Source organism: Malus domestica, chromosome 05 (genome assembly GCF_042453785.1).
Source record: "Malus domestica chromosome 05, GDT2T_hap1".
Taxonomy (NCBI): Eukaryota; Viridiplantae; Streptophyta; class Magnoliopsida; order Rosales; family Rosaceae; genus Malus; species Malus domestica.
In genome coordinates, this window is record NC_091665.1 from 19,113,380 (window position 1) to 19,185,213 (window position 71,834).

At 40.6% G+C, this 71,834-nt stretch overlaps 2 protein-coding genes and 2 long non-coding RNA genes across 9 annotated transcripts; 1 reads left to right on the plus strand and 3 right to left on the minus strand.

Moving 5' to 3' along the window:
- Nucleotides 1-16,315: 16,315 nt before the first annotated feature.
- On the minus strand, nucleotides 16,316-18,289 carry LOC139195912 (uncharacterized). The gene is made up of 3 exons (XR_011580989.1): nucleotides 17,580-18,289; nucleotides 17,197-17,266; nucleotides 16,316-16,639 (listed from the first exon to the last, which is right to left on the minus strand). It is a non-coding gene; the product is annotated as an uncharacterized lncRNA (long non-coding RNA).
- A 1,712-nt stretch (nucleotides 18,290-20,001) lies between these two features.
- Nucleotides 20,002-27,355, minus strand: LOC139196421 (DNA repair protein REV1-like). Of its 5 annotated transcripts, XR_011581321.1 has the most exons (7): nucleotides 27,251-27,355; nucleotides 24,334-24,478; nucleotides 23,930-24,045; nucleotides 23,625-23,693; nucleotides 23,377-23,545; nucleotides 22,980-23,259; nucleotides 20,002-22,298 (listed from the first exon to the last, which is right to left on the minus strand). XR_011581321.1 is itself a non-coding variant. In XM_070822325.1 (3 exons), the coding sequence occupies exons 1-3, from the start codon at nucleotides 23,212-23,214 to the stop codon at nucleotides 22,014-22,016; spliced, it is 603 nt and encodes a 200-aa protein (XP_070678426.1). In that variant the 3' UTR covers nucleotides 20,002-22,013. The 5 variants fall into 5 exon arrangements, 1 of the variants encoding a protein (XP_070678426.1); XR_011581322.1 differs by having other exon boundaries at nucleotides 22,980-23,485; XR_011581319.1 differs by lacking the exons at nucleotides 23,377-23,545; nucleotides 23,625-23,693; nucleotides 23,930-24,045; nucleotides 24,334-24,478; nucleotides 27,251-27,355 and adding an exon at nucleotides 22,818-22,900 and having other exon boundaries at nucleotides 20,002-21,637; nucleotides 21,755-22,298; nucleotides 22,980-23,214.
- Nucleotides 24,473-30,310, plus strand: LOC139196422 (uncharacterized). Its single transcript, XR_011581323.1, has 2 exons — nucleotides 24,473-26,954; nucleotides 29,876-30,310. It is a non-coding gene; the product is annotated as an uncharacterized lncRNA (long non-coding RNA).
- Nucleotides 30,311-57,931: 27,621 nt separating this feature from the next.
- LOC114824819 (transcription factor bHLH113-like) lies at nucleotides 57,932-61,417 on the minus strand. 2 transcript variants are annotated; one of them, XM_070822327.1, is made up of 6 exons: nucleotides 60,847-61,395; nucleotides 60,658-60,765; nucleotides 60,388-60,450; nucleotides 60,144-60,263; nucleotides 58,643-58,769; nucleotides 57,932-58,513 (listed from the first exon to the last, which is right to left on the minus strand). In XM_070822327.1, the coding sequence occupies exons 1-6, from the start codon at nucleotides 61,174-61,176 to the stop codon at nucleotides 58,374-58,376; spliced, it is 888 nt and encodes a 295-aa protein (XP_070678428.1). In that variant the 5' UTR covers nucleotides 61,177-61,395; the 3' UTR covers nucleotides 57,932-58,373. The 2 variants fall into 2 exon arrangements, with proteins under 2 accessions (XP_070678428.1, XP_028957945.2); XM_029102112.2 differs by lacking the exon at nucleotides 58,643-58,769 and having other exon boundaries at nucleotides 60,847-61,417.
- Between the last annotated feature and the right edge of the window lie 10,417 nt (nucleotides 61,418-71,834).

The window sequence follows — 71,834 nt, forward strand, 5'->3', positions numbered from 1 at the left end:
TATACGTGTTGATGCAGAAAGCTCAATATTCCAACATATTGTTCACGATAAAGTTTCTAGTTTTGCAAGGTGCAGCTGTCGAAATTTTGAGTTCGAAGGAATTCCATGCAGACATATTGTATTTTTTTCTCAGAAGTATTCATATTGTAGATTTTCCAAGCCAATACATCATGAAAAGATGGACCAAAAGTGTGAAGGCTGAAAGAGTTTGGGATGGAAATGTATTGGAAATAAAAGATGTGCAATACAAGTCATTAATGATGAGGCATATTCAGTTATCTCAACTTTCATAGTGCTTAATTGATGAATCATCCCTTATGGAAGAAACAACTTAACTTGTAAGAAAAGGAATCGAATCGCTTCGTATTGAAGTTAAGGGATTACGCTCTGTTGATGCACAAAATCAGTGAGGACTTTGGTACAACAGAAAGTGTTAAGTTTGTGACCTTCGCTAGACTGCTTCGGTCACTAGTGTGGATAAGTATGTAAATGGATAGGGACAGGGAAGCAAACACAAGATGTACGTGGTTCACCCAGATTGGCTACGTCCACGGAGTAGAGGAGTTCTCATTAATTGTGAAGGGTTTACACAAGTACATAGGTTCAAGCTCTCCTTTAGTGAGTACTAGTGAATGATTTAGTACAAATGATATTAGAAAATATTGTGAGAGAATGATCTCTATTTATAGAAGAGAGTTTCTAGTTTCATTCTGACATTGACACGTGTCGTATTGTGATTGGCTTCTAATGTTGACACGTGTCGCGCTATGATTGGCTTCTGATGTCGACACGTGTCGCGCTGTGATTGGCCTCCTGGTTGGAGGGAAACTCTTCTGGGTCCTTGACTGTATAAAGTTGACTGGTGCTCAGTAGTTTCGGGATTGGTCAAGTATGGTACAAACAATGCTCCCTTAAGTTCCCGAGTGAGGGAAGCTCCTCGGTTGGGGACTTGCAAGATCCAAGCCATTGAGTAATCACAAAACTTCTATGTACCGAAGTGCGGTATCATTTTCACTTGCCTTATCTGTCTCATACGTAGATGTGGTATCTTCTATGGAAGTACTTTTCCTCCATCCAGGGGTGGTATCTTTAACTGAGGAAGATGCATAAGGTAATTATCAATTTCACTTAAAGCTTACTTGTAGTTTCGGGCTTGGTCAAGTGCGATATAAAACCCTATAGTAGGAGTCCTCCAAGTCGCCGAGCTAAGAGATTTGCCGAAAGAGGTAACAGACAAGGTAAGCAATCAGACTTCCAAGCAAGCAACCTGTAACGGAGGTTTGACTTCGGCTTCCGGTTGATTCTTCTCCTTCTCCTTGTGTCGTAAACAGCAACAAGGATAAGGAGAAGCAAATGGAGAAGAGATGATATGAGATACTTTTGCTTTTGAAGAAGTAACTTTCCACAAGCTTATTCTTGAACTGGGCTAAAGAGTTTTCTTGTTTCCTCCAGAGTATAAGGCCGACTTAATAATTTGAGGGTCAAAACAAGTTCATCAAATCAAGAGTGCGTTCGACCTTGATGATATGGGATACTTTTGCTGTTGACGAAGTAATAGATGAATCGGCACATGTTCTGTTACGCTTGTCTCCACATGCTTTCTTGTATCCATCTCACTTGCCCTATCTGTTCCTCAGGCAGATGTGGTATCTTCTCTGGAAGCATAAGATGTTGAAGATGAGTACTCGAGAGCAATGCCAGGTAAGTAATCAGGCAAAGGGCTCCAGGCAGTCAGTTCCTGATGGGAAGCTTGATTCCAAGTGCTAACTGATTGCTCTCTTTCTCCTTGTCGTGCAGGTAAGAACAAGGCCAAAAAAAAAAGACAGGGAAAAAGCATGATATGAGATACTCTTGCTTTTAACCCTGATGATATGATATACTCTTGCTCTAGTATGGTTTGTTTGCAGCGGTATTATTGGGGGGGAAGAAAGCTGAGTATTTCGAGAGGCTTCGTTGGGAGTGCACTCTCAGATATGAGGAAGGGTTGAGCATTTTTGCAGGTCTGCCTGTCCGTGGAGGATGGAGGTCGATATGTATAGGAGTCTCCCTAACAATAAGTAGTAATGCTATTCCTTTACCCTTCTTGGTCGTAGCAATGTAGTGGGAGCTGCAAGCTTCACGTGTTTTAACTTTGTCAGAGCACTTTGAAAAAGTGGTATGTGGTATCTGGAAAGCTGATGTTGCGTGTGAAGATTGCAGACAAGCTTTAACCAAGGAAATCTAGCTCTCGAAGTTCGGAGAGTGATGCCTCTTCAGTTTTCGAACAAGCAATCTTGTCGGGGATCTGACTCTCAAGATTCAGATAATGGTGCCTCTTCGATTTTTTGAGAAAGCAATCATGTTGAGAGTCTGGCTCTTAAGATTCGAAGAGCGGTGCCTCTTCGATTTTTGAGAAAGTGATAATGTTGGGAGTCTGGCTCTTGAGATTCGAAGGGCGGTGCCTCTTCGATTTTTGAGCAAGTAATAATGATATTCCTTTACCCTTCTTGGTAATAGCAATGTAGTGGGAGCTGCAAGCTTCACATGTTTTAACTTTGTCAGAGCGCTTTGAAAAAATGGTATGTGGTATCTGGAAAGCTGATGTTGCGTGTGAAGATTGCAGATAAGCTTTATCCAAGGAAATCTGGGTCTCGAAGTTCGGAGAGCGATGCCTCTTCGATTTTCGAACAAGCAATCCTATCGGGGATTTGGCTCTTGAGATTCGAAGAACGGTGCCTCTTCGATTTTTGAGAAAGCAATCCTGTTGGGAGTCTAACTCTTGAGATTCGGAGAGCATTGTCTCTTCGATTTCTGAGAAAGTAATCATGTTGGGAGTCTGGCTCTCGAGATTCGGAGAGTGGTTCCTCTTTGATTTTTGAGCAAGCAATCTTGTTAGGAGTGTTTTCTCGAATGTGAGTAAAGGTTGGGCATTTTTGCCAGTCTGCCTTGCCACGGAGCACAGAGGTTGACACACATTGGGACTTTCTAGTTATCGAACAGTAGTGTTGTTCCTTTACCCTTGTGGGTAATAGTAGGGTAACTGGACCTTCAAAATTTATGTGTCTAAACTTTGTCAGAGATATTTGTCAAAGTTATCTGTGGTACCCGAGGAGCTGATGTTGCATGTGGAAAGTGGTGCCTCTTCGAAATCTGGAGAGTGGTGCCTCTTCGAAATCCGGAGAGTGGTGCCTCTTCGATTTTTGAACCAATGGCCCTGTTGCCCTTTCTTTTATAAGGGCACCAATTGTGTGTAAGGAGTACATTCAGAGAGTTATTGCTTGTAGGAATTTTCCCCTTACTTCAAAGATTTATTGCACCTCATTTTTCCTTTATCATTTCTGAGAATGTATGGCCCATCCGACCGTCGTTTTGACTTGAACTTTGGTGAAGAGGCAGCCATGCCTTCTCAATCCCCTACTGGTCATCTTACTGTTGAGGACCCTGTGATGAAGAATGATATGACTACTGCGGTGATGGCCAAGAACCTTCTCACTCCCAAAGATTACAGACTACTTTCCAAACGGTCTGATGAGTTGGCTGTTAAGGATTTTCTAGCTCTTAGTGTTCTGTGTGCAGGTTCTGTGTCTAATATGGCCTAACGCCTATTTACTCGAACCCGCCAAGTTGAATCATTGGCGATTGAAGTGATAAGTCTCAAACAGGAGATCAGAGGGCTCAAGCATGAGAATAAATAGTTGCACAGGCTCGCACATGACTATGCTATAAACATGAAGAGGAAGCTTGACCAGCTGCAGGAATTTGATGGTCAAATTTTGCTTGATCATCAGAGGTTTGTGGGTTTGTTCCAAAGGCATTTATTGCCTTCGTCTTCTGGGGCTGTACCACGTAATGAAGCTCCAAATGATCAACCTTCGGTGCCTCCTCTTTCTGGGGCTCTGCCGACTGCTGAGATTTCTCCTAAGCAACCTTTGTGAAGGCTCCCTCTTGTTTGTTTATTTTGATTCATGTATATGTACATATTTGTAACTTATCGGAGATATCAATAAACAAGCTTTGCTTCATTTTAACATATTGTGTTAAATACACCAATGCCTTCTTCACTAAGTTCTTTGAATTTTTCCTATTGTTGAAGCTTGTATGTCGAAACTTTGTGAGTGAAGCATGTAGGTTGAGGTAGTGCTCCCTTAATTTCCTGAGTGAGGAAAACTTCTCGTTTAAAGACTTGAAAAATCCAAGTCACTGAGTGGTCGTGAGACTTCTGAGTATCAAGGTGTAGTAGCATATGGTAGGAGTCCCCCAAGTCTCCGGTCGAGGGAGTTGACGAATGAGGCATTTCCTTTCTAAGTGGTAGCCCAAAACTCAATCTTCATATATATTTGTTATGAAAGTTGTTAGGCTTAAAGAAGAGGAGGCCTAGGCAATTTTATTTTTTTTCCGAATTTTCGAATTTTCGAATTTTTGAATTTTCGAATTTCTGAAAAAAAAATAAAAATAAATAAATATATATATTTTAAAGCTTTGTAGGTGAAGCTTTGGTGTTTAAGCTTTGTAGGTGAAGCTTTGAGGTTGAAGCTTTGTTGGGCACCATGAATTGATTTTGCTTCACACTATCTTGATCAAGATAGTGTGAAGCTTTTGTAGGTGAAGCTTTTGTGTTGAAGTTTTGTAAGTGAAGCTTTTGTGGGTCAAGCTTTTGTGGGTCAAGCTTTTGTAGGTCAAGCTTTTGTGGGTCAAGCTTTTGTAGGTGAAGCTTTTGTTGGTCAAGCTTTCGTGGGTCAAGCTTTTGTGGGTCAAGCTTTTGTAGGTAAAGCTTTTGTGGGTGAAGCTTTTATAGGTCAAGCTTTGTTGGGCACCATGAATTGATTTTGCTTCACATTATCTTGATCAAGATAGTGTGAAGCTTTTGTAGTGAAACTTTTGTAGGTGAAGCTTTTGTGTTGAAGTTTTGTAGGTGAAGCTTTTGTGGGTCAAACTTTTGTAGGTGAAGCTTTTGTGGGTCAAGCTTTCGTGGGTCAAGCTTTTATGGGTGAAGCTTTTGTGGGTGAAGCTTTTGTAGGTCAAGCTATGTTGGGCACCACGAATTGATTTTGCTTCACACTATCTTGATCAAGATAGTGTGAAGCTTTTGTAGGTGAAGCTTTTGTGTTAAAATTTTTGTGGGTGAAGCTTTTGTGTTGAAGCTTTTGTAGGTGAAACTTTGGAGTTGAAGCTTTGTAGGTGAAGCTTTGGAGTTGAAGCTTTTGTTGGGTACCATGAATTGATTTTGCTTCACACTATCTTGATCAAGATAGTGTGAAGCTTTTAAGAATTTGTAGTTATCCTCCATTGATGAAGCTTTTGTTGGTGAAGCTTTGGAGTTGAAGCTTTTGTAGGTGAAGCTTTGGAGTTGAAGCTTTGTAGGTGAAGTTTTGGAGTTGAAGCTTTTGTTGGGTACCATGAATTGATTTTGCTTCATACTGTCTTGATCAAGAGTGTGTGAAGCTTTTGAAAATTGTGGTTGGCCTCCATTGATGAAGCTCTTGTTGGCACCATAAATTGATGAAGCTAATGTGTTCACCTCCTCCCCCCCCCCCCTTTTTTTTTTTTTTGAGGGGGAGAGGGGGTGCTGCAAGTTTGAAATTTTAAAACTCCCTAGCTTGTGTGGAAGTTTGAAGACTTTCCATGTGGGGTTTTCTCATGGTTTGAATTTTGAATTTTGAATTTTTTTGGCCATGTTGAACCCTATAAGAATGAGACGTTTCCACTCTTTTCATTGTCTTCATTTGCTCATTTTGTAGTGATTTTTGGAGATAGAGTGCTTTTATAGTTGAGAGGGATTCCAGCATTGCTTTGCACCATCTTCAGGTTGGTAGTCTTCTCCACTAGATCACATGCTTTCATTCTTGTTGAATTATTTGAGTGTTCATGTATTTGGTTGAGAACATAATGAACTGATTGAGCTTTTCTCCACGCCCTAGGAACTTCCTTATGTTTCGATCTTTCATGTGGTGATAGAGTTTGTTTCTATTTGTTGTAGATGTCAGAGTTTGGAAGTCCTAGTGATGGGGGCTCCCCTAACTCTAACTCTAGGTTTGAGCTTGCAATGTTGGAGTCTTCAGGGCCTTTGTTGGAGTCTTGTACAAAAATTCAAGATTGGGTGATCTTCGCAATTGCCAAGCTTTAGCCAATATTGGTTCTTCCTCCTTCATGTCAGTGGGTGAAGGGGTTGTTTGCGACGCCATACCCATATTTCGCTCTGAGTTCACAGCAAACCATTTAATGCAAAACTTGTTAGATAGCGAAAAGCAACTTGAGGCCCTAAGGCAGTCATGTAGTATCCCCCGTAGTGTAGGAATGCGTTTGGTGCATCATGAAGAATTGTCCTCTGAACCACCCAAGGGTCATGTTATGTTCTATACCCAGATATTATTGACTTTAGGGGTGAAGCTGCCTTTGCACCCGTGGTTGCAACGGATGCTGTCTTTCATTGGATATGTGTCTGGGCAACTCTACCCTGGTTTTTGGGATACCTTGATCGGGTTTTATATTATTTGGATGGAATGTGGGTTAGGTGAGCCTTCCTTTCATCAATGGCGCTACTGCTATAAGATGCGCCCAGTGAAAGCATGCACTGGGTATGCCGAGTGTGCATGTCGTAGTGAGAGAGAGCGTATTGTCTTTGGTAAGAAAAAGGCGTACTGCACTTGGAAAAATCGTTGGTGCTTTCTTTATAATGATTGGGAGTATGCTAAAGGTGTCACACCTGAGCGACGTGTTCCTACTTACTTCCAGACTGTAGGTTGTAATGTATCCATTGTTTACATTATTTGCTATTTGTTGTGTTGCTTCTAACATTTTTTCTTCGTGTAGTGACGCGAGGGACCATCAAGCTGTCTGGACGGGAGCTAGCTGACGTAGAGAAGGTGTTGAGGGTGCCCAAAGAGGATAGACATTTGGGCAAGCTACGACCCTTATTTTGAAAGTACGGTTTCCAGCCCCTAGTGTCGGAGTGCCAGAGACAAGCAAGTAAGTTGTGTCTTTCATTTCACCCCCTCTTTCTTTTACAAAGTTGCATTCCTTACTTTGATTTTTCTAATTCAGTGGAGAAAGTGGGCAAGAAAGGGGAGACTAACGCCAAGAAAGGGAAGGCACCCATGTTAGTTCCAGTAGACAACATTTTGTTTCACAAGGGAGCTCGTAAGCATCGGGTGAGGCCAACCCCTAAACCTAAGTCGCAAAAAGAGGTCTTCAAGATTGCTACCTCAAAGAAGGCTGAAGTTGAGACCATCGGATATGTTGCTGCCATAGTTACAGGGGAGGAGAGACAACTGTTGCCTCCTCTTCCTACCATCAATCCCATATTTCTTCCAACCATGGAGTCTACTGACCAAGAAGGTGGCCCTAGCTGTAGCCGTAAGAGAAAGTACAATGAAGAGGTTGGCAGCATTCATTGGAATGACTTAAAGGTTGCCATGCAGCCAAGTAGTTTTAGGTATGTCAATAATTGCCTGGCAGGACGTCGATCCATTGTTGATGAGCTTGGCGAGCCGCTAGATGAGAACGAATCAGTTCGTGACCGGATGATGAGGCTATCTTCTTATGTAAGTGTTACTTTGTCATTTCTTTGCTTTCTCCCTTCTTTTTCCTGGTAATGACAATTATCTTGTCATGTAGGTCATGACCGAGTACGATGACAGATTACGAGAAGTCGAGCGATACAAGGCAAAGTTTAAAGAGAATAAGCAGTTTGTGAATGACGCCAGAAAAACGAGCAAAGCATTGGCTGATGCCATCCGCCTTAAGGATGAAAACTTTGAGAGTTTGAAGAGGCGAAATGGTGAGAACGTGAGGCTTAAGAAACAATTGGAAGCGACTAAAGAACAGTTGGAGACAACCATCCTTGAGGTTTCCAAGGTTAAAGGGGAGTTGGATAATGCCTTGGTTGAGGTTTCTGGGCTGAAGATGAGTATCCCAACTGAGAGGGATGCTGCTGTGCAGGAGTTCTTAGGTTGCCAGGCCTTTCACGATGCTTTTAGACCTCACTGTATCCGAGCAGCTAATTTTGAGAAAAGGAAATGGATGGCCGTTCTTGAGCGTTACGACAATGGAAGCATTATCCGAAAGTACTGTGATGAAATGGATGAGTACTGACAAAAGGGTGAAGCCTTCGTCCTCGCAGTTGATCCTAGTAGTGATGATGACTCTAATAATGAGGCTAGTATCAGTGAGCAGTCCCATGAGAGTGAGGATGGTCCTGGAGATGCTGAGGAAGGTGGTGATGGCGATGGGGTTGAAACGCAGAGTGATATTGTCAGGGGTTTGGCCTCAGATGAGGATGACTCGTAGTGCCCTCTTTTTCTGCATGTACTCTGGATGTACGAGTTTGTTGTTTATGTGGCATGTGTCATGTACTCTGGATGTACTAGTTTGTTGTTTGTGTGGCTTGTGCCATGTACTCTAGATGTACTAGTTTGTTGTTTGTGTGGCATGTGCCATGTACTCTGGATGTACTAGTTTGTTGTTAATTACTAAGTATTTGCACTATCATTGATGAATGCCTGGTTGTGTTTGAGCAAATCTTTTGTTCAGATATAAGCCATAACTTGGATGTACTGGTTCTGTCCAGTATTGTTTGTTTATTTGTATAGTCTTGTTGACATATATTTAGACTTTGTTTCATGTTGGAAGCATTCATGTTGAAGCTTTGAACCCGAGTGTTTCATTGCTAGGAATGTAAGAGGATTAGGACCAAGTTGTCTAAATCACCTCTTTATTGAATTCATGCCAAATAGTCTTCGTTACATAAGATGCTGAATGGCTGAAGCTTAACACTTGTACAATGTGAGTTTACTTGTAATAGTACTTCAAGTGATCAGCGTTCCATGGATGGCCAAGGGTCTTGCCATCGGAGCTTCTAAGCTTGTAGGAGCCAGGGCGACTGATGCTAACAACTTTAAACGGTCCATCCCAGTTTGGACTAAGTGTTCCTTCACTCGGGACTCTGTCGCAGAGTAATCTTTTCTTCAATACCCAATCCCCAACTTTGAAAGAACGAGGTTTGACCCTTGAGTCATAGTAGTTAGAGATGCGCTGCTTGTAGGCGACATTCCTCAAGTGAGCCTGGTTTCTATGTTCCTCGACTAGATTTAAGTTGAGGGTAAGTTGTTTGTCATTTTTGCTTTGCACGTAGTTCTGGACTCGGAATGTTGCTTGCTTAAGCTTAACTGGGACAACTGCCTCTGTACCAAAGGCAAGTGAGAATGGGGTTTCTCCTGTTGATGTCCGATACGAAGTGCGATATGACCAAAGAAATTGGGGTACAAATTCTAGCCAACAACCTTTAGCCTTGTCCAAGCTGGTTTTCAAAGTTCGCTTGATTATTTTGTTGATGGCTTCAACTTGTCCATTAGATTAGGGATGAGCTGGGGAGGCAAAACATAAGTTGATGTTGAACTTAGAGCAGAACATCCTAAACTTATTGTTGTTGAACTGTCGCCCGTTGTCAGTGACTATCACATTGGGAATGTCGAATCTGCAAAGGATGTTCTTCCATACAAAGTCTTCTATTTTTGCCTCAGTAATGGTTGCCAAGGGTTCTACTTCAGCCCACTTTGTGAAGTAGTCAACTGCAACGATTGCATAGCGAACCTTGCCCTTCCCTGCAGGCATTGGGCCTATCAAATCAAGTCCCCATTGGGCGAAGGGCCAATGGCTGATCATAGAAGTGAGCAGCTAGGGAGGGGAGTGAGGAATAGTTGCGTAGCGTTGACACTTATCACATAAGCGGGATATTCTGATGGCATCTTGGTGGAGTGTTGGCCAGTAATATCCTTGGCGAAAAGCCTTATGTGTTAGGGATCGAGATCCAGCATGATCTCCACAGACTCCTTCATGTATTTCCTGAATGACAGTTTCCGCCTCTGCGGGCGTAAGGCATCTTAGGTATGGTAGGTTAAAACCATGCTTGTAGAGTTGGTCATTAATGATCAAGTAACGGGTAGCCTTGTATCGAATCTGCTTAGCTTGGACTTTGTCATTTGGAAGGGTGCCATGAGCAAGGAATCTATAAATCGGGGTAATCCAACTATCTCCATGTTGTAAGTTGAACACTTCCGCAGCCATGGTGCTTGGTGCTGCCAACAATTCGACCTGAATTTTTCTTCCAATCTTGTCTTCCACTGCTGAGGCGAGGTGAGCCAAAGCATCTGCATGACTGTTTGCCGCTTGAGGAATTTGGGTGATCTGGTAGTGGAAGTGCTTAAGCAACAATTGTGTTTGTGCCAGATATACTGCCATAGAGCTATCCTTAGCATCAAAGTTGTTGGTGACCTGGTTAACCACCAATTGGAAGTCATTGAAGATATCAATTCGTTTAACCCCAAAATGTTTGGCCAAACATAAGCTTGCTAAAAGGGCTTCCTATTCGGCCTCATTGTTCGACGCCTTGAATTTGAAACGAAGAGCATACTCCATCGCCACTTTGTCAGGGGTCGTAAGAACTAGCCCTACTCCACAACCCTATTGGTTGGACAAGCCATCAACATATAAACTCCATGTTGGGGCTGTTGGTTCTATTTTCTGAGCTTCCGAGGGTAATGAAACCACTTCTTTAGGCGTAGAAACAATGTCAACAGGATATGTGAAGTCGGCAATGAAGACTGCCACTGCTTGGCCCTTCTCAGCTGGCTTTGGTTGGTAGGAGATGTCAAACTCACCCAATGCTATCGCCCATTTGATCATTCACCCGGAAGTGTCAGGACTTTAGAGTATTTGTCGAAGAGGATGATTGGTAAGCACGATGATGGAGTGTGCTTGGAAGTAAGGGCGAAGTTTTCGAGCAGAAATGACCAATGCTAGAGCCAATTTCTCAATGTTGGAGTATCGTGTCTCTGCATCTTGTAAGGCCTTGCTAGCGTAGTAAACAGGTCGTTCGACATTACCATCCTTTCGAATGAGAACGGAACTTACTGCTGAAGCCGATACCGACAGATAGATAATGAGAGTGTCACTAACCTCAGGTTTGGAGAGCAAATAGGCTTTACTCATGTAGTCTTTGAGGTTCTTGAATGCCTCAGCACATTCATCAGTCCATGTAATGTACTTCTTACTTCCCTTAAGTACTTTAAAGAAAGGAGCACATCTGTCTGTGGCCTTAGAGATGAACCTAGTTAAGGCTACCACCTTGCCAGTAAGGCTCTGGATGTCTTTTGAAGTTACCGGTTCCTTCATGTCGAGGATTGCTTTGATCTTCTCGGGATTAGCCTCAATGCCTCGTTGGCTTATCATGAAGCCTAAGAATTTGCCAGAGCCTACGCCAAAGGCACATTTGTTGGGGTTCAACCTCATTCGATACCTCTTCAGAATGGTGAAAGTTTCATATAGGTTGGTGATGTGTTGGTCAGCATGTTTGCTCTTGACTAGCATATCATCAACGTTAACTTCCATGCTCTTCCCAATTTGTTCGGTGGACATTGAATTGACCAGTCTCTGATAAGTCGCTCCTGCATTCTTTAAGCCGAAAGGGCATGACTTTATAACAATATAGTCCCTTGTCAGTAGTGAAGGTTGTGTGTTCTTAGTCCGGAATGTTCATAAGGATTTGGTTGTATAAGCATCCATGAAGCTCAAGAGTTCACATACTACCGTAGAGTCTATAAGTCTGTCTATGAGAGGAAGAGGAAAGCTATCCTTCGGACATCCTTTGTTTAGGTTGGTGTAATCGACACACATTCTCCACAAGACCTTTTGGAGCAAGAGACTTTCCTTGGTCGGATTCTTCTTAACAAGGACAACATTTGCTACCCACGTTGGGTAATTGACTTCGCGGACGAAACCTATGCCTTTGAGTTTTTCAACTTCTGCCTTCATTGCCTTGCACCGTTCAGCGTCATAGGATATTCGCTTCTGTCTCACTGGCTTAGTCTTAGGGTCAATACTTAAGCGATGACAGATGATATCGGGAGAGATGCCTGGCATGTCCTCGTATGACCAGGCGAAGACCTTAGTGTTCTCTTGCAAAAAAGAGATCAATGCCAACCAAATGGGTGGTGACAATGTGGTTCCAATCTTCACCATGCAATCCGGATAATCTTTTGAGATAGAGACCTTCTCCAACTCTTCAGCGGGTTATGCTGGTTGGGTGAAAGAGTCATCTCAAGGATCGTCGGGTTGACTGTTGCCACCGTGAAAATCCAAGTTGGCTTCGTCTGGGCTAGTCTTTATGACTTGGTCATGTATAGAAAGGGTTTCCTTGGGCACAGGCAGTTGTTGTTGCTTGACTGAAGTGTTGTAACATGATCGTGCACTAAGTTGATCTCCCTTGATGTAACCATTGCCATAGGGGTTGGAAATTTCATCAACAACATATGTGTGGATACCATGGCATTGGGATCATTGATGCCTGTGCATCCTAAGATGACATTGTATGCCATTGGGCAATCAACCACTAGGAAGTTAGTGGTAATGGTAGCTGTGTAAGGGTCTGTACCAATGGTGAAAAGTAAGTGTATGCTCCCCAAAGGTTGCACGATATCACCGGAGAAGCTTATCAGAGGGGAAATCGAGCGATCGAGCAAGTGTTCAGCTACATTAAGTGCCCTGAAAGCTTCAACAAATATGATATTGACCGAAGCCCTCGTGTCTACTAGGATTCGTCGTACTTCAAAGTTGGCCACGTGAGCTTTCACAATCAGTGGGTCGTTGTGAGGGTAGATGATACCTCTTTCTTTCTCAGGGTAGAAACATATTGGATCCCAGTTAGGCTTTTGATACTTGCCTCCCCTGATGTCTTCCACATGAAACACTTGGTGGCGAGACCTTAAAGCTCGTTCACTATTTTTCATGGCCCTGTTGGAAGATTTAGATATGGGTGTGCCACCACTTATGGAATATATCACATTCACCTGGCATTGGTTACAGTTACCCCTTGGAAGGTGAAGGAGGAATTGATCAATTTTTCCCTCACGTGTCAAAGCTTCAATATGATCATGAAGGGTGATACACTTCTCGCCGTCATGGCCGTTATACTCGTGGTAGCAGCAAAACATGCCCGTGTTCTTCGTGGACTTGTAATTCGAGTGCCTCGGCTTTGGCTTCGGTATTAGGTGTGCTATGCTAGGGTAAATGGCCACACATGTGGTGTTCAAAGGTGTGTATGCCTCATACCTCGGGGTAGGGGTTCACCTGACACGTGTTTGACTCACTGTGTTGACTGCCTGAGGTCGGGGATTATCGTGCCGATACCCTTAGTTATCGCGGTAGTGTCCCTTACTCCTTTTACTAAAATGAGACTGGTGAGGATGGAAATCTTCCCTTTTGCCCTGAGATTGATATGTCTGTTGACTTGGCAAAGTATTAAGTAAGGTAGGAGGAGGCATTGATGTCGTTTGGAAGGTCGAGGTCTTCTCATTTGGTTGGATCTGGCTTCCACTCCCTACTTGCTGATAAGGGGTGGCTGTGGGGGGTTTCCCTTGATATGTCCTTGCCTCGGCGGAGGCATGGTTGTAAGCCTGTGCCATCACCTCAGAGTAAGTCTTCCAAGTGTTGGCATTGATTATGTACTTGAAGAAACAATCACGTAGGCCTGTCGTGAAGGCCTTGAGGGCGGTCTTGTCATCTGCCTCAGCGCAGCGAGAATAATCATGGCTGAAGCGACCGGTATACTCTCGTAGTGACTCGTCCAGCTTCTGGCAAATAATGTACAAGTCATCTGCATAATGCAAGCGATCTGTCTGGAAAATGTGTTGAGAAACAAACAGTTTCCTCAATTCCTCAAATGAGTCTACCGTCTCAGGTGGAAGACGGCAATACCAGTTTAGAGCTCCGCCAGAAAGGGTGGAGGGGAAGAGTAGACATCGCTCTTCGTCGGTGTGCATTTGGTATGCCATGGTGGACTCAAATAGGTTAAGGTGTTCAATCGAGTCCTCATTTCCAGTATAGAGTTGCAAGCCAAGCTTCTGCTTTGTCTTTGCTTGAAGGGGGGTGTCGATGATCCTCCTTGTAAGAGGGCCAGGCCTAGGTTGGTTCCAATCAGGTATCTCAACTTGTTGTTCGGCCTTCAACTTGTTTACTTCCTTAAGAAGCTATAGGACAAGAGGGTCTTGAGTGGAGTCATGTACCACTGGAGTTTTCTTTCGTAAATCTTCATCTCCTCTTGGAAGTAGGAAGGTTTGATCAAGAGCATGTGATTTTTCTCTAGACTCGCCGTACTGACTTTCAAGGTATGTCTATCGAAACATCTCTGAGTCCCCTATACCTTCGTGTTTCTGTAGGACTTGTTGCCCTTTCCCCAAATTGGTAGCCAGCCTGGGACGTGGAAAGGGACCGAGTCTTTCAGAAACCCTTGGGTCATTGATCTTCAAACTTATGTGGAGGGGATTCTCTCGACGTTGCTTTAGGAAGTCTTGGCAGTCATAATAAACGGCTTTTGATCCTTCCAACCTTTCTGCAAGGAGGTGTCTTCCTCCACTTCTCTTGCTTCGGGTCGAAGCAGCTGGGTTGAGAGAAGTCTCATGTTGATCAATGTTTTGATGATTAGTTCGTTCCTCATCAGGAATACCCATGTCGAAGGAAGGTGACCCTCCTTGTTGGGAGACATTCAGATGATGGTTGATGTCCACAGGGGTAACGAGTTCGCGTGTTTGAGTACGCCTAGTTTCGTGGAGCATCTCAAAGAGCTCTGCTCCTGGAGGACCTCATTCTTTATTGCTATCTTGTTGTTTTGAGATTCTAGCTCATCGACTTTAGCTTGAAGAGCAACCCTCTTTCCTTCCTTCTTTCGTTGCTTCGCACTAGGTGCAAGAGGGGTGTCATTCTGTGTGCTGTGGCTTCCTTCGCTCCCCATGTTGGAGAGGGATGCCTAGTCAAAAGAGAGTGTACAAATGGTGGAAACCAGCTTGACAAAGCTGAAGAGAGTGGGAATAAGTGTCGTTCCCACAGACGGTGCCAAATGTTGATGCACAAAATCAGTGAGGACTTTGGTACAACAAAAAGTGTTAAGTTTGTGACCTTCGCTAGATTGCTTCGGTCACTAGTGTGAATAAGTATGTAAATGGATAGGGACAGGGAAGCAAACACAAGATGTACGTGGTTCACCCAGATTGGCTACGTCCACGGAGTAGAGGAGTTCTCATTAATTGTGAAGGGTTTACATAAGTACATAGGTTCAAGCTCTCCTTTAGTGAGTACTAGTGAATGATTTAGTACAAATGATATTAGGAAATATTGTGAGAGAATGATCTCTATTTATAGAAGAGAGTTTCTAGTTTCATTCTGACATTGACATGTGTCGTATTGTGATTGGCTTCTGATATTGACACGTGTCGTGCTATGATTGGCTTCTGATGTCGACATGTGTCGCGCTGTGATTGGCCTCCTGGTTGGAGGGAAACTCTTCTGGGTCCTTGACGGTATAACGTTGACTGATGCTCAGTAGGTTCGGGATTGGTCAAGTATGGTACAAACACGCTCCAGTTTAGGTGTTGGAGAAGTGCCAACAAAAAGAAAACTTCAAAAACATATGATCAATGAACCAGCTCAAGTAAAGGCCAAAGGAAATGGGAAAAGAATGAAGTCTTCCAAAGAAAAGGCAAAGAAAAGGCAATGGGGAAAGCTAAGAAGTATAAGGCATGTGGAGGACTCGGGCACACCATAAGACAATGTCCGATATCAGAAGACGGGTAATAATTTATTTGATTTTAATTAGTATGTAAAATTCTTTTTTTTTTTAATTGACTTCTGCTTGGTCAATTATTGCATAAGATTGTAGTTCATGTATACTTATATATCAAGTGTATATTTCATAGATCAAGCATACACAATGCCGAAGCTTCTCATGACAGAACATGTGTACCAAGTGAAACACCACATATTGTTGGTATGCATGGTAAGTGTTTTATAGTAAAGTTACAATTATATATTACTTTGGCATAATAGCACTGATTTAGTTGGTTCTAATCCTACAATTCACTTCTATCTTCTTTGCCAGATCACTGATGTTGATTCTAAGTTCTACAATTCACTGCAGAGGGAGAGATGTTCTTAAAAGTACATTCTAATATTTTGGTGCCATGGTTCTTTTAGACAAATCTCAAGCTTCTTAGTATAATCACAAGAACTCAATAGATGTTGAACATTTGTTATTTATTTGGTGTATATCCCAATATAATAAGGAAATTCTCAAATTTGATTACTCGGTACTACTTACTTAAGTTAAAAAAAATTATCCTCAATTTTCTTGAGAAAGCATAAGATCAACGATAGCACCATTCATCAGAGGTGGCTAAAAGACATGACTTGGTTAAATTTGCAACTAAGCTAACAAAGACAAGACCTCTGTTTGTTCACCTAAAGAAAGAAAAAAGAAGACTTTGGAGCCAATTTAGAAAACTAAACTGAGTTGTTCAAGTACTAATTTAGTGAGATTGAGAATCAAATGACTAACAAATGATTTGAGATTGGAATCAAACCAATTTTTTTCATACTTACATAAATATTGCTTACATTCAATAAAAAGCTAGACAAGCTTTTTAGATTCATTGATAGATGATTACATTCACTATACATTACTCCAAATTAGTGCCTTTGCAACTTGTACTACTGCATTTGCAATTACATTCTCACTTGGTTGAATGGGCGCGTCTCTGTACAATTTGTCCTTTCTAACACTCCTACGGTATGAAGTAAACAGATCACACCAATACCATAACCAGCTGTTGCAAGACTGCATTTACAAAACATATCACAGTCAAACTTATGAAAAATTTTGTCTATAAATCTAAAACCACCTTTGTTTGTTCAATGTAAATAATCAAACCACCTTTCTCAAATACATAATTTGTCAATAACAATTAAACCAATTTATTATCAAGTTTCAACAAAATAAAGCAAACCCACATAACAATCAACCCAGATTCGCAATTCCTCAACATGATCCTATTATTATCCCAACTGCCAAACCGTCACCACTCAAGCATGAAAATAATCAATTTTTTCTACTTTAACAAGAAATTTACAAGCTAATCTAATAAGTACAAAAACCAAATTTGTTGGGTCTTTAATTTCACGCACTAAACGAAACGAAAACCAAAATTAAAAGATACCAAAGAAGTTGATTTCTTAAAATTATAACAGGATTCGAGTGCAACCAATTCGAAAAGCTGGGTAGGTCATCGACATTCTTCCCAAAAGGGTCGAACACAATATATAGTTATTAATTAATCATAAGAATCTGTTGGTTTGGAGACAAAAATTGAGCAGTGAAACGGAAGGGAAATTTACCTCGGGGCGATCCAAGGCGAAGATCTTGAACTCTTCAAACAGCAGCAGTCTTGGTTCTTGATCTTGAATCCTGTTTTTAATTATGGTGTGTAACAAATTTGTTTAGGTGTAATAGGATTATATAAACTTATTAATTTTTGTACAATTATATTAATTCTATGGCTCTAATAAAAGAGGTCCTCACAGGTCCTTAAAAAGAGGACCTTAAGAGAGCATTCCTGTATTCCTCAATTGGTACAATATCGAAATCATTCAAAGAAGTAGCCGATCACAAAAACATAAAAATAATAAAAAAAAATCAAGCATACGAATCGCATAGAGTCAGGAACATGTGTCAACACATACAATTGGAATAAAAAATTGAAATGGTCTCAATCCTCAACCTTTTCAAGTAGTTGGAAGTAGGCCAATCTTCTGCGGTCTGTTGCGGTTTCAGACTCTCAAGTCTCAACTCACTTACTGCTCAATTAGCGCATTACAATAGTCCACAGTCTCTCTCGTCTCTCTCGCACTATATAATGTGTGTGTGTATATATATATATGTGTGTGTTTTTGTTTTGTTTAATAAAAATGACATTTTACACTAACTTACATTAAAACACATAAAAGTTTGATTCAGAACGCAATAACTCGAAGAAGAAGAAGAACATAACCACCGAAATTATCCATAGGTGTGACTAAATAAGGCCCTTATCATAATAAGGGGCTATATAGCACAAATAGTTTTCACACTTCATTTTCTTTTTATACATACTCATATTTAGTTTTGACCATTTTATCGAATGAAATAAAAAAAAATTAATTAAAAGTTTAACAAATGTGCGCAGAAGAAGAAACAACTTATGTACAAACAATTTTTCCGCTATGTAGCTCGGTCTCTGCAATTTCCACTACCATCGCTGTAAACTATGAAAGTGCCAACTACCCTCAGGAATGCTGATTTAAAACAAGGAGGAGAGACAGCCGGAGAGGGAGAGCTGATGCAAGAAGAGAAGAGGGTTGGGTCGTTGGGGTCGCGGACTCGCAGAGGGTGGAGGGACATAGAAATGTGGGGTGGGGTTGGGGTTGAGGTTGAGGGAGATAGGGTTATGGGGAGGAGCTAGTAGTTGTGGCCCGGTGGGTGATGGACAGTGGTGGCCATGTGACGGAGTTAACCGAATAAAGTAAAGTAAGACATGAATAAAAAGTATAAGTGGTAAAGTGAGATAAAATAAACTGTAAAAGGTAAAGTGAGATTTTGTATATAGTACAAGTTTGTTTCATAGCTAAAAATAAACTAATATATATTATGGGAGAGGCGTACATGGTTTAGCCAAGTGGTTACAGTAATATGCTCCATTATTCAAGTTTGAATTATCATCTCCGTTGTTTAGATGTTAGTGTAACTACCCCATCGTTGGTCAAATAAAAAACATGGGGAGAGGTTGCAAGTAGTGAATTGTTAGGCCATCTTCAGCCGAAGGATTCAGAGAGTCAGAGGACCGAAAATAACCCGAAAACCGTCTTCAACCGAGAGCCATGCCAAAGGGCGAACCAGCCGACCCAAAGCAGCCAGCCAGCCGGCCCCAAGTCAGGCCACATGCTGACGTCATATTTGATTTTTCTTTTTTTCTTTTACAGATTTTTTTTTTTTGTACAAAATTTAAAAATTCTATTTTTTTTTCCTATAACTTCCTAAGTCATTAAATAACATTAAGTAATATGAAACAACATTAAATAATATTAAACAACATTAAACAACATTAAATAACATTAAGTAACATTAAACACCATAAAAAAATTTAACAACATGAAACTTAAACAACATTTTTAAAAACATTTAACAACATGAAAATTATTGACAATCCATAACATAAAATTATTGAGGTAATTTAATTTAAGTAACCATAGTAGTTCAATTAAAATAATAAATTATGTTTAGCCTTATGGCCCTTTGGCCCTTAGTTGGAGATGGTTTTTTTTTCACATGACTATATTTGGCCTATGCCCCTCTGGCCTCTCGGTTGGAGATGGTAAGAACTATGGCTTTGCATTGTTCATTAAAATATTAATTTCTTGGAGGGTCAGATGACTCTCTGGCCAGCTTTCGGTTGGAGATGGCCTTATGGTAGATTAAGACAATTCATCTTCAACTCATTATTATGGCAGAGGGTTCAAGCTCTCTCACTCTTTTTAGTCCAGCTTAGAGTTGTTATATCGTTTGTAATAAAAAAAATTACTAAAAAATCTATTGGAAGAAGCAATCGGATATAAGCTAGAACAAAAATTGAAAACTATATTGAAAAATAAAGACAATCAATACATAATTATACAACCACCATGGGATGATCCAATGGTTGGGGACAAATTCCAAGCTGTTTTCCACACATCATTTTCTAGCACTAGTGAATCACACAATAGTGGCAATGAGAAGCTGAAATGCCTCTATAAGTCTTCTCGTCTTCCAAAATGATGAACTGTCGTGGTAAAGCCACTAACTGATCCTTATTTATAAATAATAATAAAATATTATACATATTTGTACATAGCATCCGGAAGGTGATGTTTGATTTCCCCACTCCCATAAATATCAACCTCTGTCAACAAAACAGAAAATATTCCAACTTTATTGATGTTTAGGGTCGTTTCTGCTGTAAGCTTTGATTGTATTTGTAAGTGCCACGTGGGATGTTCCTATTATTTTTTCTTGACCAGATTTTCTTCTTCATGGGCCTTGTTATGGCAAGGTTTTAAGAGACCACTTTCTTTTCTTATTAATAAAGTTCAAGCTTTGTGATAAAAGAAAAATCAATCTAAAATGCAGGGTGGAGGGATTTAAGCTTCCGTGCATAGAAAAAAAAACATTTGCTCGTCAATATGACTACACTCATGTCTACATGTCTACTCAAGACTTTTATGAAAAAAAAATTAAGTATTAAGGTCAATACACGTTATTGACCAAATTGTAGATCCAGCGTACACCTAAATATTGCAATACCTAAAATCTTGTACTAAAAGCATGATCCACTCAAGAAAAGAGGCTATTAGCCTTACACCAATTAGGCCAAATATCACTTCTGGTCGCTCTAGTTTACTCCATGTTTGAATTTAGTCCTCCATATTTGACCTTGTAGTTTACCAAATTTTACAGTTCAAGGACGAGCCCCGCTTTCTGATCATTTTCTTGAAGGAACAATGACATGACACGGTACAAAAGTGATCCAATAAACTGTCATTCCCTGATGCTTGGCCATAAAATCTCAGGAGCCCCTTCATCATTTAAGTTCTGTTCAAGCTCATCTTGGAGTCCCTTTACTTTGCCTCTGCAAGTCTTTCACGAACTCAATTGCCCGAGGGAGGCGTAGCCCGTCTGAGAATCAAGATAGTGAGTAGGTACCAAACGAATTTGTGGTCCATCTAGCACTACTCTTCAATGTTACTGTATATGTCATTGTGTACCAAAATTGCCAATGCTAATCTGTCAGCCCTAAAATTAAGGCCAATTACCATTGTGCAGGGAAGGAAGGCCACTGGAGATAGATTGTTTCGTTAAGGTTCTTCCTTCTCCTCTCTTCCCAAAATCTCTGGACAGAGGCCCTTCATAATGTTTCATCACCGCAATCTCACATCATTAGCAAGGTCATTTGTTAATCAAGGAATCAATTAATACAAGTATCAATGCCGTAAACAATCCTCAGAAACATATTACTCAAGCTTCGAAGCAACAGGAATGCAATCTCAGACACCTGTATTGATGGAAAACGGATGTGAATACCTAACTACTGGGTGTCAAACTTATGATTACAAGGTAAACCTTCCTGAGAAATGGCAGGTTATGCTCCTTAGATGTTAAAATCAACATGAGGTGAAGTCAAATGACAAGAAGCACAACCTATGAGATCAAATCAAGACAGTGAAGAGGAAGAATGAGCAGAATACAGGAAAGATAAAAGCATGAAAATAGTGGACCATAATACTTAAAAGCAAAAACCCCATAAACCACGAGCTGAATGATAAGGAAAACCATAGCTCCGAAAATATTTAAACAGATTACAAATGGAGTCGGTCGTACCCAGTGCACAAGGCTCCAGCTTTACGCAGGGTTTGGGAGAGGTGAATGTCGGCTAGCCTTACCCCCATTTATGAAGAGGCTGCTCCCAATGATTACAAATGGAGTACATGAATAAATTAGTCGCGTAGCTCTTGTCAAATACAAGATAGTTCCTTTAGTTGGCTAGTCTTTTTTCTTTAGTCTGAAATGAGCTGTTCTTAGCCATAACTTCTAGCTCATGTCAGGTTGATGTCCTCAGAATACAGGAAAGATGTTATCTGTATGCAGATGCTACTGTCATAGGAATACAGACCTCGAGAATTTTGATTTTCAAAACATAACTACTCACCTGAAGGTAAGGAAACACATCGTTGTATACTTGTAAAAAATCATTTTGAATTCATTGTAAACCTGATAGAGTATATGAACTCCAATTAATTAAAAGTAACTAATTAGTTTTCAAAAACACAAAAGCAAGTAGAAAGCGGTCGCAAACAAACATAGATCTCAACTGGCATCCATATTTACCTTCTAAGAAGACGAAAACAAACATAGATCTCTTCAATATCTAAGTCAATCTTTAACCTAATATACCCCCTGAGAAGCTCAGAGAAGCTGTATACAGCTTCAATCCAGCTGTCAGAACTTGAATCCAGAGGATGTTGAGATTCCAAAATAGTATTTCGCAGAATGGTGATAAATAAACATTTAACACCATGCGCTGGATTTGAACTCATCAACCCACCCCAGGAGGACTTCCAACCAAAGTTTATGGTTCAAAGCAGGATCACTTGGTGCCCGAATGAACCTTGTCACTCAGACCTAACAATTCCGGCGGCTTTTCTGCAGGGGGGCCCAAGGAAGCACTTGAAGATATGTCATTTGTCCTGTGTGCAGGTTGCTGCCCAAGTATGTCAATTCTCAGTTCTTGAGGCAATTGTTGCAACACTGAGGTATCTACTTGACTTAAAGAAGACGGCATTATATCAGTGTTTCCAGGACCTGATGTAGAAACTTCCACATGGTACCCTCTTGCAGAAGAAGGAATTTCTTCCTTTTCTACTACTGTATGCTGCATCACATAAGGAGAAATACCAATTATATAACTGCAGAAGTCCAAAACGTGGATATATAATAAACAACTAGAACAAAAGATTCTCAATAACAACAACTTTTTTCTGAAATAAAAACATAGGCATCGAAACAAGAAGCGTAAGAACAAGAGACCAACTGAACCTTCAATTAACATTTGAAATAGAAGAGAAAAATGCAGAGATTCTTACATAACAAAAGTTCAAAATCCAACCACATAACTTGATTTAGGAATGCCAAAACAAGGCAGGAATGTAATCTAAACTTAACACTGCATCAAAAGTACAGCCATATCACCGTAAGATGTTATTACGGAAACTGAGCATCAGCTAGATTGCTTCTAAAAGAGAAAGTTAACTTATAGTTAATCTGAAAGTCCAGCAAAGAAGGTTTCTTTTACGTAATTCTGGAGAAAGATACTGGCTGAATATATGAATTGGCAAAATAGAACTGCAGAAGAAAGAGCAAAAGTCGGGAAAAAAAAATAATAATAATTTACCCTGATTTCTACTGCTGTTTGGTTTTTGGGGACCACATCATTAACGAGTGGTCTCTCACCCCCACTCCTTGCACCTAAGTAGACTAAGCCAACATGTCCATCAGGACTAGGTGAACTATAAAGGAGTCGGCAATGAATAGACAGTTATGGAAAAAACATTACCATGTGTTTGTTCATGTGGTACAGTAGCACTGGTATTTTCTTGTTTATTTTTGGAAACATAATCAACTAACTTCCCACCATAGATTCCATTTAGTTCCGTAAATAATTCTGGAGGAAGACTCAATAACTCCCAAATCAAGATGACATAGAGGTGGTGGTTCAGAAGCCTGATCCAGAGAAGGTTCTGCGCTGGACAGACTATTGCACATTGAAGTTTGAGTACCAAGTGAATCATTGTCCATCGGACCTGAAGCTCCACCACTCCTCCAATCCTCGTAATCTGTAAGATAATCCTCTGTGAAATTTGTACATTTTTTATTCACAAAAGTAGTTTTTCTACTAATAACAGAACAAAATGTGGAGAATAAACTGTAGCTGTAAAATAAATATATATCACCTACAGTAACATTCTCCCTAGCTATAGAATGAAGATTAGATTGCTTTTCTGTATTCCTTGAGGCTGATGTGAACCATGACCCACGACTTCAAAGATTTTGGGCCAAATCCTTCAAACTGAAGTCAAGAGAGAGGTCATGACGATAATAACAAATGGTCTAGGACACTTCCTGTAAAGCCAAAGACGCAACATATAAAATTTAAAGTTTGAAATGATTTAATTGAAAACAAATTGAATGCAACCTGCACCTTGCTTTGAAGTGTCTCTGCTCTCAAGCTTGGAAACTTGCAATCCAATACCGCGAATCTCCTTAACATCTGTGTACAAGCAATCAAAGGATTAAAATGAAGTTGCAAGTTACTTGTGCATAATATTATCGCCTACTAGTAGCTAAACTTGAATGAAAGAGTTTCCAACAGCAACGTAAAGTGACATCAACTTGAACATGCTATGTGGTTCAAAATAGGAACAGTATATCAAACTTATTTAATTAAATATCAATTTTGAATTTTCACAATTTTATCGATCTGAAAGTAACTAAAATAATACAAACCTCAAATTTTTTGTTTTGATGTTGGGTAGATTACTGCAAATGATATGTGTGACATGGTGTCTAGAAAAGTAATTCTCATATTTTCCACCACAGTTCAACATGTAGCCTTGCAGTTCCTGAAACAGATTATCATAAACACTTTAAAGAAAATCCATATGATAGTGACGAAACAACTCCTCTCCCTATCGTTGCCCAGAATCGTTGAGGAAAATCAATAGAAAAGGATAATCAAATTATACATTCTACATTACTAAGCTGCCACAAATGTTAATGTTACAAATGGAACATTAATGAACTTGGCGATTGAGTTTTCCTTTTCCAATCTTCCTCACATTTCGTGTAAATCATATCAGTTCTAAACTGCCAACAGAAAATCATAAGAAATCATAAGAAACCAAACAAACCTGATTGGAAGGAACTGTGTAGCCATCCACAAATACCGAAACCCCGTGAAATGTATCCTTTCCGGTATTTGAACCACTGTGTGAAGAAGCTGAAGCTTTCGTATCGAACTGATTATGAAGTTTTCTGTTATTCTCTACCATGTAACTGTAAGAACATGAGCATAAGTATGAATGTATGAACTTAGTTATTGATCTTGAGATTGAATGGGAAGTCTTATTGGGAATGGATTTTGTAATCCATATCACACTGGACTACTATTTAAGGGATTAGTTTTCTATAAGGATTCTAATAGGCGAATCCTTAGGGGATCTGGCAAAGATTATGTTGTGTATATATAGTGGCCTCTGCTCTCACAGTTGATATGCTCGATCATCGAACTAAGACCTATTATTAGTTAGAGCAAGCTGATTGCTGGAGAGATGAGAAGGTGCACTGCTTGTTTGTTGCAGAATTTGGAATTGCTGCTTCTTCAAGTTCGTCTGCAGGTAAGTTTCTTCTCTGTGCTACAGGCTCATGAATTGGGTTTGTGTTTTGATCACTGGGATTCATAATTACATGTTTTTGGTATATGTTTTTGGTATCAGTCTTGAAATCAAATGGTTCGAAAGCATAATAATAATAATAAAATTCCTTAAGTTGCGACCTTGAGGATTCGAAGTCGGGTTCTGGTATGTGATCTCCAGATAATGACAAAACATATTTAAACTATTACCATTGGCTTTTCTGCAAAACTATTGGTTGAGGCTGATTTCCCAATTTGGGGTTTTGATTAGCAACTTCATTGATCAAAACATGTTCTTGGTTTTGTGATTCTCTCAACTCTTAAATCAATTTTTTCAATTTGGATAATTATTTCCGCTGCGCTGTTCCAAATTGAAATCTGCAGGAGGTATGTTTAATAATTCGTATTGTTCTGTCAATGTTTGCTTTATATTTCAATGCATAGATTGGGTCAAGGTTTTCTGTTAAGTTTTTTTAATAAAAATTAAAATTACGATAACGAAACCCACGAAGAACTAATCCTATTGAAATTATCGAAAGTAATCTGGAGACCATGAATGAGACTGCAATTGCTTTATACCTTGCGAAATATATGTATGCATATCTGTCTTAGTGCAAGATTTAAAATCTGGGTTTTGTTTGATTTTGTCAAAATTTCAATAACAAAACATGAAGGTCTTAATTGAATGAACATAATTAGCATGTTGATATTTCTGATTAGAGCTTATAATCAAGGCTGTATGTTTCCATATATTCAAAAACGTTTTGTAGTTTTGGATGGTGGACTTATTGTAGAGGAAGTTTTGTTTGATGCTTTGGAAACAGTTTGGTTGTTTTAAGCTTATGATTAGTAAATCGTTTTAAGTCAATGTTATGTTGCTTTCCTATAAGATCGATTTATGTTTTGGTCTTTATGAAAAGTGGGAGCATATTATGTGATTGACTGTTTAATATTAGTTTATGTTATGAGTCATTTTGCAGTCTGGATGTGTGTGAACTTAGAATCAATACTGCATTTTGGTTGTGGTTTATGAATCTTTGTTTCCATTTTTTGGAGTGTAATAGAATGATGGTCATAACGATGGATTCTCAGGTGATGCTCTGTGGTCACTTCTTATAAATTGGAGAAGTTCATGTCTGAAACTGATTTCATGTTCTAGTGGGAGAAAATGTATGAATATGAACATGAGATTGGATGTTTTTGATAGTGAATGGTTAAGTCCAATTAGAATAAGAAAGCCTTATGAGAAGCTGTGAACAAATCCTTGTTTTTGAAGGATTCTGTTAAAACTATTTGAACTAATATGGCTTGGAAAACATAAGTTGTTTTCTATAACGATTGTAATAGGAAATCCTTGTCAAGTTATAAGAAGGATATGTATGTGTTTTGGATTCAATTTGATGCTTGAGAATCTTTGTGATTTGACTTGAGCAGTTGGTTGAATTCATATATTGGTAATTCTTTATATTGGAATGAATTATTAGTTGATAGTTTTACTATCTGTTGGACTTAATTGTTTCGAATTAAGTTAAGGAATAGTGGGAGTGGAAATTTAGGTCCACTGATGTCAGTTTGATCATAATATTATAAGTGCATATTGAACATAAGTAATCTGAGGGCATCAGTTACATATTGGTTGTGATTATAAGCTTTTGATTCTATGTTTTGAGATGTACAGATAGATTGTTTATGATGTTACTCAAAAGGCTTGGTGATCACCTTATTGTAAATCTTGATAGAACTAGTTTACTTGGTTCATACTTGCTCAAGTGGGAGAATGTAAGAATATGAGCATAAGTATGAATCTATGAACTTAGTTATTGGTCTTGAGATTGAATGGGAAGTCTTATTGGGAATGGATTTTTTAATCCATATCACACTAGACTACTATTTAAGGGATTAGTTTCCTATAAGGATTCTAATAGGGGAATCCTTAGGGGATCTGGCAAAGATTATGTTGTGTATATATAGTGGCCTCTGCTCTCATAATTGATATGCTTGATCATCGAACTAAGACCTATTATTAATTAGAGCAAACTGATTACTGGAGAGAGGAGAAGGTGCACTACTTGTTTGCTGCAGAATCTGGAATTGCTGCTTCTTCAAGTTCGTCTGCAGGTAAGTTTCTTCTCTGTGCCACAGGCTTATGAATTGGGTTTGTGTTTTGATCACTGTGATTCATAATTACATGTTTTTGGTATATGTTTATTCTAACAGTAACTGCACCCAATTTCACAAACACCAATCAGAATATAACTCCAAATCACTAACAAGTACACATATTCAAAAGTTGAATGCAAATCAAACAAAACTAGGTTTTATTGATCTCATCCAATTTCCAATGTTTCCAATTGCCGTAGCATTTCTTGACAAAAATTGAACAATGAACGAAAGAGGAAGAGAGAAGTACCTACCGAAATTGGAGAAAGGGGATTTTTTAAGGAGGAGCGAGAGGAAGAGAGAGAATTGGCGCCCCAAGAGACGCCTAGGGTTTTCTGGTTGGCCGTCGTCTGCCGGTTTTCTTGGAGTTACCTCTCTAAAAGTTGGAAGTGAAGCTCCGCTTGGAATTGGACAGCTGGCCTGACAAGCTGGCAGAGCGAGACGAATTCAAACTCATTTCTAAGGAGCAAGGAAGAAAAAATCGATAATATCGACGATATTTCGCCGATATTATCGGTTTTTCATGGTACCGATATTTTAATAGGTATCCAACAGGTTTTCGTCAAAATATCGCGATATTATCGATAATATCGCGATATTTCCGAAATTATCGCGACATTTTTGGAACTGTGCTACTCGGAGAAGAACACCGGAGCTTCTACAGCTCCGGCCGACTGTAAAACAGGACCCTCGACTCCGATCTAGGTATCAAAATGAAATAGAAGACGAGATGAAACACACAAAATCTAAAGCAGGTGTGATGGTGTGCGTGTGTGTATTTGGGTCTCGGACCCTCGGTGCAGAGAGAAAGGAGAGAGACGACGCCGACGAGGGAGGAGTAGAAGGCGATGTGGGAGAAGGATCGAGAGACCTTGGGTCTCTGTGCGTGTGTGTGGGAGATCTGTGTGTGTGTGGGAGAATGGAGAAAGGGGGAGAAGGGAGCTCAGAGAAAGAGAAGGATCGAGAGAGAATGAAATGAGAGATGGAGAGCCGTTCGGCTCGAGTGTCAAGGAATTGCAGATGGCCTTTTTCATTTTTCCACAATTAAAAAAAAAAAAACAAAAAACAAAGGAATGGACATAAAGAGCCGTTTGGCTACGGGTTTGATGCAAAGAAGAGATGGCTCGGCTCTGGGCTCGAGGCAGATGGATGCATAGCATCCAATGTGAGATCAAAACCGCAGCTAGGGTTTTATGGTGCACGTGTGTGCATGCATGTGAGTTGCAATTGGGCTGACATAAAGAAGCCTTTTTCATTTTTTTTTTAATTTTTATTTTATTTTTCTGTTAATTCATTCTCTGTTAGTTATTTTCTTTCATTTTTATTTTCATGTTTTACATAGTTTAGTTTATCTTAGTTCCAGTTTTTTTTTTTTTAGTTTGTTCTTTCTTTTCCACACCTTGAGGACAATGTGTGATTTAAGTTTGAGGGTGGGAAATAAGAAATTTTAGGTTTTTAATTTTTGTGTCAAGTTAAAAATTTTCGTTTTTAAGTTAATATCCATAGTTTATTTTAAGCGTTAGAATAAATGGACAAGGTGAAGGTTAATTCCATATTAAAGTCTTTTCTATTTATCGTCAATTAAACATTAATTCACGAATTATACTTTGAAAATTTGCATTATATATAAATGATTATGGTGTGTTTAAACTTCTTTCATTAATTACTACATATTTTCTACACTCACAATGTTTGTCAGCTCGCTATATGATCAACTTGATAATGTTAAATCCATCATGCAATGCATTTCCTTCCAATTTTTTGTGATAAACTAATAGATAATTGACTAAATAAACATCCTGCAAAGTTTCAATAAAAATTTCCAAGTTTTTCTTACTATTTCCGTGGTTTCCATATAATTTTTATCGATATCGATATTATCTCAATATTTCCATCGATATTTCCGTGTTTTCGGACTACCGATACTTCCGATATTACCGATATTTTCTTCCTTGCTAAGGAGGAAAGAGTACTGGAGAAGCTGTTAGAATTTCTCATTCAAATGAAGCAGCCTGTTTTCCGGTTTTTCTTCTTTTTAATTTCGAAAAGGAATTTTCACACTTTTTAGTCACCCTACCCAAACCTGTTTAAATCTGATCGTTGATTTATTTTAATTTATCCAGTTTGATGGTCATAAATAAAGAAGGTGTGTGAAAATCTCCTCACTTAATTTTTTGGAGTTCTTTATTTTATTTTTTATTTGTTTTGATCAAAGAGTCCCTTTTTTAAGGATCACTAATAGTATTCTAATTTTTTTTTATTGTATCTAGTAATTTAACATTAGGAGGAAGGATGACACAACGCATTGATAAATTTTTGTGTGCATAAAAAATATTGACACAATGACACACATAGTGAGACCGTTCAAGCTGTTATAATATTGATGGACCACAAGATTGATATGTCCTATTGTATATTAATAAAAAAAATTCATGTTATAATTTGAGTGAAATAATCACACTATTTGATGTATTGTAAGTCCACCTAAATGTTACTTAATAGACATGAAACTGTTAACACAATATGAGTATTGACAGAAAATGCAACAAAATATGGTCCACATACTAGAGGCTTGTTTAATTTGAAAACGTTTGTGGAAACGCTTATATGTCAATACACTTTTTTTTTTAAAGAAATTTTATTAAAAGAACAATAAATTTTTATTAAAATTCTAATGCTTGCAAGAAAAACACTTCTTACTATTTTTTTAATTCATAAGCATATTGAAGATTTATGGTTACTTGAAAATACTGATTCAAGTCAAATTGGGATATTTTGGACATTAGGCAAAGTAATCACGGTTCTAGGAGGATTGGAGATCTTATTTGGGATTTTCTCCTGTATACTCTCAACTCTAATACGGATTGTTTTTCCTACAGGGACTTTGAACAACTATTATATATACCCTAGCTTGGGTATAAGCCAAGAAGGATTCATCTCTTTCCAGAGGAAACCAAGGCGGTCAAACAAGCAACACATTTAAGGGACAGATCAGAGCATCTATCTCCTACAATCTTTCTCACTCAGAACGAGGGCTGAGCATTTAAAAAAGGAAACCTGCTAAACCACTTGAACCATCCTGACGACTTGGTTTTGTTTGTTGTTTTTTTTTTTCGGTGGTTAAATTGAAACGCACCGACCCTTTTTGGTTTGGCAATCGATTCTAAAATTCTTAAGGTGCGATTAACCAAACCGAACTACATATATTGAATTTTATTTTTTAATCATAATTAATACGTGTAATAATACAAATGGTTATATATTTACAAGTTACCGTGTTTCTAATACATGAAAACACAACTTTATTAGTTTAAGAGTCCTTTTGGAAAAGAATAGGAATGACCATTTGGAGAAGGCAGCAACTGCTGCTTTGGTGCTCTCCTTGAGCTGCTTCATACGTGCTTTCCTTTAAGCAATCTATTTGAGCGAAGATTTCTCTGGAGAATGATCATCGGACCTCAGCACAATTCCCCAAGGGATTGACACTTTGGATGTGTAGTCGGGGCTCTTGCTTGTTGATGTGCTACAAGAAGATGACAGAGTTAGTTCTGAAAGGTGTCTTTGTGGGGCCTTAGGTGTAGGCCTTGAGGCTCGCAATCAAAACTAACTGAGTGCTAGGCGTGCCACTGCTATCTCAGTATAGCAGATGTAGAACAATAGTGGTTTAAGTCGATTACTTGCACCCCAAGTTACTCGAACTTCTTATTATCAAAGGATTTTTGTGGATGGGTTAAGTCCACATTAAGTTCTTTTTCTTGCCTTGTAAACAAGGACTTTTGGTTCATAGTCTTGTATGTTCGAATGAAGGGAGTCTAGATCCTAAGTCATTTGTTTGGTCCTAGATTGCTTTTAATGAAGACATATTCATTAAACTAACCAAATCCAGATACAAATAAGACTCTTAAAGTAGGAAAATAGGTGGATATGACTTGAATACATACTAGAGAATGCATTAAGTAATAGATCTACAAATTTAGAAAACAAACAAAGAGCCTCGGACAAGATTTCACCTTGTCTGGCAAGGTTGAACCTCTTGCAATCGCTTCTCTTTGAACTAATAGAGGTTTATACGCTAAAAAGAGGTGGATGGTAAACAAGTTTACACAAGAGAATCGATACTATGCCACTGGGGGAGATAGCAGAGCTTTAAACTGGACAAGAGATAGTTTGTCGCTAAAAATGACTGAATCTGGGTTGATTTCAGCTTTTGGATGCAAATCTGGTTTGAGAGCAGAATTTGTATGTTTGTTTGTTGATTGGTTGAGTGTCCTTGTCTCTAGGGTCACTTCCTTCTTTTATAGGCAAATTAGCCCGACTGCTGTAACTTTGTTCTTGCCCAAAAGCACTTGGATGGTAGTGAGTCATCAACTTTTCACGTGGAATGCCACTAGAAAATGTTCTTTGGCTAGTAGTAGGTTAGTCTCCATCACTTGTCACTTCAATGGTAAGCACATGGCATGTATTTTAGTTGAGAAGGCTTCAATTTGCCTCTAGGCTTGATACTAGGCTTCATGCAAGTCCTTTTTAATTTGGCACCCTTGGGCTTTCCTTCATCTAAGTCCAATGTTCAAATATTAACTCAAACAGTGCCTCATTTAATCATTGTTGAGTCTGCAACCCCAAACGCTAATAATGATTAAATAGTCGTCGCACGCCTTTACTTGGGACTTGCACCATTTAAAACAGTTGTTGTGAACTAAACCTTCGCACTAACCCACGAATTCCATCATTGATTAACTGCTGTTTGGGCCCAAAATAATAGTTTGGGCCGAGGGTAGGATCACTCTCGGCCCGGGAGGCCGTGGGGCGAAAGGGCCATGGATCGTTCAGCTCATGGGCTTCCAAGCCTAGGTCGGTTAAATCAGAACGCAAGCCGAGTCCTAGTACAATAGGGACTCTCGACGGGATCAGTAATCCAGAAAGCGAATCCGGCTCAGTTAAGGACTAGATTCGTAGTCCTAGTGGAGATAGGATTGGTCGAGGTGATGTTGATCCAGAGAGGGAAACCTAGTCCGAATAGGATTGTAACTCGGGCTCGAGGACCAGCGCTATAAATAAGGGAAGCTGTGCATTAAGGAGGACCCCGGCAAATCAATACAAAATTGCCCTGCGCAAATTCTCACAACTTGTGATTTTTCTTTTTCCTTTTTTCGCTGACACATCTTCCGTTGGCATCAACAGCACTGTGGAAGCAACCGGTGATATCTTAAGTCGGCATAGATAGCTCTGTCACCGTAAAATCAGTCGGTCTCGCTGTACCTTCCGTTGGCATCAACAGCACTGCGGCGAGAACGACCGATTACCTATCCAAGTCTCGGTCGAGAAGGATTTCTGAATCCTTATTGGTCGAGGTCATCTCATCAGCCTTCTCGGCGAAGTGAGGTGTTACGAGTTATTACATTCGGCACATTGAGGGCCGAATTTGATATTGAACTTCGTGAGAATAGTAACCTTGTCTTCAGGTTCGAGAGCCCAAGAGGCCGAGACGTGTTCCTTTCTCGGCCGCAATCGCAAGACGCAGAAGCCAGTAGCGCGACCCAACGCAACATCAACAAATTTACTCATCCGCCGAGCTCGGCCGACGAGTTGGCATGCCCTGCATTCACCGAAGGACGTAGTTAGCTTATTAATTACTCGGCCTGCGCGCCACGTAGGCTTTGTAGTTTCTAGGGTCAACATTTTGGCACGCCCAGTGGGACCCAGTGCTAAACTACGAAGTTCATGCCAATTGAAACACGATCGGTGAAAAAGAAAGCAACTATGGGAAAGTCGACAGCCGATTTGCCGAATCAAAGCACGGGACAAAGTGTGCCACAGGTGCAGAATCCCCTTAGCGCTGTGACACCTGAGTCCACAAGCGCGACCCGCCGAGAGAGAGAAGTTAATCTCGGCGGTCAGCTCCGCGGTCTAGAAATCCCTAATAGAAACACCTGCGTTCTCACTGAAGGGATAGTAGAGGAGTGCGACGAGGATGGTGGTGAAGGATCTGATCCACCGACAAGGTCGTTTCTTCGAAAGCGACTAGACGAGCAGTCTCGGTCAGTCGAGCAGACGTTTAGTCGAGGCATTGACAAGCTGCATGACGTGATACTCAGTTCCAATGAGCGACAAACCAGATTGCTCGAAATGCTGGTTAGTAAAGTCAGTGAAAACAGGCCTTTCGATCTTCTCCAGCACTTACCACCAGGAAACAATCCGTTACCAGTTGTGCCGGCCAAGCCTATTCCTGCTCGGCTCAAACCAATTAACTTGGAAAAAGGAGGAGGGTCGAATAGTAGGTCAGACGGAACCGACCAGAGAGTCGAGGCAACACCTGTCGATATGACCGAAGTTCAGCGGATGATCGACTCGGCCATGAAGAAATGGCTGAAGTTTCCTAAGTTTATTCATCCGTACCCATCTTACGTGGAAACGTTCGGATACCCGAAGGGTTTCAAAATCCCAGATTTCAGCCTTTTTGCCGGTGAATCATCCCTGTCTTCGTTGGAGCATGTGGCTCGTTTCACCGCGCAATGTGGGGATGTTAATAGTGATTTCCATAAGTTACGGCTGTTCAATTTCTCATTGACCGGATCAGCATTTGCCTGGTATATTAATCTCCCTCCTAATTCCGTCCAAAACTGGGAGGAGTTGGTCGAGAAATTCCACGAGCAGTTTTATCGGCCAGGGATGGAGATGTCAGTTTCTTCATTAGCACGGATGGCTCAAGCATCTGATGAGTCACCAATGGATTATCTTACCAGGTTCAAATCAGCTAGGAATTGGTGCCGAGTGCCTTTACCCGAAGTCAAATTTGTCAGGCTTGCTTTGAACGGCCTCGACGTCGAATACAAAAAGAAATTCTTGGGGGCAAACTTTCAGGATATGTACGAGTTAGCCCAGCATGTCGAGCAGTATGATTACTTGCTCCGCGAGGAAAAGATTTCGAAAGTTCCAGCTCGGGGGACAATTTACAAGAACCCTACTGTCAATTATGCATCAACCGAGGATGAATGCGTTAGTGTGGATGCAGCTGAGATAGTGATAGATAAGTCATACGTCTGCAAGGCATTGACTCAAGTCGACTCTAGGGAAGTCAAAAGCCGTTCGGCCACTGAGGGAACGTTGAAACCGTCAAAAGTTTATACTTTTGATATTACAAAGGCTAACGCAATTTTTGACCAACTGTTATCAGCAAGAATCATCAAGCTTCGGCCTGGTCACAACATTCCCAAGGCCGAAGAGCTTAAAGGAAAGGTATATTGCAAATACCACAATTCCAGCAAACATACGACAAACAATTGCGTCGTGTTTCGAGACAACGTCCAAAGCTGGATTGATAATGGCAAACTGAAATTTCCAGAGAAGAAGATGAGTGTTGATACTGACCCGTTCCCCACGGCAACAGTAAATATGGTTGATGCACATCTACCTAAACTTCTCTCGTTCTTTAGTTTTTGCCCCCTAATTCCGATTTTCTTCCCACCTTCTCCTCAAAATCATCCAATGGCACCCAAAGTTGCTCGAACTCAATTTTCATGCAAATTTGGTGAGGGCCTTTCCACCATGCGCCATTTACTCAATGGTCTGCATCGCCCTTAGGCAGGCCTGCACACTGAACTATTCTTCGAAGAGGGAGGAGTGCACACCTTGGACCTACATAGACCTCTCCAGTCCCAATTGTCGTTGAAAACAACATGCCTAAGGAGAAATGGTTCACCTCAAACCCATTTTTAGCCGGGTTAGACATCTTCTCATCCAAATGGTTAAACCATCGTTGTAAGTTCCCTCTGATGAAGGATGAAGGATGGACACAATGGATAAATGAGCTCGAGCCAACCTTCAAGAAAAAATGGATGAACAATGGTATCTATGAGCTGATAATGTTATCCAAGTCGACTATGATCGTTAAACCCAAACTTCTCACTACAGCCCTCCTCTTCTAGAACTCGGGCACCAACACTTTTAACTTCGAGATGGGTCTAATGTCCCCGACTATCCTGGATATGGCCCAGGTATACGGGCTTAGGCCCTCGGGCAGGGTTATAAACGTCACTCACGACTGGGCGTTTCCTTCTCGCCCAACCGCTGAGAGCTCAGGCAGTTTTGGTCCCATAATTCAATTAGAGTATAACTTTGTGACTTTCAAGAGTTATGAGACCTCATTCACGGGTTTTTTCCCGTTTGTGAAAAAAGAAATTTGACCCCTCATCCTCCAATGTGAACATAGATCAGAAGCATATGTATTTTCTACTATACTAGCTCAACAAGCCTATTTTCCCTAACAAGTCAAAGGGAGTAAAAGTCGAGTGGACCCCTCTAGTGGAAGCTCTGCATAATTTCGATGATATGGCAACGGGCCCCTTCCTTCTTGCTCATCTCTATCATCTCCTATATGAGATTACTAAGGGATAACCATTTGAAACCAACCTTAATGGTCCTACTTGGATGATTCAGCTTTGGCTTCAATGGCATTTCCCCGAGCTTCGAGTTCCCAACCTTGAATTCCCCGAAGGTGTTGCTCCTGCTCAAATTCTAGCCGAAGGTTCTCCAACCAATCACTCTACATTCGCTTGTCTCTATTTCTTCAAAGTCTGCACGACTTGGGCAGACTTGAAGTGAGGAGCTTCAGTTTTTAGGAGTTATATTTAGTTTTCTGCCCAAGCCTTTCAAGACACATTTGGAGAAGACACCAACCCCTTCCGTAGAGAGAAATTTATCAGTTGCATCCAGTCGAATGACCTAGCTTGGGGTGTGAGGAGCAACCGCTACGAGCGCGAGCTAGAAGTTTATCATCCAAGCTTCTGTTTTAGACAGCTGGGCTTCAGACAAGCGATTCTAATCCCCTTCTTTGACTCTATTCAATGTGGCACCTCCTACCGTCTCCACTCTCCTCCAGGAGTCACTTTACGAGCCGCCCGACGCAGCCTTGAGGTCATGAGCAAGGTTGCTAGAAAACTTATGGCCCTCAATTTCGAATGTAATTCAAGCTTCGTTTCTTGGTGGGAAGCAAGGTGGACCAAGAAGTATGAATGAAACTTACGCGAAGCATATGACCGCCTTTTCAAGCATCTCTCCATCAAGTCTTATCCTAAACCGAGTAAGCTTGAAAGTTGGAAGGAAATGATTCATCAGAAGAACCAACTTCTTCTGATAGATACCTCTTACTTCTTTAACTTGTAATTTCATGAAATTTTATGAATATGCCTTCTTCTAATACTTTTCTTAGTTTCCCTACACTTACCGCTCAAAGCAACCTCGCCAAGATGGATGTCGGGTAAGATGAAGAGGCTGGGGATGCCTTTGTTCTTCAAGAAGCTGCGGTCGAAGCAGAAAGACAAAGTGCTGGAGCAGGTGGGGACGTCTCCGAGTTACTTGGAGACTCTGAGGGTGAAGCAGAACCTGCAGTGGAGTCTCGGGCAACGCGTCGAACTCGGGCAACAGTAGTAGAGACTTCTGAGTTTGAGTACGAAAAGCGACCTCGAGCTCAACTCTTCATCCCTGGTTCGCAGGTAACCCTTACCAAGAAGAGAACAAAGGCATAGCCTTCAAAATCCTCCAACTCATCCGCTTCTGTAATTGAGGCGGGCGTGGGTAGGAAGAAACATAAGGTTTCTAGTAAGTGAATTTTGTTTCAACCTTTCCTTCTTACTTGCATTTTGTGTTTAAGAGCTAACGACTTTATTTTCCTCGAATCTAAGGCCTCAAGTAACCAAGAAGCCTACCGTTGTTTCAAGGGAGGATCCATTGGGGGTCGAGATGTATCAAAAGGCCAAAGATTTGCAAGATTCCACCCTTGAAACACTAGAGGTATGGCCTGCTTCTCAAGATTATTCCCTTAACCTCTTCTTTTTCTTAATTCTTTGCCCGAATACTTGAAATAGGCCATAAGGGAAGAAAGGATCTCTCTGCCTAAGGCCTCTTCACCTCAAACCTGAATAGTACAAAATTTTCCTCCTCGGGCTAAGTCTTCAAAGGTATATCTCTTTTTCATTCTTTAAACTTGTATCTTTACCAATCTTGGAGCTTTAACATTTGTCTTTCCCTTTTGTAGGCTAAGGTTGGAGAGTCTGCTTCTCAAGTGGAGCACGATTCTTATTCTATTCCTTCAACCTCTCATCCCTTAGTGGTGGCTCCTACTTCTCAATTTGACCCGTCCACTAGGGAGATGTTGCCCTTTGTGGAAGAGAACAGTAATCCGGTGAGTACTTCTAATCTGAATCTTTCTGTTTTAACCACCCATTTTTATTTATACTTATTTTTTATCTTGTTTCTCCTAGCCATCCCCCGTGCAAGAGTTCCAACCAACATCATGAACCTTTGGGGAGCCCATAGTCCCTGAGATCTCCGTGGTCTCAGAAGTAATTAGCCCACGGGTTTCTCCTCATCCAGCAACCATTACAGAGGAGTTTCCTCATTCTACTAAAGTTTCGACTTAGGTATAGAAGTACCTTCACTTTTATCTTTGTTTCCATAACTTAGTTACTGACATTTATTCTTTATCTTTGATATTTATAGGCTTTTGGTGAGGGCTCGGGCACAATTCCTCATTCTCCAGTCAATGGGAGTAGTCCCCCCAGCAACCATGAGTCACTACCCCTTATTGCAAGGCCTCGGGCTCCATTCAAGTATATTACTTACCTCATCTTACCTTCTTTTATTCTGAATTGTAGTCATTTTCCTAACTTTGTTTTTTCTTGGTTTGTAACAGGGCCCCTGGAGAGGATTCATGCCAATCTCATCCACGCTTGGTGCAAAAAAAAAAGAACTTCCTTGGCCTCCTCTAGCTTCTAGGGTCACAGGGATCCCTATCCTTAGGCCTAAGAAGAAGGTCAAAACTGCTGCTACCACTTCCATTTCTGCTTCTACTCCAAAGATTCTTCCTTGTCTGCCAACTGAAGCTGCCCATTCTGCTACTGCTGAAGGTGTTGGAGAAATGCCTCCACCTCTGTCATCTACTCCTTCAACAACATCTTTGCCCGAGCTGGTCAAGAAGTTCAGGCAGATCAAGACTAAGCTGCAATCTCCTTCACCTTCATCCATATGTCTTATTCTTCTTCAAAATGCTCGTCGAATCTTCAAGGATTGGATGAAAAGGGACTTCACTGCTTCCTTCAATCTTAAGATTTTTCATGACGCTGAGAAGGCTCTCACCGAACTCTACAATGCTTAGTTACTGTCAAAGGCTTAATATGAGTCATTTCTCAGTTTCTTTAAGAATATGTGGGCCCTGAGGGATCAACATCAAAATGTGGAGCGGGCATCTAATAGAGTTAAATGTTTCCAAGAAAAACACACGAAGACATCAGCCACACTCTAACAGTTAGTGGAGGAAGGATTAGTAATGGAAGATAGGATCATAATGGTTGACGTTGAGATTCAAAGATTGGAAGAGCAACTTTCTTCACTCAAGGCCGAGAAGATGAACTTAACCAATCATCTTTTCGAGAAAGTAGAGGACATGGAGAAAATCTCTTAAGAAGTGGAGAACTCAAAGAACCAACTCGCCAATAGTAACATGTATCTTGGAAAACCAGGCAGAAGTTTTATTATTATGATAACTTACTTTTCTAGAATAGCTGCCCTGGCCGAGGATGCAAAGTTATTAGGCTAGGATCTCTTGTAATCCTTTTTACATGAAATGAAATGTACTTCTTCTTCATCTTTACTTATCTCAATTATTGCTTTCTTTCTCTTCCATACACCAACAGTCTCTTGATTAAGGACCTGACTGCAACCACTTGGTCATTTCTTCTTTGTTCTGACACTACTGGTGTTGGGGACTTGGGACAATATAGGGTCTATCCCATTCTTCCATGGTGAGGAACAATCCTTGCTCCAAAAGCTTTTGGGCCGTCACCTCAGTCGGGCAGCCGTTCTTATCAGCTCTTAAGCACTGGAGAATCCCAATACTAGGATTATAAAAGCTAGCTTTTACCACATTGGCAATGGGGAGGAATAGCCGTGACTCGACCTCCACCATCTCCCAAAATCCTGGTCTCATGGCTCCTTCCTCGTGGTAAACTGCTACTTGTTGATGCAGGGTGAAAGGCATAGAGAGACTCTGATGAATCTAATCTTAGCCTAGTGAAACTCCATAGGTGGAAGTAGTATCCACAACGAAGAAAGCTAGCATGATTTGCTTGGAGCCCAAGTCAACCTCCAAGGGCAATATCTCATGAGTTCTAGCGATGGCTCTAGAGAAACTGGAAACTATTAGATCTATGAGGATGAGGTATTCCTTACTTCTACACACTCTTTTCATCTACTCGTACGGCAACACATTGACCGCAGCTCCTTCATCAATCAAAACCCTCTTGAAAGGTACTCCCTCCATATGAATAGTTACATATATGGGCTTGAGATGGTTAGCTAGAGCCAAACTCGGGCAACTAAAGACCATTTTGTCTATGTACACTATCTCGGGCTCTTTCTTTATGAGTTCGAGCAAACCTATTATGCCCGACTCCTCTTTTTCCGCTTCTTCAACACTAACATATGCCATTATAGGTTCTGTTGCCAAGTAATCACCCTCCATTGCGGCAGGTTAATCATGCTTGGGACAACACATGGCAGTTAAAACAAATGTCATGTTTACATGGAAGTTACTAGGTCCAGGTTGATCATCCTTCTTGCCCCTAATGTGGTCCATGAATTCATCTAACCAGGTCTTTGCTTCTTTTGGCAACATCAGCTCGGGCAACCTTTCTTCCCGAGTTATGCCAATGTTCTGTATGTGCACTAGGTTTTCACAAAGAGTATCAACTAGCAATGGTGAGGGTATCCCCCTCTCAGGTAAGATAGATCCAAAATATATTGGCTCCAGGCTTTATCTTGGTGTTGGTATCATTACCATGTCATCTTGAGCTCTCCTTAGGATTCTGTATTTCCCAGGATGAGGGCTCTGTGGCACATGATCTCTTTCTCCCTCAGTCTTGTTATTTGCCTTTTCTACCTCATTTTTGCTTCTCCAATGAAGTTGATTTCTTCCTCTATGAGGTATTTTCTCAAACTTCATATTTTCAGAGGTTTCTGAGGCAGTGGGGACTTTTAATGAGTTCATGTGAATTTTGTGCTACCTCTGAACTCTCCTGATCGTAAAGGCTTCCATTTCTTTAACAGGCCTCCCATATTTTCCTACTACGTACCATTTCCGCCCGAGTTGGGCAGAATCTTTCTTGGTGAATGGGGATATAATGCTCTTTGTTCTTCCCTTCATTTTGACATCATTGTAACTTGGTTGGGGAGGCCTTACATCCACCCATTTAGTACTTTGGCTTTTCTATCCTCGACCTCTTCAGAGGCTTCATGATTTCTGAATACCTCTAATAAACGTTTTGGTTAAGAATCTCCTCTCAACCTTTGGAAAACATTTCTGGAGGTCTCTTTCTCAGTTGCCTGCATGATACTTCTGCAAGCTTCTTGTTCTTCTTTCTCCTTTTCTTCTAATTAACTCTTGATCAATAATAATTTCTGATGCTGGCACTTTTAACTCACATTCACACTGGCACTTGTTAAACAACACTAACCTTTTAACTATGACTGCTTTGGGTTTCTCGGACAGCTTGATAGTTCATTCTGTTGGTCTGTCAACTTGCCTCCTTTCTACTTTCACTTCCCAGGTGGCTTTTCTTTTCCCTTTTTCAGCCCAAGTTAGGTTGATCATGAACTTCTAGGAAGGGATTCGTGTCAATCATCATATTGGCCTATGATTTTTCTAACATAAATTTTCCCTTCACTTAGGTCTTGTATCCAATCCCTGAACTGGACATAGTTGGTTATGGAGTGATTGAAGGTATAATGCAGCTTGCAATACTTCTTTCCCCTTAGGTCTTCTAGTTTAGGCATCTTTTTGGTGCTATCAGGCACAATCACTCTTGCCTGCACCAACTCTTCATAGATCTCCCAGGCCTTGGTTAAATCAAAAGAATAACTCTGGTATTTAGTGAGTTTCATAGAGACAAATCCACCATCATTTATCACCACTTTCTGATCCTTGACTGGTTGGACTAACCCCTTCACTATTAAAGGTTTAAAGGGGGTAGTCATCTTTGCCACACACATGTACATCCCTTCTCTTCCATGGCCATCATTTTGTTCTAGCTCAGTTTCTTCAAACTCCACTTGGTGAATTGCAGCTTTATTTTTGTAAAAAGGATGAGCCTTAGAAGAGTGATTCACTTGTTGTTCCTCAAGCAACAGTTTTTCGTACTTTGTGGCAGCAATTAACAACTCTTGTAACTCATTAAACTATACATCATAAATTTTTTTCCTCAAAGGCAGCCTCAAAGCCTTCTGAGCAATGGATATGAGTTGGGCATGATTGAAAAGGAATTGGCACCTCATTCTTGTCATTCGGAACCTCATCACGAGGTCTTCTGTAAACTCATGTTCGTATTGCTTCACCTCCACTAGGTCATTGATAGACATCTCGGGCTCCATCCTAGAGAACTGCTCATGGAAAGCCACCTCCATTTGCCCCCAATTAGCAATAGATTTAGGGGGCAACAGAGAATACCATTGAGATGCTAGGCCAACCAACGAGTTCCTAAACAATCTTAACTTATAGTTAGGATTGTCTTCAAATGCCACGCAACGATTAGAGAATTTGAAGATGTGATATCTAGAGGATACACTACCATCATCCCCACTAAAAGTGGGAAACGCGGGCATCTTGAAGTTGAGTGGAAAAAGATTATGCTCATCAATATACTCTGGGTATGGCTTTTAGTAAGTGATCCTTAACAGTGGGCGAGCCTGAGGTTGAGCATTATGGGCCATCATCCTTCTTAACTCAGCTAACTCATCTTTGAGCTGCTAGTTAGCTGTATTTTTGTATAGGGTATGTGGGGCTCCCCATTTCGGGCTGCAATCATTGCTCGAGAAGGTTTCCTTTTTTGGGTCGGGCTGTCTCCACTTGGCATCCCCTCCCTTACTGGCCAATGGTGTGGGCCTATAAGGAGAAGGTTTGTCTGCCTTAGTAGGCTCGCCTTTTCCACTGGATTCTCCTATTAACTGGGGCATCCCATACTTCCTTCTTTCTTGCTTGCTCTGCCCCCTACTACCTAGTGAAAATAATAGGGGGTCGGGCAACTCCGCTTCTAGGATCTCCTCCAACACTGGCTGACTAGTTCCAGATCCTTGCTTGTTTTTTTCCTTTATCCCTTTCTTCCTTAAGCAAAGGAAATAGGGGAATACCTGGTTCTTTCTCAAGGCTTGCTTCCCTCATCATTTCCCTGGCATAACCATTCTTTGGAGTAAAGTACTCCAGATCTAATATTCTTTGTAAACTTCCTGTTAAGAAACAGAGTCTACTCACTTCTCCTCTAGTTTCTAGAGTGATCTTATCCATATTTTTCAACACTTGTGCCATAGTGGCTTGCAAATCTTCATTGGTCGTCTTCCCTCCTGACTTCTCGAATGAGGTCGGGCTTTCTAAAATAGCTGGTCTTTGCAAGGAAGGAAAATCCTTTGGATGATTTGTCATACTCGATCTTGGTAGACATTGGGGTGGCCCGTATTCTATGTTCCACCTAAAGGTTTTCTCATTCCTTCTTTTTCTTGGCATACAAGACTATAAATGTTCCACCAAGCATGCCAAAACTATGTTCGGGCAAAGATTTCTCTGTAGAATGATCCTCGGACCTCAGCATAGCTCCCCAAAGGATTTACACTTTGGATGTGTAGTCAGGCTCTTGCTTGTTGATGTGCTATAAGAAGAGGATAGAGTTAGTTCTGAATGTGCCTTTGTGGGGCCTTAGGTGTAGGCCTTGAGGCTCGTAATCAAAACTAACGGAGTGCTAGGCATGCCACTGCTATCTCAGTATAGTAGATGTAGAACAAGAGCATTTTAAGTCCATTACTTGCGCCCCAAGTTTCTCGGACTTCTTGTTATCAAATGATTGTTGTGGATGAGTTAAGTCCACATTAAGTTCTTTTTCTTGCCTTGTAAACAAGGACTCTTAGTTCATAGTCTTGTATGTTCGAATGAAGGGAGTCTAGATCCTCTTAAGTCATTTGTTTGGTCCTAGATTGCTTTTAATGAAGACATATTCATTAAACTAACCAGATCCATATACAAATAAGACTCTTAAAGTAGGAAAGCAGGTGGATATGATTTGAATACATATTAGAGAATGCATTAAGTAATAGATCTACAAATTTAGAAAACAAAGAGCCTCACACAAGATTTCACCTTGTCTGGCAAGGTTAAACCCCTTGCAATCGCTTCTCTTTGAACTATCGGAGCTCTTTTGGAGTTTTCATGTCTTTTCTTGCACTAGGAGATAGCGGACCCTATATTTCAGTTTTCAATTCTCTTAATTCATTCTTTTCATTATTACCCTGTTTCAGTTGGATATCAGAGCTTGGTTACATTTTTTTGGATGTTTCCAAAGCGAAATATTCATTGCATGGAGATGAGATGATGGGGGAAATTAGACTTTCAGCTCCCTAACTATCCACCACCAGATCATTGGGAAAGACAAAACCCTCCACCACCATCAAAGGGTTACGAGGAAGATTATAAAGAAGAACAAGAAAAGGTATCCATTTGTATGTTTTTAGGCAGGAAAGAGACCATATATTCCCCACAGAGCAGTTGCTCGGGTGATTCAAAATATCGATAATTACTTTTGTTTGTACCATACTTGACCAATCCCGAAACCACTGAGCACCGGTCAATGTTATACCGTCAGGGACCCAGAAGAGTTTCCCTCCAACCAGGAGGCCAATCAAAGCACGACATGTGTCGACATCAGAAGCCAATTATAGCGCGACACGTGTCAACATCAGAAGTCAATCACAACACGACACGTGTCAATGTCAGAATGAAACTAGAAGCTCTCTTCTATAAATATAGATCATTCTCTCACAATATTTCCAAATGTCATTTGTACTAAATCATTCACTAGTACTCATTAAAGGAGAGCTTAAACCTATGTACTTGTGTAAACCCTTCACAATTAATGAGAACTCCTCTACTCCGTGGATGTAGCCAATTTGGGTGAACCACGTACATCTTATATTTGCTTCCCTATCTCTATCCATTTACATACTTATCCATACTAACGACCGGAGCAATCTAGCGAATGTCATAAACTTAACACTTTCTGTTGTAATAAAGTCCTCGCTGATTTTGTGCATCAACATTTGCCGCCGTCTGTGGGAACGACACTTATTCCCATTCTCTTCAGCTTTGTCAAGCTGGTTTCCACCATTCGTACACTCTCTTTTAACCAGACATCCCTCTCTAACATAGGGAGCGAAGGAAGCCACAGCACATAGAATGACACCTCTCTTGCACCTAATGCGAAGTAACAAAAGAAGGAAGGAAAGAGGGTTGCTCTTCAAGCTAAAGTCGATGAGCTAGAAGCTCAAAATAACAAGATAGCAATGAAGAATGAGGTCCTCCAGGAGCAGTATGAGAAGCTCTTTGAGACGCTCCATAAAACTATGCGTACTCAAACAAGCGAGCTTGTTGCCCCTGTGGACATCAACCATCATCTCGGTGCCCCCCAACACGGAGGGTCACCTTTCTTCGACATGGGTATCCTTGATGAGGAGCAAGCTAATCATCAAAACATTGATCAATATGAGACTTCTCTCAACCCAACTGCTTCGACCTGAAGCAGGAGAAGTGGAGGAAGACACCTCTTTGCAGAAGGGTTGGAAGGATCGAAAGCAGTTTATCGTGACCGCCGAGACTTCCTAAAGCAACGTCGAGAGAATCCCCTCCACATATGCTCGAAGATCAATGACCCAAGGGTTTCTTAAAGACTCGGTCCCCTCTCACGACCCAGGCCAGCTGCCAATCTAGGGAAGGAACGACATGTCCTAGAAGAACATGAAGGTGCAGGGGACTCTGAGGTATTCCGACAGACTCGCCCTAGAAGTCAGTACGGCGAGTCTAAGGAAAAATCACACGCCCTTGCTCAAAATTTTCTACTTCCAAGAGGCGATGAAGACTTACGAAAGAAAATCCTAATGGTACATGACTCCACTTAAGACCCCTTTGTCATATAGCTCATTGAGGAAGTAAACAAGTTGAAGGCTGAACGTCAGGACGAGATACCTGACTGGAACTAACCCAGGCCTGGCCCTCTCACAAAGAGGATCCTTGACACCCCCTTCAAGCGAAGACAAAGCAAAAGCTTGGTTTACAACTCTATACTGGAAGGAAGGACCCAATTGAACACCTTAACCTCTTTGAGTCCACCATGGCATATCAGATGCACACCGACGAAGAGCGATGTCTTCTCTTCCCCTCCACCCTCTCTGGCGGAGCTCTAAACTGGTATTACCGTCTTCCACCTGAAACAGTAGACTCATTTGACGAACTGAGGAAACTGTTTGTCTCTCAACACATCTTCCAGACTGATCGCTTGCATTATGCAGATGACTTCTACACTATTCGCCAGAAGCCGGACGAGTCACTATGAGAGTATGCTGGTCATTTCAGCCATGAGTATTCTCGCTGCGCTGAGGCAGATGACAAGACCGCCCTCAAGGCCTTCACGGCAGGCCTACGTGATTGTTTCTTCAAGTACATGATCAATGCCAACACTTGGAAGACTTACTCTGAGGTGATGGCACAGACTTATAACCATGCCTCCGCTGAGGCAATGACATATCAAGGGAAACCCCCCACAACCACCCCTTATCAGCAAGTAAGGAGTGGAGGCCAGATCCAACCAAATGAGAAGACCTCGACCTTCCAAACGGCAGTGGTGCCTCCCCCTGCCTTACTTAATACTTTGCCAAGTTAATAGACATATCAATCTCAGGGCAAATGGAAAGATTTCCATCCTCACCAGTCTCATTTTAGTAAAAGGAGTAAGGGACACTACCGTGATAACCAAGGGTATCGCCATGATAATCCCCGACCCAGGCAATCAACACAGTGGGTCAAACACGTGTTAGGATAGCCCCTACCCCGAGGTATGAGGCATACACACCTTTGAACGCCACATGCGTGGCCATTTACCCCAGCATAGCACACTTGATACCGAAGCCAAAGTCGAGGCACCCGGATTACAAGCCCACAAAGAACACGAGCACGTTTTGCTGCTACCACGAGCATAACGACTATGACGGCGAGAAGTGTATCACCCTTCGTGATCATATTGAAGCTTTGGCATGTGAAGGAAAAATTGATTAATTCCTCCTTCACCCTCCAAGGGGTAACCGTAACCAACGCCAGGTAAATGTAATATATTCCATAAGTGGTGGCACACCCATGTCTAAATCTTCCAACAGGGCCATGAAAAATAGTGAACCAGCTTCAAGGTCTGGCCACCAAGGGTTTCACGTGGAAGACATCAGGGGAGGTAAGTATCAAAAGCCTAACTGGGATCCAATATGTTTCTACCCTGAGGAAAAAAGAGGTATCATCTACCCTCACAGCGACCCACTGATCGTGGAAGCTCACATAGCCAACTTTGAAGTACCACCAATCTTGGTAGACACGGGGGCTTCGGTTAATATCATGTTTGCTGAAGCTTTCAGGACACTTAATGTAGTTGAACACTTGCTCGATCACTCGATTTCCCCTCTGATAAGCTTCTCCGGTGATATCGTGCAACCCTTGGGGAGCATACACTTACCTTTCACCATTGGTACATGCCCTTACATAGCTACCATTACCATTAACTTCCTGGTGGTTGATTGCCCAACGACATACAATGTCATCTTCGGACGCACATGCATCAATGATCTCAAGGCCATGGTATCCACATATGTTGTTAATGAAATTTCCAACCCCCAATGGGAATGGTTACATCATAGGAGATCAACTTAGTGCACAATCATGTTACAACACTTCGGTCAAGCAACACCACCTGCATGTGCCCAAGGAAACCCTTTCTATACATGACTAAGTCATAAAGACCAGCCCAGACGAAGCTAACTTGGATCTTCACAATGGCAACAGTCAACCCGACGATCCTCGAGATGACTCTTTCACCCAGTAAGCACAACCTACTGAAGAGTTGAAGAAGGTCTCTATCTCAAAAGATTATCCGGATTGCATGGTGAAGATTGGTATCACCTTGTCACCACCCATTCGGTTGGCATTGATCTCTTTTTTGCAAGAGAACATTGAGGTCTTCGCCTGGTCATACGAGGACATGTCAGGCATCTCTCCTGATATAATTTGTCATCGCTTAAGTATTGACCCCAAGACCAAGCCAGTGAGACAGAAGCGAAGATCTTATGACGCTGAACGATACAAGGCAATGATTGTAGAAGTTGAAAAACTCAAAGGCATAGGCTTCGTCCACGAAGTCAATTATCCAACGTGGGTAGCAAATGTTGTCCTTGTTAAGAAGAATCCGACCAAGGAAAGTTTCATGCTCCAAAAGGTCTTGTGGAGAATGTGTGTCGATTACACCGACTTAAACAAAGGATGCCCGAAGGATAGCTTTCCTCTTCCTCTCATAGATAGACTTATAGACTTTATGGCATAGTGTGAACTCCTGAGCTTCATGGATGCTTACTTAGGATACAACCAAATCCTCATGAACCCTCCGGACCACGAACACACAGCCTTCACTACTGACAGGGGATTATATTGCTATAAAGTCATGCCCTTCGGCCTAAAGAATGCAGGAGCGACTTATCAGAGACTAGTCAATTCAATGTTCGCCGAACAGATTGGGAAGAGCATGGAAGTTTACGTTGATGATATGCTAGTCAAGAGCAAACATGTTGACCAACACATCACTAACCTATCTAAAACTTTCACCATTCTAAAGAGGTATCGAATGAGGTTAAACCCCAATAAATGTGCCTTCGGCGTAGGCTCTGGCAAATTCTTAGGCTTCATGATAAGCCAACGAGGCATTGAGGCTAATCCCGAGAAGATCAAAGCAATCCTCGACATAAAGGAACCGGTAACTTCAAAAGACATCCAGAGCCTTACTGGCAAGGTGGCAGCCTTAACTAGGTTCATCTTTAAGGCCATAGATAGATGTGCTCATTTCTTCAAAGCACTTAAGGGAAGTAAGAAGTACATTACATGGACTGATGAATGTGCTAAGGCATTCAAGAACCTCAAAGACTACATGAGTAAAGCCCTTTTGCTCTTCAAACCTGAGGTTGGTGACACTTTCATTATCTATCTATCGGTATCGGCTTCAGCAGTAAGTTTCGTTCTCATTTAAAAGGATAGTAATGTCGAATGGCCTGTCTACTATGCTAGCAAGGCCTTACAAGATGCAGAGACACGATACTCCAACATTGAGAAATTGGCTCTAGCATTGGTCATGTCTGCTCGAAAACTTCACCCTTACTTTTAAGCACACTTCATCATCGTGCTTGCCAATCATCTTCTTTGACAGATACTCCAAAGTCCTGACACTTCCGGGCAAATGATCAAATGGGCGATAACATTGGGTGAGTTTGACATCTTCTACCAACCAAAGCCAGCTGAGAAGGGCCAAGCAGTGGCAGACTTCATCTCCGACTTCACATATCCTGTTGACATTGTTTCTACGCCTAAAAAAGTGGTTTCATTACCCTCGGAAGCTCAGAAAATAAAACCAACAACCCCAACATGGAGTCTATATGTTGCTGGCTCATCCAACCAACAGGGTTGTGGAGCAGGACTAGTCCTTACGACCCCTAACAAAGTGGTGATGGATTATGCTCTTCGTTTCAAATTCAAGGCGTCGAACTATGATGCCGAATATGAAGCCCTCCTAGCAGGCTTACATTTGGCCAAACATCTTGGGGTAAAACGAATTGATATCTTCAGTGACTCTCAATTGGTGGTTAACCAGGTCACCAACTACTTTGACGCTAAGGATAGCTCCATGGCAGCATATCTGGCATAAACACAATTGTTGCTTAAGCACTTCCACTACCAGATCACCCAAATTCCTCGAGCGGCAAACAGTCATACAGATGCTTTGGCTCGCCTCGCCTCAGCGGTGGAAGATAAGATTGGGAGGAAAATTCAGGTCGAATTGTTGGCAGCACCAAGCATCATGGCTGCGGAAGTGTGCAACTTACAACAAGGAGGTACTTGGATTACCCCGATTTATAGATTCCTTGCTCATGGCACCCTTCCAAATGACAAAGTCCAAGCTAAGCAGATTCGATACAAGGTTACCCGTTACTTGATCATTAATGACCAAATCTACAAGCAGGGTTTTAACCTACCATACCTAAGATGCCTTACGCCCGCAGAGGCGGAAACTGTCCATCGGGAAATACATGAACGAGTCTGCGGAGATCATGCTGGATCTCGATCCCTAACACACAAGGCTTTTTGCCAAGGATATTACTGGCTAACACTCCACCAAGATGCCATCAGAATATCCCGCTCATGTGATAAGTGTCAACGCTATGCAACTATTCCTCACTCCCCTCCCGAGCCATTCACTCCTATGATCAGCCATTGGCCCTTCACCCAATGGGGACTTGATTTGATCGGCCCAATGCCTGCAGGGAAGGGCAAGGTTCACTATGCAATCGTTGTAGTTGACTACTTCACAAAGTGGGCTGAAGTAGAACCCTTGGCAACCATTACCGAGACAAAAATAGAAGACTTCGTATGGAAAAACATCCTTTGCAGATTCGGCATTCCCAATGCGATAGTCACTGACAACTGGCGACAGTTCAACAACAATAAGTTCAGGATGTTCTGCTCTAAGTTCAACATCAACTTATGTTTTACCTCTCCAGCTCATCCCCAATCTAATGGACAAGTTGAAGCCATCAACAAAATAATCAAGTGAACTTTGAAAACCAGCTTGGACAAAGCTAAAGGTTGTTGGCCAGAATTTGTACCCCAAGTTCTTTGGTCATACCACACTTCGTATCGGACATCAACAGGAGAAACCCCATTCTCACTTGCCTTTGGTACAGAGGTAGTTGTCTCAGTTAAGCTTGAGCAATCAACGTTCCAAGTCTAGAACTATGTGCAAAGCGAAAATGACAAACAAATTACCCTCAACTTAGATCTAGTCGAGGAAAACAGAAACCAGGGTCACTTGAGGAATGTCGCCTACAAGCAGCGCATCTCCAACTACTATGACTCAAGGGTCAAACCTCGTTCTTTCAAAGTGAGGGACTGGGTATTGAAGAAAAGAGTACTCTGCGACAGAGTCCCGAGTGAAGGAACACTCAATCTAAACTGGGATGGACCGTTTGAAGTTGTTGGTATCAGTCGCCCTGGCTCCTACAAGCTTAAAAGCTCCGATGGCAAGGCCCTTAGCCATCCATGAAACGCTGATCACTTGAAGTACTATTACAAGTAAACTCACATTGTCCAAGTGTTAAGCTTCAGCCGTTCAGCATCCTATGTAACGAAGACTATTTGGCATGAATTCAATAAAGAGGTGATTTAGACGACTCGATCCTAATCCTTTTACATTCCTAGCAATGAAACACTAGGGTTCAAAGCTTCAACATGAATGCTTCCAACATGAAACAAAGTCTAAGTATATGTCAACAAGACTATATAAATAAACGAACAACTTCACAGTATATTCGTTCAATCATACATTCCAACACATTCATACATAAGCCAACTGTGCTTTGAAATGGTTCAACATATTTTGTGTCATTCGACACTTGCTACAATGTGCCTAGACACCTTGGCCTTACTCTAACTAACCAGGTGATGAAATGTACAACTCGTACTCTCCTTCATGCCACCAATCAGGTGATGAAATGTACAACCCGTACTCTAATATCATTTGGCAACTTGCCACTCATGCCACCAACCAGGTGAAAAAGGAATTCATCTTCATGCCACCAACGAGGTGATAAAATGTACAACCCGTACTCTCCTTCATGCCACCAACCAGGTGAAGAAATGTACAACCTGTACTCTAATATCATTTGGCAACTTATCACTCATGCCACTAACCAGGTGAAGAATGAACTCATCTTCATGCCACCAACCAGGTGATGAAATGTACAACCCGTACTCTAATATCATTTGGCAACTTGCCATTCATGCCACCAACCAGGTGATGAAATGTACAACCGGTACTCTCCTTCATGCCACCAACCAGGTGATGAAATGTACAACCCGTACTCTAATATCATTTGGCAACTTGCCACTCATGCCACCAACCAGGTAAAGAAGGAATTCATCTTCATGCCACCAACGAGTTGATAAAATATACAACCCGTACTCTCCTTCATGCCACCAACCAGGTGAAGAAATGTACAACTTGTACTCTAATATCATTTGGCAACTTATCACTTATGCCACTAACCAGGTGAAGAATGAACTCATCTTCATGTCACCAACCAGGTGATGAAATGTACAACCCGTACTCTCCTTCATGCCACCAACCAGGTGATGAAATGTACAACCCGTACTTTAATATCATTTGGCAACTTGCCATTCATGCCACCAACCAGGTGATGAAATGTACAACCCGTACTCTCCTTCATGCCACCAACCAGGTGATGAAATGTACAACCCGTACTCTAATATCATTTGGCAACTTGCCACTCATGCCACCAACCAGGTGAAGAAGGAACTCATCTTCATACCACCAACCAGGTGATGAAATGTACAACCCGTACTCTAATATCATTTGGCAACTTGCCATTCATGCCACAAAACAGGGGAAGAAGGAACTCATCCTCGTGCCACTAACCAGGTGATGAAATGTGATGAAAGGTGATGAAAGAACTCACCTTCGTACCACCAACCAAGTGATGAAAGCAACTCACCATTCATTCCACCAACCAGAAGACAAGTGATACAACTTGTACATGTGAACTCCTAGCATTCACGAATAATCAAAAACTCTCAAGCTTGACAACTCAACTAGGGGAGCACTTATGCCCAACAAGAGTTATAATCACCAACAAAGTCTTATTGCAAGCCAACAACAACTTCAGTGCATAGCATACGAAGATCAAGCTATTCAGCCTTCTTGCATCTGCTTCAAACATTTCCCCTCTGTAACAATGCAAACACTACAATTCTCAAAAGCTTCACACACTCTTGATCAAGACAGTGTGAAGCAAAACCAATTTATGGTGCCAACAAGAGCTTCATCAAAGGAGTTCAACTACAATTCTCAAAAGCTTCACACACTCTTGATCAACACAGTGTGAAGCAAAACCAATTTATGGTGCCAACAAGAGCTTCATCAATAGAGGGCAACCACAATTCTCAAAAGCTTCACACACTCTTAATCAAGACAGTGTGAAGCAAAACCAATTTATGGTGTCAACAAGAGCTTCATCAATGGAGGGCAACCATAATTCTCAAAAGCTTCACACACTCTTGATCAAAACAGTGTGAAGCAAAACTAATTTATGGTGCCAACAAGAGCTTCATCAAATGAGTTCAACCACGCAAAACCAATTTATGGTGCGAACAAGAGCTTCATCAATGGAAGGCAACCACAATTCTCAAAAGCTTCACACTATCTTGATCAAGATAGTGTGAAGCAAAATCAATTCATGGTACCCAACAAAAGCTTCAACTCCAAAGCTTCACCTACAAAGCTTCAACTTCAAAGCTTCATCTACAAAGCTTCAACACAAAAGCTTTACCAACAAAAGCTTCATCAATAGAGAACAACTACAAATTCTCAAAAGCTTCACACTATCTTGATCAAGATAGTGTGAAGCAAATCAATTCATGGTACCCAACAAAAGCTTCAACTCCAAAAGCTTCACCTACAAAGCTTCAACTCCAAAGCTTCACCTACAAAAACTTCAACACAAAAGCTTCACCCACAAAAGCTTTAACACAAAAGCTTCAACTCCAAAGCTTCACCTCCAAAAGCTTGACCCACAAAAGCTTGACCTACAAAAGCTTCACCCACAACAGCTTCACTTACAAAAGCTTGAGCCACAAAAGCTTGACCTACAAAAGTTTTACCCACAAAAGCTTTACTTACAAAAGCTTGACCCACAAAAGCTTTACCCACAAAAGCTTCACCCACAAAAGCTTCACCTACAAAAGCTTGACCCACAAAATCTTCACCTACAAAAGCTTCACATTATCTTGATCAAGATAGTGTGAAGCAAAATCAATTTATGGTGCCCAACAAAGCTTCAACCTCAAAGCTTCACCTACAAAGCTTTAATATATATATATATTTTTTTTTTTTCGGAAATTCGAAAATTCAAAAATTCAAAAATTCGAAAATTCGAAGAAAAAAAAATTGCCTAGGCCTCATCTTCTTTGGGCCTAACAACTTTCATAATAAATATATATGAAGAAGGAGTTTTGGGCTACCACTTAGAAAGGAAATGTCTCATTCGTCAACTCTTTCGACCGGAGACTTGGGGGACTCCTACCATATGCTACTGCATCTTGATACTCGGAAGTCTCACGACCACTCAGTGACTTGGATTTTTCAAGTCTCCAAACGAGAAGTTTTCCTCACTCGGCAAATTAAGGGAGCACTACCTCAACCTACATGCTTCACTCACAAAGCTTCAACATACAAGCTTCAACAAAAGGAAAAATTCAAAGAACTTAATGAAGAAGGCCTTGGTGTATTTAACACAATACGTTGAAATGAAGCAAAGCTTGTTTATTGATATCTCCAATAAGTTACAAATATGTACATATACATGAATCAAAATAAACAAACAAGAGGGAGCCTTCACGAAGGTTGCTCAGGAGAAGTCTCAGTAGTCGGCAGAGCCCCAGAAAGATGAGGCACCAGAGGGTGATTATTCGGAGCCTCAGTATTAGGCAGAACCCCAGAATGATGAGGCACCGAAGGTTGATCATTTGGAGCTTCATTACGCAGTACAACCCTAGAAGACGAAGGCAATAAATGCCTTTGGAACAAACCCACAAACCTCTGATGATCAAGTAAAATCTGACCATTAGATTCCTGCAGCTGATCGAGCTTCCTTTTCATGTTTGTAGCATAGTCATGTGCGAGCCTGTGCAACTGTTTATTCTAATGCTTGAGCCCTCTGATCTCCTGTTTGAGACTTATCACTTCAGCCGCCACTGATTCAACTTGGCGGGTTTGAGCAAATAGGCGTTGGGCCATATTAGACACAGAACTTGCACATTGAACACTGAGAGCCAAAGAATCCTGAATAGCTAACTGATCAGACCGTTTGGAAAGTAATATATTATCTTTGGGAATGAGAAGGTTCATGGCCACCACTACAGAGGTCATATCATTCTTCATCACAGAGTCCATAACGGTAAGAGGACCAATGGGGGATAAGAAGGATGGGCACCATATGTTGTCTTGAGAAGGCATGGCTGCCTCTTCACCAAAGTTCAAGTCAAAACGACGGTCAGATGGGCCAGACATTCTCAGAAATGATAAAGGAGAAATGAGGTGTAATAAATCTCTGAAGTAAGGGGAAAATTCCTACAAGCAATAACTATCTGAATGAACTCCTTGCACACAATTGGTGTCCTTATAAAAGAAAGGGCAACAGGGCCGTTGGTTCAAAAATCAAAGAGGCATCACTCTCCGGATTCCGAAGAGGCACCACTCTTCAGATTTTGAAGAGACACCACTTTCCACACGCAACATCAGCTCATCGGGTACCACAGATAACTTTACCAAAGATCTCTAACAAAGTTTAGACACATAAATTTTGGAGGTCCAGCTACCCTACTATTACCCACAAGGGTAAAGGAACAGCACCACTGCTTGATAACTAGAAAGTCTCAATGTGTGTCAACCTCTGTGCTCCGTGGCAAGGCAAACTGGCAAAAATGCCCAACCTTTACTCACATTCGAGAAAACACTCCCAACAAGATTGCTTGTTTAAAAATCGAAAAGGAACCACTCTCCGAATCTCGAGAGCCAGACTCCCAACATGATTACTTTCTCAAAAATCGAAGAGGCACCGCTTTTCGAATCTCAAGAGCCAGACTCCCAACATAATTGCTTTCTCAAAAATTGAAGAGGCACCGTTCTCTGAATCTCGAGAGCCAGATCCCCGACAGGATTGCTTATTTAAAAACCAAAGAGGCACCGCTCTTTGAACTTCGAGAGCCAGATTTCCTTGGATAAAGCTTGTCTGCAATCTTCACACGCAACATCAGCTTTCCAAATACCACAGACCATTTTTTCAAAAGGCTCTGACAAAGTTAAAACATGTGAAGCTTGCAACTCCCACTACATTGCTATAACCAAGAAGGGTAAAGGAATAGCATTATTACTTGCTCAAAAATCGAAGAGGCACCACCCTCCAAATCTCGAGAGCCAGACTCCCAATAGGATTACTTTCTCAAAAATCGAAGAGGCACCGCTCTCCAAATCTCATGAGCCAAACTCCCAACAGGATTGCTTTCTCAAAAATTAAAAAGGCACCGCTCTCCGAATCTCAAGAGCCAGATCCCCAACATGATTGCTTGTTCGAAAAACAAAGAGGCATCACTCTCCGAACTTCGAGAGCCAGATTTCCTTGGATAAAGCTTGTCTGCAATCTTCACCGCAACATCAGCTTTCTAGATACCACATACCACTTTTTCAAAGTGCTCTGACAAAGTTAAAACACATGAAGCTTGCAGCTCCCACTACATTGCTATGACCAAGAAGGGTAAAGGAATAGCATTAATACTTGTTGTTAGGGAGAATCCTATATATGTCGACCTCCATCCTCCACGGACAGGCAGACCTGCAAAAATGCTCAACCATTCCTCATATCTGAGAGGGCACTCCCAACGAAGCCTCTCGAAATACTCAGCTTTCTTCCCCCCCCCCCAATAATACCTATGCAAACCAGCCACACTAGAGCAAGAGTATCTCATATCATCAGGGTCAAAAGCAAGAGTATCTCATATCATGCTTTTTCCCTGTCTTTTCCTTTGCCTTTGTTCTTACCTGCAAGATAGGGAGAAAGAGAACAATCAATCAGCACTTGGAATCAAGCTTACAGTCAGGAACTGACTGCCTAGAACCCCTTGCCTGATTACTTACCTAGCATTGCTCTCGAGTACTCATCTTCAACATCTTATGCTTCCAGAAAAGATACCACATCTGCCTGAGGAACGGATAGGGAAAGTGAGAAGGATACAAGGAAGCATGTGGAGACAAGCGCAACAGAACACATGCCAATTCATCTATTACTTCGTCAACAGCAAAAGTATCCCATATCATCAAGGTCGAACACACTCTTGATTTGATGGACTTGTTTTGACCTTCAAATTCTTGAGTCGACCTTATACTCTGGAGGAAACCAGAAAACCCTCCAGCCCAGTTCAACAATAAGCTTGTGGAAAGTTACTTCTTCAAAAGAAAAAGTATCTCATATCATCTTTTCTCCATTTGCTTCTCCTTATCCTTGTTGTTGTTTACAACATAAGGAGAAGGAGAACAATCAACCGGAAGCCGAAGTCAAACCTCCAATCCAGGTTGCTTGCTTGGAAGTCTGATTGCTTACCTTGTTTGTTACCTCTTTAGACAAATCTCCTAGCTCGGCCACTTGGGGGACTCCTACTATAGGGTTTTGTATCGCACTTGACCAAGCCTGAAACTACAAGTAAGCTTCAAGTGAAATTGATACATTACCTTGTGCATCTTCATCGGTTAAAGACACCACCCCTAGATAGAGGAAAAGTACTTCCAGAGAAGATGCCACATCTACGTATGAGACACATAAGGTAAGTGAAAATGATACCACACTTCGGTACTTAGAAGTTTCGTGATTACTCAATGGCTTGGATCTTGCAAGTCCCCAACCGAGGAGCTTCCCTCATTCGGGAACTTAGGGGAGCATTGTTTGTACCATACTTGACCGATCCCGAAACTACTGAGCACGGGTCAACGTTAGACCATCAAGGACCCAGAAGAGTTTCCCTCCAACCAGGAGGCCAATCACAGCGTGACACGTGTCGACATCAGAAGCCAATCATAGCGCGACACGTGTCAACATTAGAAGCCAATCACAACACGTGTCAATGTCAGAATGAAACTAGAAACTTTCTTCTATAAATAGAGATCATTCTCTCACAATATTTCCGAATGTCATTTGTACTAAATCATTCACTAGTACTGACTAAATGAGAGCTTGAACCTATGTACTTATGTAAACCCTTCACAATTAATGAGAACTCCTCTACTCCGTGGACGTAGCCAATTTGGGTGAACCACGTACATCTTGTGTTTGCTTCCCTATCTCTATCCATTTACATACTTATCCATATTAGTGACCAGAGCAATCTAGTGAAGGTCACAAACTTAACATTTTCTGTTGTACCAAAGTCCTTGCTGATTTTGTGCATCAACAGCTTTGATTTCGGATTTCAAATTGAAATCCCTAAGTTTCACAGTGGGATGCAACCGGATGACGTCTTAAATTGGTTGACAACAGTAAAGGAGATTTTTAATTTCAAAGAGATTCCAGAAGACAAAAAAAGGTGGGATCGATGGCCATGCGTTTATGAAAAAGAGCATCAGCTTGATGGCAACAAGTTAAGGCCTCTTGGATTGGAAAAAGGAAGAGAAAAATTGAAACATGGGAAACGATGAAGAAATACAGCGTGATGAATTTTTTCCTCAGGATTACGCAAGATCAAGATCTTTGTATTCACAGTTACAAAATCTTTGGCAAGTCAATAAGTCAATTGAAGGAAAAATTTTGTCATGAGTAAGTGCTTATAAATTCCACTTCTCGCTAGAAGATAGGGCAGTTTTGGACTTTTTGACGATTACAATACTCAAAAGTATTTCTCTATAACACTTTTGTGCCTTCATCTTGTGAGATTGCTCAACTTTATTTTTTCCTTGCACTAAACGATAGTAAACCTTTCATATTTCAATTTTCCTCTTAATTTCATTTCCTTTCACTATCGCCCTGCCTCACTCTGTGTACTCCTTTTTGCACTTTTCCCCTACTCTTTCAAAAAATTAAGATGTCATGCCAAATTTGTAGCTAGGCTTGTAAATTACCAAAACGAGCAGGCACCCTCACTGGGCGGCGCACCATGTACCCAAGCATCTATGCCAATGAAGTTAATTTTTTGCTAAAATAGCCGATGAGCATTGTGCAAAAGTTGTTTGAGTTAATTTTTAAATTTTTCATCTCGACACTTTCTAATTTAACAAATGCTACAATATTTTATTATTTAACAACAAAACCTTTTTAATATTCTATTATTTTTCCACCCACCACCATTTTCCTCATCTAAAAGCATCGACTTTTCTTTTTATCAGACCCTCATCTCTCTCTCTTTTTTTTTTCAGTCAGCCTCTCCTCCAGAAAGGTTTCCCCGATTTCCAGAAATTGACCCTCATCTGATCTTCATCTGATCGGACACTCATCGATCTTCCTCGACGTCTCTGCCTCCCTCTACCAAGCCCACGCCGTCCTTTCCTTCCCCACTAGCTTAACTAGCTAAGCTAAACATGCTTGTTTCTTTCTAGTTTGTACTAGTATTCCATTCGATAATTGGTTGAAGGAGATGACACAGGATTAATGTTGGTGTTAGTGGCCATGGCGGGTAACCAAAAATCCGCACCGTTGCTGTTCGCGATGTGCATTGTGTACTCCATAGGAACCAGGCACAGTCCTCTGCTCCTCAGGTCGCTTCTTCCTGCTTCTTGTTTTACCTCTCCAACTCCACCCTAAAAGTTTCAAACACAGAAAAAAGTAGCGAAAACATGGAAGGCCAAAAGTTACAAATGGTCAATGTGCTTTACGGTAACTAGAAACTAGTAACTTGTATATTTGGGTTGTTATTTTATCGATTTTACCCTTGTCGTTTCCTTCTGATATGAAAACATGATGCCCGTGATTTTTGCATGTGGAGTGCCAAGTTATACAAATTGATGAGGACTGGTCATTCAACAACCATCGATATTTAGGGAAGTGATTTTCATTCTTCCGATGGTGTATGGTGTTGGATTGAACACGTCAGAATAATGAATAAACATAAATTAGGTAATCAGTGCAGAAAAAGAAAATTGTAGTGTAAATATCACTACCAATGGTAAAAGTAAACCACAGGGATCAATTTTAAGATTGTTTTTTTTTTTACGACAAATAGATTATGACAAGGACCAATTTTAAGAATTTGTCATACACTAAATTGATTATGACAAATAAATTATTCATCGAAAATACTACACTTATCATATTATATTTGTAAGCACTGTTTTTCTCCGCCAAGCACTAGTCATACACTAAATTGATTATGACAAATAGATTCTTGATAAAAAAAAATACACCTATCACATTTTTTATACTACATTTGTACACTGTTTAAAAAATCCATGTCTAGACCTGCCTAGCTCTCCTAGGCCCCAACCTAGACCACCTAAATTCGTTTAGGTTGCAACTTTGACTTAGACAGAAAATGGATAACTTTTATTGTATTTTTTATTTTTCCAATAAATGTAAGATACTTCTTGAATACTTGGATGAACATTCATCATATGTTTGTTCCCTATGTTTTCAACATATTCTAATACTTTATAATTTATATGTTATTTTATTTTGTAATTTATCTACCCAATATAATTATGCTTGTTTTTAAGTATAAATAGGCATTTATTTATACAATATATAATAAATTTACTTAAATCCGTCTAATCCTCTTAGTCTACATAGCCCCCCCAAGACTGGGATCCTCTCCTGAGTAGATGGAGAGGATCCTCCTGACCAGGCCTATCGGACCGTTCATTTTTTATCTAACGGCTACAAACAGCGAGTCCCTCTAAAAGTTATAATAATTATAACCGTTGGATAAAAAATGAATGGCCCGATAGGCTGGTCAAGAGGATCCTCTCCGCCCCACCTATGTCATGCCTAGCCAGCCTAGTCTGCCAAATCTGCTTGGGCCCCCGCATATGTCATGCCTAGCCACTAAGCTCTAATCCGCGACTCGATTAACGTCTAACGTCTTTTAAAACGTTATTTGTACGATATCTCTAATAAAAATAGAACCTACATGTTTGATGAGTCTTATTTCTGTAAGAAAAATGTTTGCAAGACGGTATGAAAAATATGATAAGGGCAACATTATTTTTTTTAAATTTTCAGATGGAAGTAGCATTTTCTAAAATGTGAAAAATCCAAAATCTACAGACACCGTCACTCTTTTGTCTAAAATTTTCATGACATGACCAAAGTCAGTGAAGTCACAATCACTCCGGGTCCCACACTACGACTACTGTCTATTACACGTCACTAGATGACGTGGAAAACAAGTAGAAGTAAACATTCTGACAGTGAGAGTGTTTTTTTGGTACTTACATGTACAGGTAATGAAGGAGGCTCCAGGCGTTGAAGGTAAGGCGAGCACAGCACCTGAACCTGCTCTTGCAGAAATCTGATGTATCCCATCGCTTCGTGAAGCACTGATGCCGTGTCCGTCTGCAACACACCCAATTTTCCAAGTTCCCAGAAGAAAAAAAATCAGATATTTTCTATGAATTTGCAAAAATATTGCCAAAAAATAATTAATCGGGTGGCTTGATTTGGGGTTTTGCAATTCCACCTTGCCGTAGGGTGAAACGAGCTGCTGCAACGCTGTGATTCGTTCTCCGAGCTTCTCTTTCCTCTATACATTTTCAGAAAACCAGAAACCATGTGGTAAAAACAGAGACGAAAATTGTTCTGCTTTGCAGAAATGGCAGAGAGAGAGTGCGAGAGAGAGAAGAGCATGCAGAGGGTGTGAGTTGTGGGGGGAGGGAGAGAGAGAGAGAGAGAGTAGCATGCAGTGCCGCAGATGAACTTATGGGGTTTGGTCTTTGTTGAAAGGTCGTACCTTTCCGTTGCCGGCCGACGTGCGATTCTCCGATTTCGTCTTTTTAGTGGCTCTCTGGGTTGTCGGAGTAGTTGTGTTGCTGATCGGAGCCAACCCATTTCGCCTTTTCTGCCAATAAACCCAGAAAAATTCAGAAACTTTGAAAGAAAGAAAAATAGTTTTAAAAGAAATGAGGAATTAATGGCTGACATTGTTGGACTTGGGCAATGCACTGATGCTGGCGGTGCTTGTGGAAGAAACGGAGGAGGAGCCGCTGCATGTGACGGCTGATTTCTTGGCGGTTTCTGAAAACCCAATTTCGACACCGTTAACGTCGGTTTGGTGGTCGTAGTTTCCGAAGCAGAGCATTTTGGGTGGCTTAATCTCGGTAGGATAAGTAGATGAGCAGGTGTAGTTAAAGGTCTGGTCGGAGTTCACGGCAAGGTTAACGACTTCGTCGGCCGCGAAGAGTAGCTGAGAGAAGCTAGTCCCCTCTGTCACCGCCAAATGGTCCCCCTCGAACCCACCACTTTCCGCCATTTTCAACCCCACCGAACCCAAAAGCTTTGAGCTTTTCAGAGAGAGAAAGGGGTTTTTAGGAGAAAACAACGGAAGCTTCTTGTAGATAAGAGAGAGAGAGAGAGAGGGTGCTCTGATTTTGTTCTGTTGCTTTATGTTTGTGAGTGAGACTCTTGAGATTATAGAAGCGTTACAGTGTAGAGAGAGGGAGAGAGGGAGAGAGGGAGAGAGAGAATGGGTGGGCTGAGAAGAAAGGAGGGTGTGCGCTGGGCTTTCCAAGGGTGGAGGCTTCGGTTTTCGACGACTTTTGGTCAAACCTACCTGACCCGAGAAAACCGTGGTTTCGAGCTCCAACGCGATGTTGCCTAACCCCACACTCTGAAACGATTCTTCTTTCGTCACCTTTGTCAGGAGACTCAGGACTCAGGAGGACACAGGACCAGACAGCGTTACATGCCAATGGGCCAGCTTCGACTATAACTTCCCTTATATATGCGTGTGCGCGCGCATAACTGATGTGATATTAGATTTACAGACACGAAAAAGTTTGAACATTTTTCAGTATTAAAGGTGTAATATTAACGATTAGTACTACGGTACATTAATATTAGTATTTTTGTAAGTATATAAATATTATAAATAGCGAGTTCATAATTAATTTATTATCCAATCATTTTAGTGTGAATATCTTGATATAAAAAAAATGTAATATTGATATAATAAGAGAGAGTTGGTGGCAACTTTAATTAGATAAAGTAGTTAAATATGAGTAACAAAATTGAGAACAATATATAGGTTTTCAAAAGAGGGTTGAATGCTCTCCTACAAATGGGAAAAGTTTCAACAAACATTATATTGTAACATCGCATACATTATCTCCTATGGTTAAATTCTCTCCGACATTTTGGAAAAGTTTAACCCTTAGATGATCGCACTTCACATCTATTACATCAAATATAAAACTAATAACTCTCTTGACATCATTTTATTTGGACAAAAACTTACATGTAACGGGTTTCTCTCCATTTACATTTTTTTCATCTCTCATCACATGAGAAAGAAGATATAAACCATTGTTCGGGGAATTTTAGGTTGAGGTGGACTTGGGCTTTGAAAATGTCCTCTTGTCTCCCTTGGTTTGGTTTTGTACCAAGTCTCGGAATATTTCGAAAGAATTAGCTTATCTTAGGAAATATCACGGTTAGATCAACGACTCAGAGATAGCATGACTTAGGCAAATAATGACTTGATCAAGAGAAGCGTGGTGTGGAAGCTAGAAGTTCATCCGTTAGCATGTTGAGAGAGAGAGAGATGGCATGGTTGCATGGTGTTTCTTGGTAAATAATATGGGTTTCCTAGGGTAGCAGCAAGGCTTATGATGGCTGGGATTTTAGTCGAAAGTTGTGGGAAACACTAAGGTTGTATGGATGTTGATTCTTGAGGCTTAAAGGATGTTTCTAGACTAATGGAGTTCTCTGGGTATGTTTCCTGGGTGTTGCTTCTTAACTATGTCTCTCTGCGTTCTCTTCCTCTTTTATGTGTTACCTCTAATTTTCCCCTTTCTCTAATGGATTCTCACTCTTTATGTAAGTGAAGGGCTCTTCTCTAGGTTTAAAGGGAATCTCCCTTATGTGGCTTGGTTTTCCCCTCTTTTCTCCCTAACTCTCATGTTATTCCTTTTTTGGTGTAAGATAGATGCATTGTTGATTCCTGTAGTTTGCTTCTTCCAGAGGTGTAACTTTCCCAGGCCGGCTTTCCACAAGCACTACTTATGGTAATGCGCCTCACAACTTTCACATGTTGGATGTCTATGCAAGCTAGGAAGGGAAAGTTAGCATTAAATGTCTAACCTACTGTGACACACCCCGACCGGAGTCGAGGCATGCTGGCCGACACTCGAAGGTGACGTAGCCAAAGAAAACGTGAGGTGGAAGAAGTACGAATAAATTTAAACCGAAGCTAGAATTTATTTAAGCTAATAAAGAGAGTGCACAGTAGTGAGAAGAACCCATAATACATAAGTAGTCAGAGCATAGATGACAGTATGACATAAGTAGAGTAGTCGATTTTAATTAAGATACTTAGTACACAATTGGAAATAAACTCCTACATTTACTCAAGAGAATGTCAGAATCGCCAAAGATCCCTCGTATGCCACAAAAGATTCAGCTAACTAAGTCCTGGAGGGGCGTAAAACAGAAAGTGTAAGTGGGCAAAAACAAAGGTTTATGAAACACATTTATTTTTTGAACATACTAATCCCTCGCTGTTAAACATGTATCGTTTCCAAAAAAATCATACTATGTATAAGTATGAAATCAAATGTAAATCAACAATAATTCAAGAAACACAACAAATCATAACATCTCAACCGTGACATATGAAAATTAGGTGCTCATCAATCTATGCTAACATACTGACATAAACAGGACTGGGTGTAATCATAAATACGCTCTAGTACTATAATCACATGAAGACTGGCGCTAGGCGCATCACATACGAGTCCTAGTTGCCTATTGCAACCTATGATAGCATTGGCACCTACAATGGGTCCAAAGTGAGTGTGCAGTGCGATGTGACCATACACGTGAAGCCTAGCCCTAGCCCGGGGCTAGTACTACACCGGTGCAAGCATGCATGATGAGCAGGTAAAATGTATATGAACATGCCATGACAATTTATAAGTCTCAACAATATAATAGCACTTTTAAAATGAAATAAAACATGGCATGATAGGCATAATATTAAATCCAAAAGCATTTGTGGAAACCATAAAACTTTATAATATATATATATACATACATACATATATATATATATATATATATATAATAACAAATGCCCACTCACTGATACGTAGTCAAATCGTAGCCTCCTAACCTCATCGGGGATAATTCTCTCATATATGTGAAACAACTATAATAATTAATTAATTAATTAATTAAAATATACATGAAAAGGCTGGGAAACTCCCCCATAGTTTGCTCAAACGGAGGGTTTAAATATATGAAAGCATTATATGCGACGTCACGGACCCGTACACATTGACCATGCGCCACCACGAAGTGGCACGTGCCTTCACGCGCCACCAGCAATTGGCCACATGCGTGGACACACGCTTGCACGTGCTAGTAGAAACCCTAGGGAATATTCTGTCAGTTGACGGAATATTTCGTTAACTCTAACAGAATACCTCAACTGTATTAGTAACAGTGTGAGAATATTCTATCAACTTTAACGGAATATTCTCCTTCTTCCTCAGTTCTCTGGTTGCCGTCGCCGCCACCTGATTAGCAGGAATTTGGAAAAGTTGATCGAATTTTTTGTAAAAACTTTAAAACTTCATAACTTTCTCATATCTCAACCATTTTCGATGTACTTTATATGGAAATGGACTGAAAATGGCTCAAACGTCTTGATCCTAATTCCAACGTCCCAAAATCGCGTGTCTACACATTGGCTTGACTTCAAACTTAGGTTAGGGACATCGGAGAGTTGTGTGGTTGCTTCTAAACCTTCCAAAACCTTGTAACTCGAACAGAAAGATGTCGGAGAACCATGATTCGAGTTGGAGCTCCAAGTTGGGAATCAAACTCGTTCGTTTTCGAGTCAGGTTGTACGAATGGACTTGTGGGGACGAGAGGAGTACAATGATGATGGTTTAAACATCAATATGTGAGGTTTGATGATGGAGTTTGAAATAGGGAGAAAGGTGATTGGTTGGTGTGGTAAGTGAGAGACCTGTTTTTAAAGTGGGAAATGGTCCAATTTACACAATTTAAAACTAAAAAATATCTAGCTCACCCTATCCAAAACATTGTTCACTAACACTGATTAGTTCGCACATATGTGTACAATTTTTCCTGATGTTAACCAACTTTAAATAAGCATAAATTCTTGGTTACAAATCCATTTCGAGTCTAACATGCGCTCATGCGTTTGTAATAACAAGTACAAATTAATTACGATAATACGAAAAATAAATTTATTGATGCACAAAATCAGTGAGACTTTGGAACAACGTAAAGTGTAAAGTTTGTGACCTTTGCTCGGTTGCTCTGATCACCTGATGAGGATAATGTGTAAATAGATAAAGATTAGAAAGCAAACATAAGATGTACGTGGTTCACCATAGGCTACGTCCATGTAGTAGAGGAATTCTCATTAATAGTGAATGGTTTACACAATACATAGGTTCAAGCATAATCATCATTAGTGAGTTCTAATTATTAGTTTAAGTATAATAATGACATTAGGAATTAACTGTAGGAGAATGGTCTTCTTTTATAGTTGAGGAAAGTCTCTAGCTTTCATCTAAAGTCGGTGTGGAACTCTATGAGCTTTATTTTGACGTTGACATGTGTCGTGCTGTGATTGGCCTCCTGGTTGGAGGGAAACTCTTGTGCTTCTTCAAGGGTGCCTTAGCATGAACCCCTCAGTGAGTCCTTGAAGGTATGACGTTGATCGTACTTGGTAGTTTCGGGATTGGTCAAGTATGGTACAAATGGTGCTCCCTTAAGTTCCCGAGTGAGGAAAGCTTCTCAGTTGGGGACTTGAGAATTCCAAGTCACTGAGTAGTCACGAAACTTCTAAGTACCGGAGTGTAGTAGCATATAGTGGGAGTCCCCCAAGTCTTCGAGCGAGGAGAGTTAGCGAATGAGGTGCCTTGATATTCTTGAATGGTTGAAGCTTTTTCCTTTGGACATATAGCTTGAGTGGTTGAAGTTTTGTAGGTGAAGCTTTTTGGTTAAACTTTGTCGGTGAAGCTTTGTAAATTGTAGGTGAGGCTTTTTGGTTAAAGCTTTGTAGGTGAAGCTTTTAGGTTGGAGCTTTGTAGGTGAAGCTTGTAAGTTGAAGCTTTGTAGGTAAAGTTTTTATTTTGATGCTTTGCAGGTGAAGCTTGTATGTTGAAGCTTTATAGGTGAAGCTTTGTAGGTGAGGCATTTTAGTTGAAGCTTGTATGTTGATTTTGCTTCCACACTCTTAAGCAAGAATGTGGAAGGTTTTTTGAATTTTTTGTTGAAGCCTTCGGTTGAAGTTGAAGAACATAAATAGATTTTGCTTCCACACTCTTAAGCAAGAGTGTGGAAGGCTTTTTTATTTTTTATTTTTATTTTTGTTGAAGCCTTTAGTTGAAGCTTTTTTGAACCACATAAATAGATTTTGCTTCCACACTCTTGAAGAAGAATGTGGCAGGCTTTTGAATTTTTTGTTAAAGCTTTCAATTGAAGCTTTTTTGAAGCACATAAATAGATTTTTCTTCCACACTCTTGAAAAAGAGTGTGGAAGGCTTTTTGAATTTTTGTTAAAGCTTTCAGTTGAAGCTTTTTTGAAGCACATAGATTTTGCTTCCACACTCTTTCAAGAGTGTGGATGGCTTTTTGAATTTTTTTGTTGAAGCTTTCAGTGGAAGCTTTTTTGAAGAGTACATAAATAGATTTTGCTTCCACACTCTTGAAGAAGAGTATGGAAGGCTTTTTGAATTTGGGTGTGGGAAGCTCATACCCTTGGGTCTCGGAAGGTCTCTTCCTTAGGTGTGGGAAGCTCTCTCCTTTCAAGGGTGTGGGATGCTCAAACCCTTAGGTGTGGGAAGCTGTCTTCCCTCAAGGGTGTGGGAAGCTCTCTTCCTTAGGAAGCTTTTGCTTCCACACTCTTGAAGAAAAGTGTGGAAGGCAATTTACATGTTGTAGTTATCTCTTATGTGTTGAAGCTTTGTTGGCCATCTCCACATGTCATAATTAATAATTAATTAATTAATTATCAAAATAATTATTAATTAATTAATTTCAGATTTTTTTGGGCAGATTTTTTTTTTTTTTTTTTTGTGAAACTAGGGACAAGAATATATGAGAGAGACAACGTATATAGATTTTGATTCCACACTCTTGAAGAAGAGTGTGCGAGGCAAGCCACACATTGTAGTGGTTGAAGGTTCAGAAGAACCATATAAATTGATTTTGCTTCGCACAATCTTGATCAAGAGTGTGCAAAACTTTCTACGAGTTGTAGTGTTTGCATTGTTACAGAGGGGAAATGTCTAGGGCAAGTGCAAGAGGGCTTGTATACCATGCATTGAAGCCTTTGTTGGCTTGCAATAAGATTTTGTTGGTGACTATAACCCTTATTAGGCATAAGTGCTCCCCTAGTTGGGTTGAATTAAGCTTGCTTATCCTCCTTTTGAGCTGTAAGGCTTGAGGGTTTTTTTATTATTTGTGAATGCTAAGAGTTTACATGTACAAGTTGTACCACTCCTCACCTAGTTGGTGGGAAGGATGGTGAGTTGCTAAGGAAAAAATGTTTATTAATAGTACTAGTTGTACTTTTCATCGCCTGGTTGGTGATACGAAGGTGAGTTCCTTCATCACCTAGTTGGTGATAAAAGTGGCAAGTTGTCGAATGATATTAGATTACAGGTTGTACCTTTCATCACCTGGTTGGTGATATGAAGGTGAGTTCCTTCATCACCTAGTTGGTGAGACTAAAGGTAAGGTGTCGAGGCACATTATAGCAAGTGTCGAATGACACAAAATATGTTGACCCCTTTCGAAGCTCAATTGGCTTATGTATAAATGTGTTGAAATATATGATGTTTATGTTGATTGACATAAATGATGCTTATGCATGTTTTGCTATGCATGAAGGAATCTATGCTTTGGATATGTGAACCATGTTGGTTGTAACACTTAGTTTCACTGACTTTGTGTCAAAGTGTGCATGTTGACGCTCTAAGTTAGAGTATAGAGGTAGGTCATCGTAGACCAAGTATTCCAGTGCTAGGAATGTAAAAGACTCAAACGAAGTTGTCTAACTTCCCTCTTCTTCAAATATTTGTCGAATGGCTTGTGTTACAAAAGATTTCAAACGGTTGAGGATCAAAACATTTGTAATGTGTATGCCTTCTTATAATAGTATTTCCTTCAGCACCTAGTCCTCCCATTTTGAAAGAGCGAGGGTTGATCCCATGATCATAATAGTTGAAGGCACGTTCACTCCTGGTTGTCTTGATATGAACCTTTATCCCTCTCATTGTAATGAGCTTACTGAGAGAAAAATTCATTCATCGTACCAATAGATGTTTGAATGGCTAAGTGAGGCAGGAAAGGGTGTAATGGGTGTCTGAATGGCCAAAACCTCCTCACTTGGTAGAACTTGACTTCCACTCCCCACTTGTTGATAGGAGTTAACCATAAGAGTGTTCCGTTGGTATGTCATTGTCTCGACAAAGGCATGATTGCATCATCATTTCAGAGTAAGTCTTCCAAGTGTTAGCATTGATCATGTACTTGAAGAAGCATTCACACATGCCTACCATAAAGACCCTAAGTGATGTTTTGTCATCTGCCTCAACGCAACGAAAGTACTTATAACTGAAGCGACCGGTATATTCACGCAATGACTCATTTGATTTCTGACGAATAGTGTATAACTCATCGGCGGAGTGTAAGCGATCAGCTTAGAAGATATGTTGAGCCACAAATAGTCTCCTTAGCTCAGTGAAGGAATCCACTGTATTAGACCCGGCAGTTTCTAACACGACACGAAAACGACATGAAAATAACGGGTTTCGGGTCAACACGATAACTTATCGGGTCATTATCGGGTGACCCGTTAAGAACCTGTTATTAACGGGTATACACGTAGGTAACCTGTTTTGACCCGTTAAGAAAAAATTTATTTTGATAATTTTAGAGTTTAATTACTAAAAGATTTATTATAAAATACAATAGCCATATTAATATATACAATATATTCTATATTAAATATATAGTTTTGTATTATTATTTTATATAAGTTTTAAAAAAAAAAATTTTGTCATTATTTATTTTTATTATAAGAGTTCCTTATTATCATTACTAGGATAAATTTTACTTAACATGTTGTTGTCCAAAATTAAAATAAACTAATATAGTATTTGTATATGCAAGAACTAAGAAGACTTACATACACATATGAAAAATGTGAAAGAATATATAAACACTCGTGATTCATCATTATTCCTCTACGAGTAGATAATGGTTACACTTGCATTATCGTTTAGATTTTTAAAATCCTCCAAACTTTCGTGAATAATGTTTTTTATTTGAGGGAAAAATTAATAAAATTAATAATAATTATTGTAGAAGTGTAAAAAATGTAAAAAAAAATATACAATCACTCATAGTGACAAACTTTACAACTTTCATGAAGGGGTTAGCTTCGAAATCCAACACTATAATTCATAAACCTTAAATTTATATTTAACCGTCGATTGCCATTTACGCTTTATTCTTCTTACTGAATTTCATTTTTTAAATTTTCTTTTTTGAAAAACATGATCATCTGGCAAATGTAAGAAGATGAACAGTTCAGATCTTTGATATCACGTTTCAATATTTACGGTTAACTGAAATATGAGTCGATGTCATATAATTTGTAACAACTTTATAAACATCAAGCAATATTTTCACTAACTGTAAAACTCTGAATATAATTTCAACAATCCAAACCGTTCGTCTTCTTGCATCCTCTAATAGATCAAGCTTTCAAAAAAGAAAATCTGAAAAAAACAAAATTTGATGAGAACAATGAAGCGTAAATATAAACAACAATCAACGGTTAAATTTTGATCTATGATTTATATGATTATAGTGGTGAATTTCGAAGTTAAGCTCTTCATGAAAGTTGTAAAGCTTGTCATTACGAGCGTTTATGTATTTTTTTTTTACACTTCTACATTAATTAAAAAATTGCATTTTTATGTTTTGGATGTGACAATATGGTATGTATATACTTATTTAGTATTATGTTTTTCATTTGATTATTTATTGGTTTAAAATATATTTTTCTTAACGGGTAACAAGTAACGGGTCGGGTCATATTACCTGTTAATATTATTGGGTCGATTTCGGTTTGGGTCATTTTACCCATTTATTTTAACGGGTGTTACACGACACGGCCCATTAATATATCGGGTATGACACAAAAACAACACGAACATGGAAAACACAACACGAATGCCGGGTCTACACTGTATCAGGTTGAAGACGACAATACCAATTAAGGGCTCCACCAGAGAAAGTGGAGGGGAAAATGAGACTTTGTTCCTCATCACTATGTCTTCAGCATGCCATGGTGGATTCAAATAGGTGGATATGCTTAATTGGATCTTCCCTCCCAGTATAAGATTGAAAGCCAAGCTTCCGTTTCATTTCTCCTTGTAGAGGGGTGCCAAGGATCTTTCTTGTTAAAGGGCAGAGCCTCGGTTAATCCCAGCCAAGGATTTGAGCATGACGCTCGGCCTTTAGTTTGTTCACTTCTTCGAGGAAATACAGGATAAGAGGGTCCGAAGTGGAGTTAGGCACCATTAGAACTCTCATTTGCAAGTTTCCCTCATCCCTTGGAAGTAAGTGAGTTTGGCCAAAGGCATGTGACTTTTCCTTAGATTCATTGTACTGGCTTTTAGGGCATGCCTGTTGGTAATCCCCCAAGTCTCCTACACCATCATGTCCATCAGAGGCATGTCGTTCCTTTCTTGGATTAGGCATTTGCCTACGTTGTGGTAGAAGACCAAGCCCTACACTTTGATCCTTGAGCCTATGTGGATAGAATTTTCTCCACGCTGTATAAGGAAGTCTCAACAGTTATGGTAAACGGCTCTTGATCATTCCATTCCCTCTGTAAGGAGATGCCTTCCTCCACTTTTCTTGCTTCAAGTTGAAGAAACTGGGTTAAGAGAAGTCTTACGTTGATCAACACATTGATGAGTAACTTGCTCCTCATCAGGAATATCCCTGTTGAAGATCGGTGACCCCTCATGTTGGAGGGCACCCAGGTGATGGTTGACGTCCACATGGACAATAGGCTTGTGTAACTGAGTATGCCTAGCCTCATAGAGCATCTCGAAGAGCTTCTTATACTGCTTCTGGAAGATCTCATTCTTTGTTACTATCTTGTTGTTTTGGGCCTCAAGCTCTTCAATTTTAGCTTGAAGAGTAAACGTCTTTCGCTCATTCCTTCGCTGCCTCACACTAGGCATGAGGGGAGTGTTGTTCTATGTGTTGTGGCTTCTTTTACTACCCATGTTGGAGAGGAATTCCTAGTCAAAGGAGAGTGTATGAATGATGGAAACCAGCTTGACAAAGTTGAAGAGAGTAGGAATAAATGTCTCTTCCCAAAGATGGCCTCAAATGTTGATGCACAAAATTCTTGAGACTTTGGAACAACGTAAAGTGTCAAGTTTATGACCTTCGCTCGGTTGTTCTAGTCACCTGGTGAGGATAATACGTAAATAGATAGAGATCAGAAAGCAAACACAAGATGTACGTGGTTCACCATAAGTCTGACTATGTCCATGGAATAGAGGAGTTCTCATTAATAGTGAAGGGTTTACACAATTCATAGGCTCAAGCATAATCATCATTAGTGAGTTCTAATTATTAGTTTAAGTATAATAATGACATTAGGAATTAACTATAGGAGAATGGTCTTCTTTTATAGTTGAGGAGAGTCTCCAGCTTTCGTTCGCGGTCGATGTGGGACTCTATGAGCTTTATTCTGATGTTGACATGTGTCATACTGTGATTGGCCTCCTAGTTGGAGGGAAACTCTTATGCTTCAACAATGGTGCCTCAGCATGAACCCCTTAATGAGTCTTTAAAGGTATGACGTTGACTATGCTTGGTAGTTTTGAGATTGATCAA

Bases quoted from the DNA above. Each gene is read 5' to 3' on its own strand.
- LOC139196421 (XM_070822325.1), bottom strand. From the start codon at position 23,214: ATGATTCACTTGGTACTCAAACTTCAATGTGCAATAGTCTGTCCAGCG. The intron at 22,901-22,979 runs GTAATGTTTTTT...ATGTTGGCTTAG, and splicing joins ACCACATGAACAAACACATG to TCTACTTAGGTGCAAGGAGT. The intron at 22,299-22,817 runs GTAAATTATTAT...TATGTGATGCAG, and splicing joins AAACAGCAGTAGAAATCAGG to CATACAGTAGTAGAAAAGGA.
- LOC114824819 (XM_070822327.1), bottom strand. From the start codon at position 61,176: ATGGCGGAAAGTGGTGGGTTCGAGGGGGACCATTTGGCGGTGACAGAG. The intron at 60,766-60,846 runs GTCAGCCATTAA...GTTTATTGGCAG, and splicing joins CATTGCCCAAGTCCAACAAT to AAAAGGCGAAATGGGTTGGC. The intron at 60,264-60,387 runs GTGGAATTGCAA...GGTGTGTTGCAG, and splicing joins TCGTTTCACCCTACGGCAAG to ACGGACACGGCATCAGTGCT.